This window comes from Poeciliopsis prolifica, unplaced genomic scaffold, assembly GCF_027474105.1.
Source record: "Poeciliopsis prolifica strain line A6 unplaced genomic scaffold, Auburn_PproV2 SCAFFOLD019, whole genome shotgun sequence".
In the NCBI taxonomy this organism is placed as follows: domain Eukaryota; kingdom Metazoa; phylum Chordata; class Actinopteri; order Cyprinodontiformes; family Poeciliidae; genus Poeciliopsis; species Poeciliopsis prolifica.
Window position 1 is genome coordinate 5,892,768 of NW_026562394.1, and position 72,089 is coordinate 5,964,856.

A 72,089-nucleotide genomic window follows, 5' to 3' on the forward strand; every position below is an offset into this window, starting at 1 on the left:
GAGAAACATATTGATTGTACTGACTGTATAAAAGAAAAATGTTTTGCTCACAAATAATATCTGTATTTACGTAAGTCGTCTGGCTGCTTATTCTCTCCCAAAGCTATCAGTCAAAGCAATGGTTTCTGTAACACCTAAAATAATCAAGGAACCAAAATAATCAAGGAACAAACATGTACTGTTAGAGACACAGGTACATGTTTGTGGAAGAGCAGAAAACTTTTCTCCCTACCTCCGTTTACTTTGATGAATAAATGCTCCTCATGGCAAAAGGACTCGCTATGTCCTTTTTCTTTGTTGTGTGACTTTCCATGAAAGGTCAGGCGGACAAGATGTTGTTTGGGACAAGTCTTATTGGCTAGTAACGTTTTCTGCCACATTCACCAGCAGATACCGTGAAAGATCCAACGTGCACACACGCTCAAAAATATGAAAAAAAGCATGTCCCTGTCTACGCGTTACATTTTTGCAGAATGCTTCATATTGAGCTTCAAGTACCAGCTGCCAGTGCTTGGAATGTTTCTCTAGCGACTCATCTCTTTCTGCTCCTTGACAACTGACAAACAGCCAACAGACTGACTTGACTTTTTTTTTTTTTCTTTGACTTAATTTTGAAGTGCTGGCAAGCTAAGTACTATGCAAACTTGGGAAACTTTTTTTTTCTAAGAAAAAAAAAAAGGAAAACTGTAAAAATGCCTCCCCAATCACAATGTGAGGAAATATTTTGTTTGACATTCAAACGTAGAGGTCAATGCAATTAATATTGACATACAGGTTCTCATCTGCAGTTGGTAGTCTAGCCTTGAATTTTTCTGTTGCTATTCAAACAGTCTCATTGTACTGCTCCATGCATTAGTCATGTGTTAATCAGTGTGGTGTCCAGCCTTCTCTCAGTCCAAACATCACTGCAAAGAAACGGCACAATCTGCAATCAAATGAAGACTCTGGTCAGGTGTTATGCCTGGACAAATGTCTTGAGAAACTCCTTAACCGAACATAGCCTGGGTGTTAGTTACCACTGCTATAAGGTTTTTACATGTTAAAGGAAAATTCACGTGTAACTCATTTAAAATTGTTTATGAGCCTTTCACAGTCGCTTCAGTTAATTTTAAACATGTTCTTAATAAGAGGAAGTGAGAAGAATTTTGCAGAACATTATGTTCGTTCATGCCGTAAAGTATTTGTGTTGCTTTTGATGCATCCTAATTGTGTGTGTGCGTGCGTGTGTGTGTGTGTTGGGATGAAATGCAAAGTACCATACTGATTTAAAACAGCTACATCATCAGAATGACTAGAAACAAAAGTTTGGAATATTTCAGTCTTTGTATGATAAATTTATATACATGTTCTGTTTTCTAAAGTCAGTGACAAAAGTATTAAACCTTTTCATGATATTCATATTTTCTGAGATGTATTATCCAATGACGTCACAACTCAGCTCAGTTTCCCACTGTTTGGAAAAACAACCCCATTAACACAGAGCATGAATCTCATGGAAAATCAGACAAAACACTATAAAAAAGTTATAAAGGTTACTGTGAGGCTGAATACACATGATAAATCAAGCCTTCTTTTAATCCTACATAAAAAAATTTAAGTACAAAGCTCTTCAGACCAGACATGACAATGTGTAGCAAAACTGGGAGCCTTTGGATCATGGTCACATGTACTGTCTGCTTTTTACTGCAGTCACGTTGTCTTGAGTTTACTTTCATAAATGTGTTGAGTTATAGTGTTAACTTTATGAGCAAGCTTCAGACTCTACAACTGTACCCCTCGTTATGTAACATCTGTACATGGTGTGCAGAGCTCCTCGTCGCCTTCTGCCTACCCCCACCTCAGAAACATGAAGAAGCAGGCTCCTGATTACAGTGAGTGGAGTTGGTTGGAGGTATATAGCAAATGGTAAAGTACGATATAAAATATCCACTCAGCTCATCTTTAATTTGGGTGATTTTTATAGTTTTTAATTATAAATCCTGGTAGCTGTAGTTATATTTCATCATAAAATTCACTTTATAATGAAGCACATTAACAGTAAAAACTAGTATCTAAATACGCCTGCAGAGCAACTTTCCAAGCTTTTCCGCTGCATTGAGCTTCGTTGTTAAATTCATCTAAGCTAGCAAGGCACATCCACTGCTCCAGTGGGTTGCAAGATACCATTAAAGATCATTCTCTTGAAAACATGCATTTTCTGGCACCTCAGACTATAACACGTTTACATGTTAATTAATACGGAGTTGTGTGTGGGTGCAGCAGTCTTATGAGTTGATTTATTAGATAAAGATCAGGACTCAAACAATTAAGTTTATTTAAAAATAATAAAGTACATTTTTTCCCAACAGAAAATGGAAGCACAACTTCTGATGGACACAACTAGCAGGGCAAAGAGAAGGAGCTTGGAAAGGACTGAAACTACTTAAAGCTGGAGTGGTGACTCCAAGATCAAGTGTTTCTTTAGGTGTGATGGATGTAACTGAAGTTAATGTGAGGAAACACAAAAAGTGGAAATTGCATGGATCAGAAATGTAAGACAAAGCAGCATATACATGACTCAAAATCCCAACCAAAAGGTGGCAAAGAAACTCAGGAGAAGCAGGATGTAAATAGAGGTCTGGCATCGAGGAAATACTGGCTTCAAAATATACCAGGAAGTAAACTCTGCAGGAACAAACAGTAACTAAGCACTGCAAATCAGATCCATCATGGATTTAAAATACTAAAGAAGACAAGAACTAGGAAACTTAAACTAATGAAAGAACCAAAGATGGAATGCCATGAGCACTAAATCCACAAATACATTTAAAACACAAAGCAGACACCTCAAGCATCATGGCAATACATTCCCTGAGGAAAACTAATTATATTGTCCAATGACCTTTCTGCTTAGAGTCTCTCATTCATTGTCTGATTGCAAAAATTATGATCCATATGTCACAAACCTAATTCACACAAAACATAATGGGACACAGAACAAAGGCGATTATGACTTTAATAGGCCAAAAATTGCTGCTATTTTGAGTGTGGCAAATATTTTGGCTAATCTGCATATGGGAGATGGAACAAATTATCTTTATTCTCTTTATTTTTAATGGAAAATCTTGTTTTCACATACAAACTGTCAAGGTCCAAAGTGCCTGTTAGAATGAGTAAAATATATCTTCAGAGGTTGTACCATATATGCTGAAAACGGTCCTTTTCAAAATCTGTAGATCTCTGTAATAATTTGAGCTAATAATCACAGCTATAGGGTATGAACAAATAATTGACTGCACTTGTCATTAAATTTGTGAACTTAGTCAGGCATTGGTTTAGCACACTGACTGTAACTGCCTGTTTTCCTGAAACTGTGGGAATAAATACAGACATATATTTTTGGTGTCAACAAAATATTCAGAATGATTACAAGACATATGGTGGTTATTTTGTGACATGCTGACAACTGTAGTGGAAACAAAAGTGAAGATTTGTAAAAAAATAAATAAAATGAATGTTACTGAAGGACAATTACATAGTCAGCCTGAAGGACAAAAGAAAATTCCTACCACTTTTGTAACGTTGGCGTTGAAGGCAATCAATTTCTCGTACATCCAATGCAAAAACTGATTACTCATAATAACAGAGGCTTTTACACTGACAAGCCACTTCTTCTTCTTGTTTAAGGCGTCTTTCACATTCTTGATGAACACTGTGCAAACAGAGCATCAAAAAATTAAAGAGCGGCATTAACACTGACTAACACAGCATGGCGAAAAATTGGAGAAAGAATTGCCTCCCAGCACTTTCACAGCCCTGGGAGATTTAAATAATAAAAAGCAGTGGGCCTCTGAACAAACAGGATAATTATGGCCTACAGTCTTCCTGTCGCTCGTCTGGCACGACCAAGCGGAAAGAAACGTGTTATTACCACTCAAAGGTTTTGCAAGGAGAATTAGGAGAAATAAATGTTTCATGTAGAAGGATGGCTTCATGGTGAATGCCTCAGACCAAAATCAACAGCCTCGGTTTATTGCTTTCATTCATTTTATAGGAAAAGGAGAGCACACTCCGTATGGAACATGCCAGCTTAAAGGTTTCCCAGTGTTTATTGCATTTTGTCATAGAATAATCCATATACTTCAGCTGGTTTACTCTGCAGTATTTTACCGTTGCCTGCTGTCTTTTATATCTCAACTCAGTCAATCAAATTAAACATTAGCACATCAGAAAGGCTCTTTTACAGGGGAAAGATAAATCAAATACTTTTTACTGATCTGGCAAACTCAATAGGCTCTTAAAATATCAGTCTTTTTTTATTTTTTTCAGATTGTCACGTTTAACAGGTACTCAAGTTTCCACGTCTGGCCCCCCAACATGTGTGCAGCCGCCAGGAGTACAGCTCAGTGGAACAGATGGTCATATATTGGAAAGAGCTTGTCTCCATTAGGTGCCATGCCTCTCTGTAATGCAGTCATTCAAAGCAGCAATGACTTTTCCAAACATAATGATGGCAACGGGACACTAAATGAATCTATGTGGAAAGCTGCTATAAAACATTTCCTTATTCTCTCTTTACAATGCGAGTTGAAGAGCTCATTATTTAAAAAGAGGGGAAGGAACATTCGTGGCTGTCCAGGTTTATAGTATTTTACCAACGAGGTGCATAATTTAGCAAAATAAACATCACTCTACAACATTTCTTTAAATGTTTTGTTGCAAAGTGAGGGAGTCTTCTCATCAAACTAATCCACTGACTAGTGTCGAACAGAAGAAATGACAATGAGCACCGATACAGAATGGATTAAGTACAACACAATGATTTAATAATAAATCATTGCCATTGTGAATTATCCAGTAAGTTAATGAATAAGTGAATTGTTATTTTCAGTACCTGCCTTCAATATACTATATTCATGAAATCATATTACCCTCAAATTGTCAGAATTAAATCATTTGCAATAATATAAACAAAACAAAACAAAAAATTGTTTTCGGTGTGCCGTTAGTTCAAAAGCAGGCATGTTTCACAACATAAATTGGCTTCTTCTGTGTAGGTCTGTAAAAACCGCAGTAATTTCTTAAACACCGTGTTTCAGAAAGCAAAAGCAAAGACAAGGCGCTTTACATCTGACACATCTGGGGAATTGTTCTCGTGCCTTTTCTGGCATTTTGAAAATGACAATGAGTCATGTAAATTCACCATTTGAATTTGTTTGCTTCAGGCAGCGATTCATTATGTGAACGGACGCGGTGTACGGCTTCTGTAAATTACTTTACAAATTTATATCTCAATGCAGTGCATGAGAATTACCAGCTAGTTAAGAGAGGGGCCAGTTGAGAGGGCTATTCTTGACTTTTTACCACCATCATGCTGGCAACTTTGACTCATTTAGATCCTAGTCTATGTGTCAGATCTAATATTCATTACACAAAACATGAAGGGTAAAAAATATTTTGTTAAGTGCTACAATGGACAGTAAACACGTGATCCATATGATTACAAAAAACAAAACAAACAAACAAAAAAAAAACACTGCAGGAGTTCAACAACATTGCTTTTTTGTACCAGGTTGCATGTCACAGTGCTTTGTTAATTTTTTGCCTTATACAGTCACCTGTTCTCTCAGATCACTTTAGTGGAAATGTTCACGGGACAGTTCCAGCTCCAAAATTATAAAATGACCTGCCCATCACTCTTTTTTTTTGGTTTGTAAATCTCTTTTTAAAATGAACTGTTGTTTGTTTTTTTTTAGTTTTGTTTTAAGAAGTTATTTCTCTTCTTTTTGCATGGAGGGAATGTAGCTCAGTGGCGGAGTACTCATTTCGTGATCCAAATCTTGAGGGTTTGCATCTTGCTTCCTCTTCCCACATGTTGATGTGCCCCAGGCCAAAGCACTTAACCCCTGGCGGCTTACCAGTCTTCGTATTTGTGTATAATTGTGTGCTTGTTCGTGAGAGCTATTAGGTGAATGTGGCTTGAGTGTAAAGCATGCTGAGTGGATGACTAGAAAAGCACTATGGAAACTCTGTTTTCCTTGGTCCCATCCACCCTATTACGATTATTCAGTAAAATTTTGATTTTCTGTTACATCTGCAAATCTAGTCGAAGTGGAGATGTTTTACTAATTGTGTTTGTGGTTTGACTTGCTCAACTGGTTATCTGGAAATTGTTAAAAATAACAATATTTAGTTCTATTTTGTGCCTGCTTATTATTGCTTTCTTAGATGCAACTGGTGAACTGTTGTCATGTTTTTTCCCACATCGTTATCCCGAGTAAGACTGTATGACTAAACACAAGTGGTAAAAATCAAAGATTAAAAAAAAATCTGTTGCAAATGTTTTTTAACAGCTGGAAAAAATATATATATATTTTGAATCTTTGGCTTTGGAGTGCTTTTGATAGGCGAGGAACTTGTTTTTGAAATATGATGTTTACTGTCAAGCAGTAGCCTCCTGTTGGGACTGGCTCTACATTTTTAGAAAAAAATGTACAGTAGCTAGGTCCCTAGATTATTGATATGTAGCAGTAATTGACGGTTTCAATTCACTGATCACCATTCTTAATTTCTGCTAAATCCCTTTGTTTATTTAGCCCACTATCAGAACCAACAAACCTTCTTAGGCTTAAATATATTTTCTGTTTCCATCCTTTTGCTGCCTCTTCTTCAGTTGTTATCCAGCCTACACATTTCAGTCAGTTAGCATTAAAGATTCAGCCGTACTTTCTACCCGTGCTTCTGCATTTTGGCCTGTCACTATTCACATTTTGTAATTGTTCTTAACTGCTGATAGTAAAAAAAATCAACAATAAACAAACAAAAAAACAAACATTTATTTGCTACTTTATCACACTATATTTGGAAAGTTTATTGCTGCTTAGTCAGCAACGTCTTTTGCCTCAATCGCAAACCTTTTTCTGCACGTCAAACGTTACAGACATTAACAGACCACTTTTACCTCTGATCCTCATGATTGCTCGCTTCAGATTGATGGGACTTGATCTTTTTTTTTTTTAGGATAATGGAGAAACTACATAACCTCACGATTTAAACTGTATAGGAAGTTATTGTGGCTCTGCTGCAGAGAAGGACCCAACAGATGAGGTACCTAAAATGTGAGAAAATGTGCTCATGTTCATTAATGGCAGGAAAAGTGAAACTCTTGAAAAATTGATCAGGTTTTAAATGTTTGTTATGGAAAGTTTTTCTGGTAGATTTGTATGAAAAAAAGATATAAAACAAGATAGCTCAGGAGTGAGATATCAGCATACATGGAAAAACCTTACAAAAATCTTATATTGCAGCAGAAAGACTTTCAGTAGTCAGTTATGGCACATGAACTGACCAGTACATTATTGCGAGAGAACGCAAAACGTATTGCAAGAGAATGCAAAAGTATTGCATACTTATTACGAGGGAATGCAAAAGAAAAATATATTCCCCATGCCCCCGAGGGGTTTCCTTTTCCTGGGATGTTTGATAATTGAAAAAAAAGTAAAGAAAACTAAGTAGTGCATTACTGCCATCAACAGGTATGATGTGGACCAAATTATCACATCAATGAGGGTTTCCCACCTACGTATACGCTCCAAAAACCTGACCTACTAATAATTCTGGGAAAGTTTTGCAAGGTTCAGAAGTATTTTTAACAAAGCACTGGCCAAGATAATGTTTCTCACTCCTGTAAACCAAAATACCCTGCGCATGGTACTGTGAGAAAGATGGTCATATTTGATAATCTCATTTTTGTAATGAAGTTTTATGATCATGTACTATGGGCTTTTAGTCCCTTACATTTAGTGACAAGGCTACGCACAGACAAATTACATCTAGACGCCGTCTTTTAATTTTAATGAGGCAAGCCGCATGGGCTAATTTAAATGTCATATTCCTGCATGCTAAATTTACACCTTCTTTTCATATTTAGTTTGGGTAGTGCAGAAAGGCCTTTCAATCAAAAAAGCCACCTTCCACTAGACTTGGCGCTTTAATTATGAATATGCTTTCAGGGCAAGGCCATCCAGATGTCTTTCGGCAAGTGGAAAGCCTTCTTTTCTCTCTTCTTGTGTTTGAATTCAGGATGTGAGATTCCTAAATGAAACTCGGGGGGCTTTTTCCTCAATCCAATTACCATGTTAAGCAATTAGAGAGGCCCATGGTAATTTTTAGTTGAGGATATTTGAACTTAGGTTTTGAAGCATATTACACAGCAGAATTCTTGCAACAAGAGCTTTGCCCAACATAAAGGAATACAATTTTCACTGGGCAGCAAAAGCAATAAAGGAGACAATATTTATGCAAACATGTACTGCGCCATGGGTGTCCACTTACAGACGAGGAGAGGATATATTGCAGACGGTAAAACAAGGCCTTATCAAAACCCTATACCGACTCGGTATTCATTACTCCCCTTTTCTATGCTCACTGTGCATAAGGTGATTAGTTTTATTCTATAAAATAATGCTGTGAGCACAAAGTGGCTATTCCACCTGCTCAATGCAAATATGATAACATCAAATTGTGTATGCTATCTGTAATATCATGCAGCAGGTGTTAAAAAGAGCAGAAAACTAATCAACTTCTGCACAATATAAGGTAGGGCTCAAAGATTAGAGGAGCCTTGCATACATTCACAATAAGAAAGAGTAGTATTGGGAATCCAGACGAATAAAAATATAAAAGTACAATATAATGAATGTGGCAGATGGTGATACATGCATTAAGTACATGTTAAGTTCTACTGCAGTTCAAAAGCAAATCTAACAGTTATTTGTAATATTTCTTGTCTCTCTACTAGGAGGCGGTTTTTCTTTTCTCTATTCAATAAACAGAACCTGATTTTATGAAAACACAGATGGTCACATGTGAATGTGGACTCTTTAGTTCAACGATGCAGATAACACCTAATAAATGACCCAGCTGTTACTACATCCTTAACCAGCCCCAGAAACCTTGTTAAAACGCTGGTACAACATTTTTGGTGGGTGGTGATCCAAAAGTCTTTCACCACCAAAGAAATCCAATAAACATTATAAAAAATATATACTTTGCATTTGTTTATTTATGCTTTTCATATGGATAATAGGCCAGAATCTAGGCATAGGCTTGTGTTAAATTCTTATGGAATAGATGCAGAATAACAAATTCTGCTTTTATATGTCTGCTGTATTTGCACAAAATTAGGAATAATGTCCAACAAGGTATAACTTCTTGTTTTTAGTGCAAAATGGGAACAATTATTCTTGCTGTTGCTAAAATTGCGTTGCATATTTTTATTATATTTATTTTAAGTTTGTAACATTTTTACAAATTTTTGGTACAAAAATAAAAGTAAAATATATAACAAAAAGCCATACCATTCATTGCATAGAACGTTATGCTTTCCGTCTATTTCATATCTTTATATAGTAACACATTGACAGCACTCTAAAATTAGCTAGTTTAGGAATAAGCGTAACTTAAATCCTGCGCACATGAAGACGAGCATGGTGTATTTTGTAAAGAATTAAGAAAGAACGTGCGTTCACGCAACAGATGTCAGTGCCACCTGAAATGTTGCAGTAGGTATGCCAGGCCAATATGGGGCGCTATGACACTGATAGAAAAAAACACAAGAAACAGAGAAAGACGACATGTTTTCTATTTGTGAGAGTGAAGAGCTTGCAGTACAGAGATAGAGAAGGCACTTAGAAGTAATAATTAAAAGAAAATAAAAAGACAAGGCTCACATGGGCACAAGGAAACATGAAAACGACATTTTGAAAAGTATCCATTTTTTAATCCTGATTCAAAAATGATGCTAAATGATCCCAGGATGTCCAATTTGTGTGCGTACACCTGAAATTTCTCAGTGTTCGGGGCCTTGCAGTCAGGATATCTGCTTTGAAAGTCTTGCAGTCACCTGCGTAACAGATGCATCTCTTAGCTTACCAGCTGTAGTTGTAAACTTAAAAAGAATGATGGTTGCTGCTTGCCTTGTTTTCCAATTACTGCACTGTTTTTTTTTTTTTCATGACAAATACTTCTCTGGAGCCAGATTTTTAGTTTTTGTATGCATGGGAAAAGTAATCAGCCTTTTGCAAACAGTCAACAGCAACAGTTGGGGTTAAAAGAATCGAATCTATGCCCCACACAGCTGCAGAAACCTTGAGTCAGGATAAATAATTGAAATTACAAAATAATAAATGAGTGACTTATTCTAAATTGATTGTAGATTCTTAAAAAAAAAACACAGAAAGACTAAAAGCAATTCTTTATGAAAATCTCCTCTCATCTCTTTCTTGTGAACCACTCTTTACCAACACATCATCTGCTGTATTTAGTCAGAGATTAAAAGCTCTCTGCATCCTTTTCATATGCAACAAAGAGCACCTGAGCCCTGCTGGCTATAAATCCCAGCACATGAGCTCACTCTTGTGCTCTTTTATTGCCTCCTGCCACTGTTTGATGTTGCTGATTAGCACATCCCATTCCTAAATTATGTTTGCTTTAGTTTTTACGTAACCTTTACCTGAGCTTCCTCCTTTGCTACATTTCCTACGCCCGTCTGTGACAAGTCTGGGGATTTTAATACAACACAACCATAAAATTAAAAATAAAAAATACCCAAAAAACAACATGTTAGCTTTACTTACAACATTTACAGAACAATAACTGGGAGGTAATTTGATTGCTCGGGTCCTTAAAAATAAAGATTAATTTACTGTATTTGTAATGTCAGTGCCTGCTTTATTATAGTCACGCTCTCCGGGAGAAGATTAGATACTTAATATCTAGAGCTCAGGCTGCTCTGCACATGGATGAAATGTCCTTCCAAGAGTTCTTTACAGACTAATCCTTAACAGAAATATTATAATTAAATATTTAGCTCTGCTTTCCCTAGGCGCTTTTTTACTATCTACAGGTAGAATCTGCTCATTGAAACAAACAAAAAAAACAAAAACAAATGTAAGCTTTCAGTAGCTGTATGTTAAAATAGAATGAAAAATATGAAACCAAGACGTGAACCTTATTGAACACTATGAGTATAAAATTAATGATTCTCATGGAAAAAAGACCCCATATGTCGAATCAGTGAATGTAACGGCACATTGCCTCACCCTGAAAAGAGAAGGCGCATGTCCACGTGAACAAAAATATTTAAATTAGGCCTGAGTGCTGAAATGACGGATATAAGTTGAGTACTTTGGATGGAAAATGCAGATGGCCCACGTCTACTCCACCGTAGAACCTCTTTTCTCCGTCCACCCCCGGACCATGTTGCCTTCACACTACATTTCCTGCCACTGTCCCTTAAAACAGGCTGTACTGCTCAGAGAAAGAAGCTTTTAACCCTCCTGTTGTCCTCTGCTCATGTCGACCGAGGACAAGCCCTTAAAAAATTTGTTTTTCAATTGCAGCTGCATACAGAAACTTTAATCTAACAGTCCTGCATCAGAACTACGGTGTGCACAACTCAGGGGGAAGTTTAGGCTCAAGCAATTCAAATGTGAACTTTACAAAAGAAATAAAGATAACCAAACCCAGGCCTCAGGTCAGACTGACCGGAAGACTAAGGAAATTACAGCTGGACAGGCAAACAGTATGGAATGGCATCACTGATCTCCGTAAAACTGATATCTTTTCAAATTTCCCCCCCCTCCTGTTGCCCTCGGGTTGACATGACCCGAGGACAAGCCCTTATAAAACATTTTTTTAATTGCAACTGCATACAGCAACTTGAAATCTAACAGTCCTGAATCAGACCTACAGTGTTCACAACTCAGATGGAATTTTCTGCTGGAGCAATTCAAATGTGAACTTGACGAAAAAAATAAGAACAACCTCCTGTTGTCTTCGGGTCAAAATGACCCGAAGACAACAGGAGGGTTAATTGCATTTTCATGTAGGTGTTTTCTGAGGGTGTCATTCCCCAGGCAGAGGGAAGAGTGCTCTGAGACGAGCTTTACATGCTCAGCGGTGCAGTCAAGCCCCACCAGGGGAAGTGCGTCAGAGTCGAGAGGTGCTGGAAGTGCAGACAACCCTGTGGGGACACTTGAAAAAGCCATAACAGCCAGAGTATAAATAAATGCATGGGGAGAGCATTTTTACTCATGGATGAAAAGCCTTTAACCTTTTGGTTTAGATGAGGAAAGGAAATTTTCTTCGGCATTTAACTTGCATATTTCTCCTTCCTTTTTACTGGATATTTTGTTTTAGCCTTTGCAGAAACAAAAGCTTCCAACACAGGCAGCTATCCTCCTGCTGTCTGTATTAGCTATCCTCAATCTAACAGCACATCAGTAATTTGAATTTGGATTATCCACAGGCAGACACAAACTCTAAGCCGCAGATTCTTTAGTTCCCGACTGATTTTATTTTTTTTCCCCCCTTTTCTTTGACATTAGTGAGTGCTCCTCGCTGTCCCTTCTTGTGAAGCCAAAAATGATTGTTTTAGTCCCAATCTGTGATGCCACACTGATGTATAATTCATTGGGAAAAGGACAAAAAAGGAAACAGTGACATAACCAGAACAGTTGTTTAAGGGTAGGCTCACTCATTTGTTCAAAAGGAAAGTACTGAACAGGAGTTATCGGCTGGACATTAGCAGTGCAACAAGATCTTGGGAAATGAAATGTGGCAATTTAAGAACACCGCAATATTTCCTGTGAAGATGTCATCATGTGATTTTATCTGCTGAAGGTAAGTATGAGCTGTAATTGTAAGCCCTGAATCTTTCAGTCAGTACTTTTAAACTTTACACCCTGGTGTGTCTTTGTCTCAGACTTTCGTAAGGCAAGAGAAATTATGTTATCTGTGGAATAATTCTTTCTCTAAACAAAATGAGCAATGGAAACTACTATGAAGCCCTGCTCTAAAGACTCGGGGCAGTCAGGAGAGGAGCTTTGTCCAGACTAGTTGGAAAAGGCTCAGATGTGGATCATTAGGTTAAAACCTAAAACAAAACTGGCTGCTCAAATTGCCTCTGGTCCTAATGCAGCGAAGGCGGCCTGTTTTCCACCAGTTCTGAGAGATGCACATTTTACACCAACATTAGACACATTTAGCCACCATCGCCAATAGTTGGTGGCTGGTTATGCTTAGCTTGGTTCATTTCAATACTAAATACCCAGATTTATGTCTAATGGTCTTGTTATTTCCAACTGTTCAATCCCCAATTAAGTTGTCATTTGTTTGAGGATAAAACTTAAAATATGTTTATATTTATGAACAATAACTGTCAGTAGGAGGTTATGAAACCTAAAAAAACTGTATGAAAAGCTAATCTACTAGCAGATAGAGAGTTACTACTGGTATTACAAAATTCATGCTCAGTATTGACAATATTGACAGTATTGACAATTTACAAAGATAGAAATCTTCGTAAACGTACGAAGATAGAAATCTTCGTAAAACATCTAGGAAGAAATGTCTTAAAAATATTTAAATATCTTTTAAAATATATATTTTAAAATATTAGTGATTCTTTTTATAAATCACCGAATGGCCTAACTCCACAATACATTGAAGATCTGCTGTCATATCAAACTTTTACCAGCAATATTATCTTCTTTTTTTGACACTCGTAATAATGCTAACCAAATTAACTTTTAGAAACTCAAGATATTTTTTGAAAGGCATTTGAAATCTGTTCTGCTAGCATTTTTTTTTATTTTCTACAAAATTTTAAGTGGTGTACTTAGTTTATGAAAACATAACCATTGCTCTCAGCATAAATTTAAATGAGACTAAACATACAGTGATTTATAAGACCCTGGGAAGTGCTTTTGCAAAAGATACATGTCCCTGAACATTTTGTGGGTTTTTAGAATTTTATTTTCGCATAACCTTGGCAGTGTTTATTCAAATGGAATAACATTAGATGAAATGTGTGTATTTTGGGGTGACTTAATTTTCAGTGATGTTTTTGCGAACTCTTTTACAGCATATGCCTTTTGAACTCAATAAAGGACTCTTTGTCTCCTCTGGATTTTTTGAGGTTAGCAACTCCTACTTAAAATGCACTCTTTGGGAACATTGTCTTTCTAATTTGATTTGTGCTCCTGTTTCATTTTGTGTTTCCAGTAGTTGAAATTATTTTTTGTTTCCTTTTTTAAATTCATATAGGGGATAGAAAAAATAGGTTTGTCTGCCACTTTTAAAAATCACCAGATTCATCAATATTTACTGTATGTAATGAGCACTTTAATTTAATTATTATGCCACCCTTCACAGAGTATTTTATTTGTTTTAGGAAGCCAGGTGCCGGACATAGCGAATGGAGCAAACTGGCAGTGTTTAGAGTCTGAAATTACACTTATCAGTGTTGTGAGTTAGATTTTATTGCTTAAATGCAGTTTTGGTTGCCAAAAGATGATACATTTCTTACTGATGGTGTAATTTCATGTATATACTTGGAAAACGTGATCTGACAAAAGCCAGCCCTAGAGGTGCTCATGTGGCCTTTTAGGAAAAATAACTGCCCAGACTTGATGCAAGGTTTTAATAGGAATTTAACAGCTACAATAAACACTGGCTAGTTTAACATGGTAATCACTAATAAAGTCATCCCTATTTTTTTCCCTACTGTTATTTGTGATAGAGCTGCTCACCTTCTACCACGCTAACTGCCAATATTAGCGGTGATAATTTAGCTACTAGGGCCCAGCATTGAGAGCTTTTAATCGATAAGACGGAGACATTCAGCTCTGATGATTTGACAACTGCGTCAGTCATTTTTGTTAGCATTTGAATAACAAATTAATTAAGCCATCAAAATAAACACCACAGCGACAGGCTGTGGTCGATCGATAGAACCGTGATACAATAAAAGGCTGTGGAATCCATGTACAGCTACTGAATATCAGTAGAGCATGTGAGCTTATCTAAGATTCCCTGGATAAATAAAGGCTAGAACATTGGTTTCACATCCATTGAAACAGAAGAACAGCTTCGGGCTGTACATCAATGTGACATCACAGATCATAGACGTGGATCTCTGCGGGCTCATTTATGAAGCGTGTACTTCTCAAAGATACACCCTAAAAACTGTGCAAAGCGGCTTCCAATCTTAGGCAGAGATTAAGAGTACATGAATGCACCCATACACGTCCTTAGAGAGAAAATGTCTTCAATACAGAAGAAAAAAAAAGAGGCAAGCATTGCAATATTTGCAAAATTTATACTTGTGCTTGCTGAACTATATCATGATCCATTCTGTGTAACTAGACTGAATAGCATTTAATTGGTGTTCAGTTACTAGGTTTTTAATGAGTATGATGAGATGGTTCTTTTGAACTGCAGCAGACAATTGGAAACTGAAAACGTGATGCGGTTCTGCGAATCATCAAGCATATAATGCAGAGTGTAACAATGTAGGCATTATATGTGCGATATGCCAAGAACTACATAAAAGCTTTCTATTCTCATTTGTCTTAATGCTTATAGTTGTTTTTTTCAGAAGATATACAATAATACAGATCTAAGTATCTTGATAAAGATGCAGCTAAATGAGTTGTTCTAACAGTTTATCATGCAGAAACTAAGATGTCCTTTCAGAAAACCATGGGTTTGCAAATGCTCCACATGCTAAATGTCATTAATATCTGACCACACCCAAGACTCATGCTGCATATGACAGACAGAGGTTTGATCTGGGACAATTCAAACTGATTTGCAGATCTTTTTATTTATTTATTTTTTCCATTGAGGGCACCCTGAAATATTTTTACATCAAAGTGAAGTTGTGGTTATGCACAAAAAAAATAAAAAAAATAAAAAAATAAACAAGACGGAGGATGAATTATGCGTTTGATATAGAGGATTAAGACATGGAATGGTGTTATACAAAAAGAGGACTAAATTAGAATAGAAGTAGAGCAAGAGTATGGTGAGTAAGATAGAACATGTAGGAGAGTGTGGGTATGTGTGAAAGTGTTTTGTCACAAAAGCATAAGTATAGGCAGTTACATAGCAGATAGCATTAAGTCTAAATTCCCCCTCTTTTGTCCTCTCCATCTGTTTCCTCATCTGATGCATTCTTTTAGGATGTTCACATTTTAGATAAGTTGTTTTTTAAAATATTTAAGATGCCATGCAGTCGCAGTTATACAGATGCCTTAAAAAAAAAAGAAAAAGAAAATCAGTATTTTTTATTTTTTTTTTATCGTCTTTATTGTTATTACTATCAGTACCAAAAAAATACAATACAAATTGACTAAATATGTCAAAAATATTTCAAAAACATGTCAGAAAAACATGTAATTAATCACAGAAGTAGCAATGTAATGGAGTGAGTTATGAAGCCTAGCACAATCTCACCTGCTCAGACAATCACATCATACGCCTCCGTCCCAGCCTACCGGCACCCATCTTTTCCTTAGCTTCTCCAATCATCAGGCATCACTCCCTTAATAAAGACCGGCATCCTCTCTACACGGTGTGAGCTTCAACACACCGTCACCCCTTCTCCACTTTCAGCTCCCGACTTTTTCAGGATCCTTCCAGTTCTGTGCCATCATGTCCACCATCAGTGTCTGGGCCCTGGGAGAAAAGGTCTCTAATTCTCATCCACAGCGGCTCATTCTCTCTGACACCACGTCTTCTGCCAGGGTCAGAGAATATTACTTGTCAAATAAAGTGTCTGAGTCTTCCCAGGTTAAATTATGATTTGGGAATGCCTTTATTTGTGCCTTTATTTATTTGTTGGGTACTCCCCAATTCTCAAAATGAAAGGACTGCCTAAACTAAAGTCTTCTCTTCAGTTTGCCATAATCTATATACATCAGATGAAACAAAGATTATACTTAATAGCAATAACAACAATAATAAATTGCAGAAATAATATTTCACAGCATAGCTGTACGAGAGCAGGAGAGATTTGGTGAAGTTTTACTTATATATATTTAAAAAACATAACAAAAAAAAAACTTGAAGTTTATTGCCGTCTTAATTGCTCACACTATTTGTATTACCATTTAATGTTAATAGTGATAAGTATAAAGTATGTAAAATAAATAAAATAAAGCCTACTTTTATAATCAGTTACTTGTTTGTTATCTTTAATATGTTACTGTGTAAATTACAATGTATTTTTTCAGTTTACTGTACAATTTTTCTTTTTAGAGACCACTTTTGTACGGCAATATTCAAAAATGCGCTTATGAAAGACACCGTTTTGGTTTCAAAACTTAAGCGCATTAAATAAAAACCAAAGATGTATCCACAAAAATTTAGACCACTGCTTTTAAAGGTGTACTTAAAGCTTCCTACTGCAGGGCGCTCACAGTGGGTTCCCCTGTTCATTTAAAAATAAAATGAACAATTATTCTTACTGGGTTTTTTTTCATCAGTTAAGAAAATGTTCTGCAGTTTAGAAATGATTTCCTACTGGCTACAGATAAAAATAATAATAATAAAAAAAATCTCTTCCAACCTCAACAGCATGATCTTTTTGGGAAGATGAGCTGCACGGTTGTTTAGCTTCTCTCTAGTACTGTGCTTCTTTTCTTCAGATACAGATTTGCTTTACCAATGATATCTGTATTGACAGCCCTAATGTTATTCTTGGCCAATATATTTCATTGTTTTGATCTTGCAGTTGCTGAATTACCAATGTACGTTTCAGAAAATGTCGAAGTAGTGCGGCGTAATGAATAACAATGCTGTTCTCAGTGTGCAGTCTGAGCTGTTCGCTGCTCTTGTCGACTAGCTCGCATGCCTGCTTCAGTCTTTGATGCTTGCATGAGAAAAAAGAAAAAAAAGAAGAAGAAAAAAACATAATTTTGTTCTGTTTGTGTGCCATGAAAGGTATTTCTTCTGTTTTCACAGGATGATCCAGACTCCTCATTTTCCTTTCAGTGTTGGTGAGAACAACTGTGTCGAGCAAATGGTAATAAGTTTGTGTCTTAATACTGAAAATTGTAAACAAGTTGCAGAGCCAGAGTAACAACACACTTATGCTCTGTTACCTCAGTTGTACCAATTTAAACCAAAGGGATTTTTATATTTGTACAAATAGCAAATGCTGAGGGAGACAGCACAAATATCCTTCGCAAAGCCCTTAGCCAGGGGGCAAATTTTGTGTTAAACAGTTTTAAAACGCTTATGGCACAGTGCATGTGATAATACCTCATATTATATCCCTGATTACTGTTTCTCACCAGATCTTCTTACATTCCCCCCCCTTTCTGCCTGCCTCGCCTGTGGGCTCTATCATTCCTTCAGATTCTATCTGATCATGCTCTAACAACAGCCAGGAGCAAAAGCAAGCAAGTCAGTTTTTGTTGTGATTTCCTAAATTAAAGCTGGACATGAATATTTCCCAACAAAGGATGCTCACATGTATGTACTGTCACACGTATTTATGACAGTACAGACAAACATATATTTGTCTTAGCTTTTAGGAGTTTTATACATAAAAATATAAGCTAAGTGCTTAAACCTCAGCCATCAAATCTAACAGATTAAATTGAGTTTGTTTCTTTCTTTAGACCTTGAATTTGTTTGTGGTTAGGGAATACAGCAAGGACGAGCAGCCTTTAGGTTCTTCCCTCCTCAGACCATCCAGAAACTGAAGGAAAAAAGCACAGGGGTTGTTTTTCAGCTAAAGCTCATAAACAGAGTCAGGATTTTATCAAAGAAGAAGATTCTGGTGTTTTAACTCCCTTATGGCTGCAATCCCATACAGGAGAGGAAGTCTGACAATGCCTTTGCTTTGTCTACAACAACTTTTTAGTATCTGACCTCCCCCTCCCGTAATATTGCGTATTTTTTGTCTGTCCTATTAAAGTTGGAAGGGCAAGACAAAAAACACATGTTAAATCTTGTCTGATATATTAGGGTAAAAGTGAACACAATGCATAGCCCAAACAATTCACTTCTAAGCTGCTCTAGCTCTTCCAGCAGTAAACGGTTGGATTTTATCTTAGTTATGTGAATCATGGCCAATTATATGTTCTTGTGCCTTTCTCATCTCATTTGAAAATGATCCATTTGGGCTCACAATTAGCTGATGCACCAAACTGGCTGATAAGGCAGATTGATACAGCCTTCCTCTGCATAGCTTTTCACTACTCAGGATGTACACTTTTTCAGCTGATGATATGAGATCATTCAGCTACAGGTAATGGGAGCACTACTAATTCTGTGCAGTACTATCAGTACAGAACCTCTCTTCGAGGAAAATGCTTACTAACCCTTTAAGCCTCTGGAATGGTCTTCAAATGCCATGACCTGAACCTTAATAAAAAAAAAAAAATTAAAAAAAATCAGTAAATATGCATAAGAGCAGGGCTTGTGCCAAGAAACTGACAAATTCAAAATGAATTCAGGTGATCCTGGTCAGAAGAAACTAAAATTATGACAAGGTTATTATTGGAGTTAAAAACATGCGGTCAAGGTGTAATCTGCTGAAAGACATTTCACATAATTAATGAGGTTACATTTATACATTTGAGCCTGATTATTTAGCCTCGACATGGACTAGAATTATCCGCAATATTTTGCATTCACGCTTGTGCACCACAACCTGGAGAAATGAATGATTAAAAAAAAAATAATTCCAAAGTTAATGGCAGCCATACCAAAGATGAGTTTATAAAAACATTTTGACATCTGACAGCAGCCGTGTAAGGTGATATATAGAGGGTGGAAAATATGGGGGTGATATATACCATCTATATATCAACTTACATAAAAACTCACTCGATTTCAATGAAACTAGTGAGTTTTAACTCTGGTTCAATATTTTAAAGTTGCAGAACTTTATTTTTATAAAAATTTCTTTGGTGAGTGTTTTTGTTTTGTCATTGTTAGATGGAATAATGTCTTAAAAGTCAGCTTTGCCATTATGTTGCAAAAAATCTGAATAGTCTGTGCCTGCCTTCAAATCTAATTTATGCCAGTGATTGATGAGTGTTAATTGTTTAATTGTACCATACTGCACACCTGAGCTAAACCACTTGCCCTTGTTGTGCTGCTATTTTTTTATTTTTTTTATTTTTGCCACTTACTTTGCCACCTGTCTGTTGGAGAAACACTGCCACTTAGCACATAAAGTTTATTATCTCTCCCGAGTCTTGTACTTGTAAATGTGACATTTTGATTCTGTGACATTCATAGAATGCAAAATGACATATGGTAAAGCATCCTCAATAGGCACAGCCAACCATATGTAACATAAATATTCGTGTTTTGACAACATCTATAAATGTTGCTGCGTGCCATGAACTTTGCTGATCAGATGGCAGAAATCCCCAAAATGAAAATGCAGCTCCAGCTATGGGAAGTCTCTGTAGCACTGTGTCAGCTTTTAATACATCAGTTGCTCAAAAATATTGAACACATATAAAAAACTTTTTTAAAAAATCTGTCATTGTCTCTGTTCTCCACTGTCACTAACTATTACAATTGTCCTATGGCTTCAGTAAATGAAACCTTTAGCTAATGTGAAAACAGGCATAAGTCAGTATAAAATATTAATAGTAATGACTTAAAATATCACGCATACCATTTCGACACAGATATTAAAAACAAATATGAGTATCTTGAGCTGATTACTGGCATTTATACTGGTTACAGATTCCCTTAGTCCCACTCAAACAATATGACATTGACTATTACAGCTATATGAAGGCCCTCTTTACCATTTGGGGTTACTTTTACCTTGACACATTGTTTTAAGCAAAAATAGACAAAACATCAAATAAATATGTTGATGTTTTCAAGTGCCTCTTGTCTGAAATATTACACTTTATTGTTCTACTGTGTAGCGAAAAAAAGCATTGCCTTGTAAAAGTTATGATAATACTTATTTGTTTTCTACACAATGACATACTAAGATATTTTTTAAGCCATCTGACCAGCAATAAGCACTGACAGGTTTGAGAGGGGCCACACTATGCACTGCTCTGCAACCAGAGAAAGCTCTGTTCATTCTTTCTCTCGAGTGTCATGAACTGAATTTTGGCAAAGCAGCTAAACCTGCTAGCATTCTTAATGAGGGGGTTGTTTCTTCATCCCACTCCCAAACTCTGTGGAAGATAAAAGGACTGGTATGATTATTCCTTCCCATTCAAAGTGCAAACACTGATGTTATTGAAATCAGGTAAACACTTCAATTCTGGTAACCCTCTGCCAGCCTGAAAATGGATGAGAGAAAAAATAAGGAACGGAAATTACATGTAAGCTGCCTAAGATAACACAGGTAGAAAGAAAGAAAAGCAGTGGTTTACTGGGTTAAGTTCCTTACAAGTGGAGGCTAAATGCCTGGGAGAACACAACAATAACATTAGAAAGCCTGGTCGGTGAACTGGCAGTACATAGAGCCTAATAGGGGAAATGAAAGCAGGTAAGTATGAAAGCAGAAGACATCAGGGTTGCGGATGACTAGTCTTTTTTTTCTGCTTTGGGAGGTTTTTAACCGGGTGAAATGACCTGAACGTAAGTGGCAGCCATGATAAGCGCTGGCTGAGTTCTCTAAATGCTAAGGAAAGGTCTTACAGGGCTTCCTTTCTGTTTTTCTTCCAGTAAGACTCAGCAGATAACCTTTAGCACACTGAAAGGACAAAGACAATAGAGTAATAATTGAATAATTCCAAAGATATAAATTGTATAATTGCAGTGTTATTTGTGAATAACTTGCAAGAACAATCAAGAAGCTAGACACTGTTAAAGCAGACAGAGCATTGTTTTATAAGGTGTGACAGAATAGCTTATTCTTTTTCTTATTAAAGTGGAGCTGAAAGCACATTTTTGCAAAGACACCTTGCTGCTAATGAGTATTTTCTCTAGACAGTGTGCAGAGTTACCCATTATGTCGATCATCTTGTAGAAAATTCCCCCCTTCTAGGGCTCCAAAGCAGTTTCTCAGCTCAGGGCAAAAAGCCAGCCATCCTTCCTAGTCTGTCTAGCTTCTTTGAGTCACTGGCTCTGATCTTGCTGCTCTAAACGACGCACGTATAGCAAACTGCTCTCTCTCAGCACAGACTTCACTACGATATTCTGCTACAAACATTGAAGGAACTCGGCTCCCTCCAGAAGCAGGGGATGTTCTGTTTTTGTAGAGAGTCTGTTTCGTTCCAAGTACAACCTGTTTCATCACACGAACAATCACATGTAGTCCCTCGCCATCTATACCTCTTTTCACAGGACGGAAACAGTGGCGGGGTTAGGTCCTTTGTCTTGTTCGCACTAAAGATGAGATCATTCTTCCATCATTGTGCCACAAAGCACTCAACCTTTCACAGATCCCTGTCCACCACAGGCACACCTCTCTGATGCAGAGCCTTTTCAGTATTTCTGCAAAAGATGAGTGTTGTAGTTATGCGGCAAGTCGAGGGTTTAAAGAGCAGGTACAGTAATGAGATGTATAGCAACTATGATCCAGCTAACATTGCCTGAATTGTTGCAATTCAACTGCAACATTTTATCCTCAGGCTCGAATTAGCATAAAACTAACAAAAGTTCCTGCATACAAGATTTGATAAACTACTCTGTTGATTTGGACAGGTTTCAGAGTAAATTAAAACAATTCTACAACCAAGAAATGATATGCACCAGAATTTGTTTTGGCTTATTTATTTTTACTAATGCCTCAGAGGTTTTACCTGTTTGTTTTCTTCAATCTGATATTTTAAAACACCATCTTTATGAAAGCAAACTTTCTGGTCTCCACTTTGACACAGAAAGCAATTCAAGCAACGTCTTCCAGTTAAGGAAGTTAACTGGAATTGTTGATTCGTGCAGTTTTCTTGCACGAATCAACAATTACAAACCATCAAATTAATACTTTGACCTCCCTCCTGTGTATTTATATTTGCAAAACGGGGACTATTTTGAAATGTATTGTGATTATGAAGTAATGAGTTTTAGTTTGTTCAGAGAATTTTTTGATGTAATTGTTTTAAGCACATCTGTTATCTATTTTCAGATCAAAAACACTGCATTATCTACAGTATCATTAAAATGGATCTGCTCCTTTTTTTGTTTCTACGTCACACTTATGTGTTGAATTTGAGTAGTTTTGTTAGGACAGCCACTCCTGGGACAGTGTTTACCTCATTTGTGTATAATGGATTAGTGGATAATAAACTGATCTGTGGTTCAACAGACTAGTGTTATACTCTGTTGATGTTATGTCAAACAAAAGGGCTGATTTCGTCACGTTGAAGGAATTTTTTAGATGCAGATGCTTCCTTTGCTACAAATGTTCAATTGTACACTAAAAGAATACTGTTATTGCATTTCAGGCAGTTAGTGTTTATTTATTTATTTTTTTTAAATTTAAAAACATAAATGAATAATTTGTTCATTCACATCCTGTGTTAATGTACTTATAAATTTTACTTTGTCAGGTAAATTCTAGCCAGGTTACTTATTGATTCTACCGGTCAGGCAGTGAACCAAGTGGATGTGGATAATGAAACTGAATATAAAAATGTGATTAATTCCAAATAAATTGATGCTTTAACAAGGATCTCAATAGGTTGCTCTTCAAGCACTCAATGTACCCGAGGCTAGATTCTTGCCTGACTTCAAGCTTTAATTTGATTATAATTTTTCAGTTTGGAATAATATCAATATTCAGACATATAGCTATGCGTGCCTCATCCTTAACAATTCTGTTCATAAAAACAACAAGAAATGGGTACATTAAACGGATGGAAAAAATAAGATGTCTTTTTACTCTAAATACTTTGATCTTTTAGTACCAATATCTCCGTGCCCCACTAGATGTTGGTGTTTACAAAACTTAGTGAAATAGAGCAGGATGATCATACTTGTGTTTTTTTTTTCTATAGGTGTTAAGGAAACCCACAAATCCAGAATATGTTTCATATGTAGCAGTGTGCCCCAGGGAAACCACAGCTGCTCCTTTAGACTGACCTTTAGTTTTCACATTAACTAGTGCTTTGCTTAGTTGATACTGACAAAAAAGCAAAAATACAGATTGAAAATAGAGATTAGGACCCCACATGAGGCATGTTTTTTTGTTTCTACTTTTGAATTCTATGGTTTACGACAGTATGCAGCTGACAGCCAGTACTGCTCCAGCATGCAAATTTCTATGTCTGCCTTAGTCAACACTGGCATGGCATTCACTGTCTCACAACTGTGTTCCACGCACATTTTATGTTATTTTAATGTCTCATGTTCTTTTTCTCCACAGTATACTTTTTCATGAGCCATGAACCATCGTAAGCTCTTTGCTTTTGTTTAGTCCTCAGTCCACTCCTTGTAAACCTCCTCCTATTTATTACATGGATTTTGCTACACAATATTATTATATATATATATAAAAAAAGTTATATCTTGGAAAGTCATGGTGTCACCCTATTCAGCAAATTAACTAAAAAAATAAACTGCAAATATTTCATGAGCCTCAAAATGGTCTCACAGTCTGGGTCAGTAGGCTACACAATCATGGGGAAGACTGCTGACTGGACAGGTGTTCACCAGACAATCGTCAGCACCCTTCGCAAGGATAGGGACCACAAATAGCTACAAATCATTACTGCAGCGGCTGGGTGTTCACAGAGCTGCTGTATCCAAGCACATTAATAGAAAGTTGAGTGGAAGGAAAAAAATGTGGAAGGAAAAGCTGCAGCTGGAGTTGTAGGCTTTAAAAGAAGACACTGAATTACAGGCTTTCATAATCTGTAAGCTATCATTATAAAAAAAGACAAGAAACTAATTACATATTTGAAATATTTCCTGCTGTGTGTAATTAATCTATAATTAATCTCTTCTGAAATGTGGGACAAAAAAGTAACTTTTTTTAAACATATTCCAGCTTTTTGAGATAATAGTTGGCCTTTATTTTAAATTGAGATCTCAAAGTACATATTCACACGTTCAAGAAGCTTTGGATACTGAATTGTAACCACAAAGCACAGCTGCCATTTTGTACCAGCACCAGCAAGTACAACACCAGCAGGCAGAGCAGGAATCGCCTCAAATTGGTCGCCTCCAATTGGTGGCGACCCACCAATTGGAAGTTAACGTCCTGCCACAGTCATCCCAATGTACTTAATCTTAATGGGCACTTTATTCACATCAAATATTTTCAAAAGATTTGACATGATAATTAAAAATTGCTTTCTTTTTTAATCCTCTCACACATGTTCTTATTTTCTCCCGCACTGCATTTTCTGCCGATGCCAAAAACGATTTACTTTAAATGCTTCTGTCTTACATCATTTTTTTAATGTGATCTATTTATTTAGATTTTGTTATCTCATCAGGAGGAGCACAGCAGAAATGATTAGGTACTTATGTAAACATCCAGTGTTCTGTTCAGTATTGTTCACTTTACATATTGTTGAAAGGAAGAAGAATGGATTACATTTGTGCTTTTTGTCTTAACTTTTTATTTTTTATTTGCAAAGATTTCAATTTTCTTTCCTAGCCAGATGAATATTTCAAGGAGGAACGGGCTTTAATAGAGTGCATTTTTGAGTTGGTAGATGTTGTTTCTCTGTATGATTGGTTTGCTGGGCTCCATGCTTGGAGTACTTGTGCTGCAGAGTGGCAGAGAGAGAATGGCCTCCGTCCAGCCGAGATAATGGAATTGGTGTGTTCTCCCTGAGCTGTGCTCCTGGCTGGAGTTAATTCTGTTAATAGCACGGGCTTCTACAGTCAAACCCTTTCGCTGGCTTGGGCAGTACTCAGCCAACACAAGAGGTGGCTTCTGTAAGGTGGCTGATGAATGTATAATGGATTAACTGGAAAGTGGTGCATACAACTTTGATTGTTCTCCAAGCTGCTAATGTCTAATCATGAAGGACTTGGCTTTCCATTTTTAAATCGAAAAGCTTTTCATGCAGGACCAAAAGCATTAGGAATTTCCTGAAATGAGTGTCGCTCTTCCAACTCAATACTTCTACTGTAACAGTCAGAAATGTTCAAGCTGTGTCATGTGACACGTAGTGACTCTCTGGGATTTACATTCAACTCCTGCAAACAATTAACCATGCTCATTTGCAAATCTTGTAACGTAAAGAAGATAAGATAAGCTGCAAACTAAAGACGATTTCTTCCGCAGATGCAAGAAAATGTAATTGTCTAGGTGTAGTCAATATTTATTTGCCCTAAGTGGTGATGTCACTGGGCATGTAAGTCTATGGAAGAGAAGAAATAAACAACAAGTATCAGGACAGTAAGGTTTGTGTATTGAATGTGAAACAGCTGATCCTTTGGGATTTACAACACACCATTTCAATGATTACCAGAGAATCGACGTGAAAATCGGGGGAAGAAAAAAGCCCTCTCTCGTTTCCTGGTAATAGTGGAGGTCAGAGACAAATTGCCTAACCTGCTGAGTAAACAATAGATCTCAAATACCTTCATCCTGCTGTGGTGCGATTTATATAATGACCAAGTCAGAACGGAGGGGTTAAAGTTGGCTGACTACTGTTGTGCTTCTGAGGAAAGTAGAAAACAGTCTCAGAACTGAAGGTGTTCAGGTCTGTGAAAGTCAGAAGACATCCATTTAATACACATACGGTAGATTTGTAGATATTTCTCATTGCTAAAATACATCTTGATGTGGTCATTACTAAATCTGCTTCAATGCAGGGCCGGGAATGAGCTGTCAACCCACGTAATTTTTTTTTTTTTCCCTTTTCATTTTTATGCAAATATAAAGCTGCATGGTAAGCTACACCCAACTGTCATAGAAAAAATAAATAAATAAAAAAGAAGATGTTGCTATGGTAATTTGTTGTCAAAACACTGAGGAAAACAGTTTTGTCCCATAAAGTTTTAGTTTTACTAATTTTTCAGCCTTAATGAAGCATAAGCCACTTTTCCATAGTGAGTGGAAGCTGCAACACACTGCTTAAGAACAATTCATTTGTGTTTTTGCAGAACAGCAGAAAATTATGTTTTGACTGCATGAAGAGGACTCAGTGAAGACCAAGACTTGTGAAGTTAACAAAAAAGAAAAAGTATACACAGTGATGCAAAAACAATTTAATCGCAAATTATTTTCTACAAACCATATGTTTTATGTTATACAGTATAACATAAAACATGTTTCATGTTATATGTTTTATATACAAAACCATGCTGGATTTGTATATGTTGGCGGCCCTTTAAAGTCTAAGATGAGGTAAGAATCTACATTCTCTGCGAAATATGCACAGATACTAAATCTTTCATAATACTAACTGTAGAAATTACAGCTAGTATTAGGAAAGTAGAAATATAGGATTCTAAAAACTATTTAAATTTTCAAATATACTATTCTTTCAGATTTTAATGCATCTTTGTTTCTTATAAAAATAAGTAATAATTTGCTTTTGACAGGAAAGTTAGAAAAACTTTTTTACGTTTTTTTTTTTTTTTTTTTTTTTTTTCTAATATTAAAGACAAATTTCCCAAAATCAATCAAAGCTTTAAAAAAATCAGATTCCAAATAGACAACATAATCTGTGCAGTATTAATTATTTTTCTCATAGTTTCTGGTGTAAAAGTACATTAAATATTTGTTGTTGATGCCAGAAATACATATAAATAATAAATTACACCTGGATAGGCCTGAGTCCAGCTCTTATTAGAGCTGCCAAGCCTGTTCTCAGTGGAGAAAGAGAATATGAACAATTCTCACTTGTTTGGACTTTGGTCAGAATATGAAGTCGGCATAATGTGTACACACTTGAGAGGAAATCTCGCATAATCTTCACCTCAAGTTAATTACTGCAGACAAACATTATAGATCACCAGAGACTCTTATCACCGACTGCTCTACACTGGGAGGATTTGGCCCACATCTGATATGATATAAAACTCTAAATAATCTTTGCAACAAAACAATGTTTGCCTTATTGTCAAATTCGTTCCTTCTTCTACAAGCAGATCTGAAGGAGATGGATGTATATTCTCTCTAATTACAGCAATTATTACGCAGTGATGGTGTAACAAGCTCTCAAACAATTACCCCTTCTCTCCTTTCCTGTCTATCTCTCCCTCCCACGCAGTCAGTCGAAGTATTTCATCGCACAAATATATGTCTGCCATTAGGCCGGCTCATGAGGGAGAAAATACAAGCATATCATTCATTACAGTGCATGCCAGCCTGGAAACTAAACACAACCAGAACCAGGGAGCCAAGTTAGTTCCTGCTGAGCACAAGATGTTGGAATGTTGACACTCTCTATTAGGTAAAATTTACAGGGCTGCTGACGAAAGCTGTATTTATCACAAAAAAGAGGAGGGAAAATACAGCCTGGAGTGCAGGGAGACAACCACCTCGCAAATACTGTAGGATCCCACTGACTGTTTTGCCGCTGCAGAGACGGTGTTCAACAAATAAGGAAATCTACGTAGTGATTTTCACGAGGCATGTTTACTAAAATACTTTACTATTTACAGCAGCAGCGGCCTAGGGTTACAGGCCGTGTGTCTCTGCTCATACAGCTGGCAGCTTCAATGTACCAACAGCGCAGCCTTGTCTTCTTGGCCTCAGAGTCGATCTGCAGCAGTTTGTTTCATGCCCTGCTCAGGGGCATTTCAGTCTAGTAGGGTGACAGCTGCGAGGTCAGTCCTCCACCAGATTTTTTGACCATATTTCCTGTGAGCAAAGCAGTTTCTTTTTCTCATGATTCTTGCCTTCTTTCAGCAGCAAATCTTAAAAACCCAACTGCATCTGCATCACACTTGGCCAAACAGACAGCTCTTCCCTATGACTCACATTTTGCATGGATGTTTTACGTAGACTATTCTCAATATGCAGCATAGCACATATTACACCTCAATATGAAAGGAAATGTTTTAAAATACAATGTTCAAAAAGTGATTCCTCTTGAGAAAGACTTGGATTGTCATCAAAGTGCTTTCCTCTGGTTAGTCCCCGTCTCCAGTCTGTTTTTTTGTGTGTGTGTGTGTGTGTGCACTGCTAGCAACTGTGGAGGGCCTGGGGGGGGGGAGTGAAAAGTAAGTACAATGGACAAAGGCACGTGTGGCACCTTACATTCATTTCTTCTCTACCCCACAGCTGTTATTGTATGAAAGTGCTGTCGACAGCTTTTGCTCTGTGCGGTGAATTCTCAAACAGTGGGAAACATACCTGCCTTTTTTTTTTCCCCCAAATGGAATCAGTGATGCCTGAACATTTACAGAAGGGACAAAAACAAATGAAAGGCTTCCTTAGATCTTTTCAAATCTCACTTTTGTCACTTAACAATAGAATACAGTAGGACTTTTAAAACACTTTCATAACCTACAACGATATCTCCTGAGACACATTGTTTTTTTTTCAGTTTTTTTATCTTTCTTCAGGGATGAAGAATGGGAGCAAAACTACAAGAAAATGAGAATATTTGTAATATTTTACATAACATGGGACTACAACTATAAGTAAAATCAAATGGCAATATCTTGTATTACATTTTGTATTAATCTGGCAATATCCAGCAATTTTAGAAACAGATGTCAAAGGACTCAGTTTTGCTAAAGTCTTCCCGACCCTTCACCTCTTAAAGCCTTTTCACGTTTGTTACATGAAAACCACAAACATCAGTGGAATTTATCGAGATTTCTATTTGACAGACCCAAACAAGTAAATAATACTAAGATGGAAAGGTTATAACTGGTTTCCCAAAGTTTTTACAAATAGCAATCAAAACTTTTAGTCTGTATTTTTGCCAAATATGCACATCTGCAAATCAACATTTCCATCAGTTCTTTGCAAAATAGTTGAAAGTTGGTCAGACTGAATAGACAGCATCGATGAGACTTGTCTAAGTTTTTGTACCTCTTAAAACATTTCACAAATTGTCACAATGAAAACACAAACTTCAACATATATTAATGCGATCCAATTATTCTTATTTGGCTGCGTCTCTATGTACTAAGCTTCACACACAGGGAGCCATTACTTTCTCAGTGAGTGTCATAATATGGTTTCTCTGTTTTTTTTTGTTTGTTTTTTTTTCAAATAACCCATGAAGAAATGTCAACTTTACAAACCAATATGACCTCTTTTGTGTGAGAACCGTTCCAAAAACTGAAAAAATACAATAATTTCAAAGTGAATTCAGAACTCCTCCAGCTGTTTCTCAGCCAGCTCTACATACAATGCCTACGAGCATGAGCATAATTTTCTCGACCACCAATATAAGCAACGCCCCCTAGCGGCGGTATATGTACTCGCAGTGAATGACTGAAACAACACCAAAAACTTATTACAGTGAGTAATTAAGGATGGACAACGAAAAATAATGTTGGGGTGCCTATTTTTATGCATAAACACAAGTTGAAAAATGTGTAGTAACTATCTCTAGCTAATAATGTTGTAGTCCTCTTAGATATTTTCTTTTAGAAATTCCTTTAAAATATTCATTATATTGAAATTATAATTAAGTGGTGCTGGAAGACCACATAAACAGTGGGTGACACCCAGACTAAAGCCAAATGAAACACTGTGGCGAGAACTGTTGAACGGTTGTTTGTTGAGGTTGAATAACTATACATTTTTCTACTTGTTATGTTCCACGAATTCTCTAAGTTTGAGATGAAGACGAATTATGCTTTTGTTGCCTTTTGACTGTTTTTGGGCAGCCATCTGTCTGGGCAACAACATCAGAGCCACCGGCTCAAAGAAACAAACTCAAAGAAACAAACTCATAAAGAAGGCAGGTTTCAGGGCATAATGGACAACCTCAAAACAACATATGGCAACTTTTAAATAATGTACAAAATAATGTAAGTGAAGTTTCCCTTTGGGTATTAAGGAAGTAATGTGAAACTCAAATCAAATCAATTTTGCTGTAGCCCTGAGACTGAAAAAAAAAGCCTCATGGTGTGGTGCTCTTGAGATAATAGAAAATGCTACAACTTCAACTTGTCAAGGTTGGATTTTAAAAACACATACTACTTTCCAATGACATGGGCCACTTTATTTTGCCTGAAGGTTTCTGTTTGGCTTTCAAATTGTCATGTGAGAGCATACTGGCAAACATGTAATCTATAAGAAACTTATTTCAATGGAATATGTTTTAAACAGAATTCCTGAGGGGGAAAAAATAGTAAAACAAAACGAAACAAAAAAAAACATACTGGGTGAATGATAAAGATATGATTGAGTTGCCTCAAGGGAATCTGTATATTTTCAATAAAGACAAGTTGCACTCTAAATGTTGCTACTATTTTACAGCTGGAATGGTATGGGTTTTTTTTAATCCCTTTGATAGAACCTCTCTGCAGGTTGTGTTTTCTTTCTCTTCTCCAAAGTTGTTTTGCAGAAATGCTGTCTAGAGGCCTTGAGGCCTTCACCTGCAGCCTAATCACACCATTAGTTTTACCCCATGAGTGACTGTGCTTGTTGATGGGCTGTCGAATGTGAAAGTCATTGCTTGGCCTGTAAAAAGTCATCCAATCATATAATTCTCTTGCTTCACTGCCCACTGGGAAATGGCTTGTAAAATATTGAAATATGAAGCTCTTCTGGTCATTTAGGTTGCTTGATTACATGATTTTGTGTTACAGTGGTTCGCATGTAGAGCAACTATTTGCTTGTTCCCCAGATGTTACCAAGATTTAGCCAACTTATGTATGTATACCATGTTTCCTGTTTATAAGCATTATGGGAGCCCTTACTCGCTGTTAGGAAAATTATTATCTTAGTTCATTTACTTTTATATTGGATGGTTATGTTTTCATATTATTCCGTGTGTTGTTTTCTTTCTCTTTCTTTTATTGTATATTCTCAACTGTCTTTTAGAGTGTTCTCTTGAAGGTTGGAAATGTCTCACCCATTTCTGTGTTAAGGAGCCACAATGATCTTTGTCTGTATCCTGAGAGTGGTCATCTTTGTGTCCCAACAATGGAACATCAAAGATCCTGAGAGTGGTCATCATTGTGTCCCAATGATGGGACATCAAAGGAAGACTTCCAGAACATCTTGTAGGATAGTGTATTGGTCAATTGTTTGCATGTCTGAGTGAGAAAGCCAACCTCTTTGTGTATTCACATAATGATAAAAGGCAGTTGGGGACTGAGAACTGACAGAGTTGACCTCAGACAGCGTTTGGCAGCGGTTCTCTCCGCGTCGAGCTCTTCTCCCCTTTTCTGCGGAAAAGTAATTTGTGTCTTTGGTTGATTCTTGCAGGTTGGGGAACGAAATAAACCCAACACTCGCCATACACACTAAATAGATGCATATGCATCGAGTATGGGCTGATTTAAACCAGATTTTTTAAAACTCTGGTTTAAAAAAATCTTTCAAAATCACATTTTCTCCTGATACAGTTATTATGATGTAAGGCCCCTACATACTCAGGCATACTTCACTCCACAGAGGTCTGCAGACTAAACATGGACTCAAAGCAAACGTGCACAGGGCATGTCCACACAAGGGTAATTTTTTACAAACATTACACCGAGCTGATAAGGTTGAAGAAGAGTGTTGACAGGCATAACACACTAATATCAGTCTGTTAAACTTACAATGTCATTCTAGAAGCAGAAAAAAAAGCACAAAGCAACATTTCCAAAGACAATAAGCACGTTCAGATTTTTGTTATGCAGACATAGATATTGATGTAGATGTGAAGAAGTGTCAAGTTTTACATCTGAAATAGTATAAAGTAATCATAAGTACACCATCTTTTAAAGGTTTGGAAATGGACACTGATGAACTGGTAAACCGGATTTCCCACTTCATCAACTCTATTGCTGAGGATGATGCAAGGAGCTAAAAATATAACATCATTTGATCTGGTGTTTAAATCATTTGCTGACAGCACATTATTTGTCTATTTGTCTATAAGTGACTAGTTGTTTTCCCAAAATATGCTCAGTGAAACAATTAGTGGGATGATATACAGAGATGCATTATTACTAATAATAAAAAATAACTATTTGAACATGAACTTCTTCTAAAGTCACGCTAACATTTCAAAAAGTTATGTTTTTTTCTGGTTAAAAATTGAAGATAAATCTCATTATGGGTTCTGTCAGTGAGACTTTTGTTCACAAAGTGAAAGCAACAAATATAACTGGTTTTTGATGGTAGTTTTCAAATTAGTTTCCACAGTCATCTTGATCTCCCATCTGTTAGCAACGAATAGAAAATTATCCACTGATCACAGGGACCATCCTACTTCTCTTAAATGAGCAGTGAAGGCACAGTAGTAATTCCTCTCTGCCTTTTCCCCTTTGAATCAAGAGAAGCAAACAAAAATGCCTGAATATTTTTGGTTATTTCCAAAAGCCACAAAGAATGGATCAAATCTATAAGAAATGTTTCAACACATTAAATTTTTTTAAAGCATACCCAGTACAAAACTGATTAATGATTTAGTTTGGCTTTTTATAAAATTTCAGCTTTACTCTTATGAGAATTAAACCGAGATGTCTGTAATAAATTCTGAACATTTTGGAAAAATGCTTAAACCTCATTGTTTAATATGGTGGAGAATAACTGAGGTTGTGGACCAATTTTTCTTTCAAAGTTCAATCATTGTTAATCGAGAACATGATTAATTCCAGGACTTTTAGAAAAAATGTTGCTGCCATACTGAACATAAACGTGCCCAAAGTAATAGCATGGGGTTATTAAAAGTGGTCAAATATGAAGCTAAAAATGTACTTTATATTTTTCTAAGTGAAATGAGTACCTCTGAAATAAACAGTAATTGCATTTTATTTCTTTTTGCACATCTTTCCCAGAGTTCCATTAAAAAATGCCTAGACCATTTTTGTCTTTCTCTCTTTGCACATTTATATATGTATGTATGAATAAGCCATTTTAACAGTATGGTGGAGACAGCCATGCTTCCATGTCATGCTCTTTTGATGCCAAGATGTACGGTGCTTTCCAAGGCCTTGAGATTCACCTCCAGCCTAATCACACTATTAGTGTTTCCCCTCCTCTGTAAATGTGCCTGTTGATGGGCTGTCGAATGTGAAAGCTGTGACCAAGCCTGGAAGAAGTCATCCACTCGCCTCATTTGGTCGCTTCATTGCACTCTGGGAAATTTTTTATGAGGTCTAAGTGACTAAAACACGCTGTGAGCATTTTTTATCAGATCTTTACAATTTAATAGGTTGAGATGTTTAAAAGTCTGAAGTTGAGGGGGGAAAAAATAAAACTCGTTCACTGAACACTTTATAAGACACGCAGCAGCAGACTGGGGTGGATTTAAGTTTCATCATATTTAACTGATGTTATTGATGAGGAAATATTTAAACTGACTTTATGATGAAATTTTTGTGATATTTGAACGATAAAGACAATTTAAAATACACTACTATGGCATTTAAATAGTCTTTTTTGGGCACATAGCAGTTTGATGATGTTGAAGTCATTTTCTATCTGGAGGAGATGAATATTCTTGAATGGTTATGCTTTTGTTAAATTTGTGTTTCTTACAAGACACAAGATTGCTTCCTATCTATACCAATTTATTTTAATTTTAAAATAAAATCAACCATACAAATGTAACATCTCAATAACAGATGTGTGTTTATTGTGGAGATGAAAAGCACATAACAAAATGATCAACCAGTTCCGTCACCACCGGTGGACAGACATTTAATAAAACTTAAATCCATTTCCACTCTCTGCTTCCCTGTGGATATATATTTCATTCTTACTTTTTATGCTTAGTAGTTTAGAGATTAATTATGTTAAGTAACATTGGAGGTGAACCTTAACAACTTTAAAACATTCATGATGCCCTTTGCGGGCACCATGAATGTTAACTGCTAACTGTGGTCTGTTTTTTGGTCAAGTGCCTACAAAGCACATGAGCTTTCCGATCCATCCTTTTGAATAAAATGCTTCACTTCATCTCACATTTTCTCTCAACTACCTTACGAATGATCATCTTCAAAATCAGTACTTCATATGAAAAGAACAGCTGTCCCGCAGTGGTTAAAAGTGATTCTCAGTAAGCTGTTTGAACTGATTCTCAATAGGCTGTTTTTCAGACGTGTGTCTCAACAGTCACAAGAAAATGTTTTATTGGAGATTTAAGTGCATTTACTTAAAGTACAAACATTGAATACAAAATAGGCTGAGCAAACCTCAAAGCAGAATTTACATTGATTTGATGTTTTGTATTATAAATGACTTTTAAAACCCAAAAACAATCTTGCTATACTTTCATGGGGGAAAGCACAAATAAATGGCACAACTGTAAAATTTTTATTTGTAAAAAAAATAAAAATAAAAAATTAAATCAGGAATCCTTTTTTTGTTTGCTACACACAATATCTCGGAGATGTAATCAGTCGTACTTTTAATTTAACAAGATTTGGCCCTTTCATCTCAAATGCAAAAATCTGTCAAACTGTGTCAAAAGTTGCACTTTATATAGTGCAACTGTCACAATGACATCACCATGAAATTGAGCTTCAGATATTAATTAATCAATTTGTGTTCTTTAAGAAACCCAGTTTACAAGTTTTATTGTAAACACTGCAGCATTATAATGAACTTTATTACTCAGTCTTCTTTAAAAATCTTAAACATTTTTCTGAAACTTTTTTTATGTGTTTGATATCACACCCTTTGGGCCTCTATGCTCCAAGTCTTGTCTCCCTGCAGATACATTTACAGCTTTTGAAATATTTTGAGAAGTTTATAAAAGCACCGTGGGATAGCAAGAATTTAGAGCATCTCCCATCAGCCAAACACAGCACCATGGGACATCAATTCGCTTCTCTTTTCAGAGGCTTCCCTTTACCGCTGCACTACTTTTTTGAACAAATGAAAGAATTAGGCTAGTGGGCAAACATCCACTGAACAGCAGAAACATTTCACCACTGACCTGTGAAGTGAGTAAATATGCTCATCTTGTTCCTATAAACGCTGTGCTTGTGAAACCTGCAAGCTGGCATTCACATGCAGTGCCTTCATTAATGTCTTATTTGTTTTATATAAGAGGAAATAAAGTATTGTTTCAGTAGCCTGAATAAGTTCAAATCTGATGTGAACTAATTAAATTAAGATAAGTCAAGGGTTTAAATCATATGAGACATGCTCACTTTGAAATCCTACTAATATTTTCCACAGAACACTCATTTGATCTGATGATAGCCCCAACACCACAGCAGAGTCGAGGCACAACAGGATAGCTATTGTTAACAATAAGAGCAGCACACTTTTCAGCAGAGAGTGTAAATCTTTCAGTTTTGACCTATGTCTTTGCAACATAGGATTTGTATGGGTGCAAACATCACTGTGGTGCACAGAGGGTGTAATATTTAACATGATTAATGTAAATGAGCAGCCCAGGCTCTGCAACATGTAAACAGAAAAACGAATGGAAAATCCTTTATGTAAACACCATAATTGGAAGATGGTCTTATTTAGAAAAGGTCAATACTGGTAATAATGCTGTGCTTGTATAAACAAGCCAAAGGCTAATATTTCTTTTACGCTCATTTCTATGGAATACCATGCTTAATACATATTTTTTTAAAACATGTAAGTAATTTGTTGCAAATGCATCTCATTATTAATGATTTCTGTTCTGCGTGTGTGTTTGACTTTGCCCTGGTGAGAGAATGAACTTGTGGTTTTGATATGGTTTGACATGTTTAAGTTCTAGCTCAGTACAACAATATGATGAGAAAAATGCCAAATGCTTAGATTGGTTTATCTTCTTCAAAACAAAAGGAAACTCATCAGAAAATTTGAATAATTATCTTATTTTCATATGGTGTATGTACTCTATGTATTCAATATTTGATTAGCTCTGCTTAGGCATTGGAGTAATGGGCCTCATCTTTTTTTCTGAACAACTGGATTTTTATTTTTTTATTTTTTTGTGAGTAATAATGGTCAAAATTAAGAATATTAAAAGACACAAATCTAATATATGTTTCTCTGTGATGCTGATTAACACAGAAACAGAAAAAACTTTCACTTTTTGAATTTAGTGACTCAAATAAATAATTTTTCTTTATTTAAATGTATTTATTGGATTCCTCCAGGTGTTCTAGAAGTGTGAAAACCATTTGGCATACCTACATTACTCATTCTGCACAACTGCCATAGATCACAGAAAACCTTAAGCCTATGCATACTGCTGACTAAAAACAAGAAGACGTGATTTTGCCATTATGACCAGCCATGTTTGGGGCGGGGAACTAAAAATAGTATGTCCTCTCATTTTCCTTTGTCCCTGTTCACTCAGCTGAATATCAACATTGTTACAATGTAAAGTCGTCCTAGGATTGACAGCTGACGGCATTAATTTGCTACATATCAATTTGTTTCAAGTGTTTAATGAATGGAGTGAACTTTTGAATTTGGTGACAGTTGGATGTTTGTGCTATGGCATCACAGATTTTGTATTCTAGCACTTGTCCCATGGGCTGTTGCTGATCAGCACACTATAATGTTCAGCTGATTAGGGGTTTGATATAGTTTTAAGTGAAACACCTGCTTGGTTAAGAAAAAAATGACAGAATGGTAAACAATCCTATATGAATATTTTTAAATTCCTAAAAATGTCTAAAATATGCCTTGGTATATAACTGGGGGATTTCAAAACTATTACAAGACCCGGCAGTCCATAACCCAAGTAGTGCATGATGGCATTTCAAATTGGTGTATGGAAGACGGAAAAACAAGTTCATGTCTACATATGTAAAAAATAAAACTATAAAATTTTAAAGTAGGTTTTCTTGGCATTGGCCTTTCTTGGCAAGAGTTGAGAAAATGTTAGGGTTAGGTTTGGTGTTAGGGAATATGAACAAAGACTCTCTGAGCTGGAAAATGACTGAAAGTGGTGGGGCGTAAGATCAAAGCCTGTGGAAAATTCTCTAAACTGAGGATCCAATTGCCGGCCACCATTTGAAGAATTTGTAATGTTACATTTTTCTATTGGAGATGAAAGAAACATTACTATTAATAATTTCACAGATTTTTTCTTCAAAAATTCCAAGCTATCCATTTTGTAACAGGGAACCAAAACAAACATACATATCCTCTTCTGGATGAGAACAGGATGCACAGGAACTAGTACAATCCTTGGAGACTTTTCACCAATTTCTCTCCAGCCTCATTTCTGTCACAGCAGAAACAGTCAACTTGTCTTCCACCCGTCTCGCCTCACTTGTGCCTTATTGCTTCCATATCTACAGCACAGCTGATGCCTCTCCTCCATGCCAAGAATGACCAGCTTGGACGCTTGGAGCAAACTTTCTCTCTCTCACTGTGGGCTGTATGCTCATACAGTGATGCCAGCTATTTGGAAGTATGCTCCTTGTATGTTACATAGAGGACTCAAAATGGAGTTGGCTGTTGCTTGCAGCTCTGGGCTGTTAGAGTTAACAACGGCTTCGTTTTTGGAGCAATCAAGCATACTTTCATGCATCGGAGAGATTCTGCAATAACTGCTGGTGCTCCTAATCTTTTATGTGTGTGACATTGGCTCACACCCATACCACACTCTACAGGGCAGAGCTGATCTCTCACTAAGGTTTTGTCTTCTCTTGTCTTCCTGAAATGTGCAGCACTTCTGCATGAGGATCTGCAAAATAAGCAATTCTGTTCTGACACAAATGTGACTTTCACATTGCCACTTCTCTAAAGACATGTAATGGTGAATGATAGTCTTTTCCTCTCATGGTAACACAATTTTGCTTACAGTTTTCCACTTTCAGCACTGTTGATGATGCAAAACTGAAACAGCATGACAAAGATTCTGGTCACCAAAACTCCCACCTTCATGGGATGCAATAGCAACACTCACACTGTGAAGCAGGTATTGAACCTCTTCTCTTCCCTCCTTCTCTCTCTTGACTTCCCAGGAGCTAGCTCGCAAGTTGGGAAACAACTGTTTCCTCCCCTATTCGGATCCGTCTGAGCCCTGGCAGCTATGATAGGATAGTCCCTGCTCCTACTGGGTGCTTGTTACCAGGGCTTGGAAGACCCTAGGTCAACAGAGATGCTGGGTTCTGGGCTTGGCCTGCATGGTGAGTGAAGACGGTGCGGCTGGATTGAAGGGGGCGGGTGCTTGTTGACGTTACTCTCATGTCTTCTGTCTTTTGCCTGGGGGCTGCTTCTCATGTGCTTCATTGATGACCTACCTCTGTGTGGGGCGTATTGCTGCCCTTGGGTGATGCCTTGTGTCTTATCTGCCTGGGGCTGCTTTGCCCTTCCTGAGCCAGGTCCACCTGTTCTTTGCTGTTCTTGGATACTGTATGTTGCAGACCTTCTACCATTCTCGCTAGAAAACTGTGCACCTTCACAGGCAAGCTCACATACACCCACTTGAGACAAACACACGTATTTTCACAAATACATTCACCAACCCACGCACACACAGACACACAAATAATCCAAATGGTTGAAGGTCATATGAAGACAGGTTATTATTCCATCAATATAGCCTGCCTACTTTGACGCTTCATGCAGTCTTGATTTAGTAGTCGATCACGTAATTAGGATACCATCTTCAGATCCTTTTTGCAGAGCAAATCTGCCCTGGCATGCGCAACCCACTTCTCTATATGACATGCCTCAAATGCCTTGACAGGACACAGAAAAAAGATTCGCTTTTCTCCCACTTGTATTTCTTGAACCTCATTGCTTTCATATCTTCAACACAGCTGATGCTACCGCCATGTGCCAACCAGGACCAGCAGGGTACTCACTTTTTCTTTCCCCTTTGTTAATGTCACTGTGCTTCAAAGTACATTTGGAGCATCTGTTTAGAAGAGTGCTGCTTGTATGTAACAGAGGAACTTGTGTGTAGCCTGCAGTCTTGAATAAAAGGGAGAAGAAAAGCAAACAAAAAAAAAAAAAAAATAAATATGTGCACTGGTATTAAAGATGCAAAGTGTAAATTTAACTTATTTTGCATAATAATAAGCTCAAATTGAATAATAATAATAATAATAATAATAATAATAATAAAAATCCAGTTTGTATTTGAAAAAATGTATTCAAAGAACAATAAGACAATGTTTATGCTTTTGATAAAATCAGTCATGGCATAATACTGGTGCCCCTGCAGGCAATAGTCTGTCCAACTCCCTCTTGGCCATAAGCCAGCACTTGGTCTCCTATTTCATTTCACAAAGTTGTAGCATACAGAGAAAGATCTCTATTCTAGATTCAGGAGTCCAAATCATCCAGATCACCCAGACTACTGAATCTTATCTGAAGCTATTTTCTCTTTGGAGTTTAAGAGAAATTAGGTCTGGGAACTAAGCTATAAATGGAAAACAGTGGATTTGATTTCTGGTGATTGCTGTGTTGATTTGTCCAACTTATTTAGAATTTTTGTTCTAATAATCACCTGCTTTCAAGTTTCTGGTAGAGTGAGCCAGATTTTATTTAAATCTTGCAGTATTTCAAAGAGCTCACACAGTCAGACACCAACAAACCCTTCTTGCTTTGGAAGAAAAACAAACCAACACTATTATAGATCTTCCACCATCATTAACTACGGATTTGAAGTGCCTTTTCACATATTTAATCTTTGTTTCACACACTTGTAGTGTTGGTGAAAATCCTAATGTTAGTGACGCCAAAACAAAAAATACAGTTCCAGACACAGTCCAAGTAGAGTTTAGCAGACTCCTGATCTCTAATAGTGTGATGGGCAGAAAAATTAGGCCTTTTTTTTCTGCTATCATTTCTAAGCATTCTAGGCATGTTGGTATGATCTGAAGGTTGTTGGAGAAACAATGATTTCATGCACATTAGGATCGACGACGATTTAATGGAATTTCTTTAGGACACTCAGCCTAATACATAAACTTATGTGATTCAAATAAATATTACCTACCAGAAGAGTTTTCTGCTGGTTTGACCAGGGGTCATAATATCATTATTTATTTACTGTCTAAACGAAAGATAAGAATAATAATAAATGGAATCTTTTTTTTTTTTTTTTATCACATTGAATAAATGAAATATGAGTAATATTTGAGCATTTTTATACATATTTTTTGTACACAGTTCAAAGTACTGAAAAGGCAAATTATTTGCAGTGGTGAACAACACAAATTTATGCTTGCAGAAGAGAAATGCTGGTGCAAATTAATGGAATGGATTTCTCCTTTTGCTGCAACAGCAACATTACATGTCTTCATCTAAAATAAATCAGGTTGGTGAGAAATCACAGCCATAGTAATGAGAAAAAAAAAATAAAACATGAAGAGCACCATTAGAGATGAGATGTATTGGTCACTGCTTTACATGACATAAATCTGTGATTAATATATATGCATAAAGACACTGTTTATACCTTGTCTAAAAATTGTATGAAATCTAAGGAAAACCTAAAAAATATATAACTATGTGATGTCTGAGTCATGAAACCAAGGGGAGTAAAAGTTTAATTTGATTTTTAGCATTTCATTATTGCATCCTTTCCATGAGGGTGATTAAAGAGAGGAAAAGGGGATGGGGATGTAACAGGGAGATAGATTAGATCTAAACCTTTGCAGAAGTGAAAAATACCCGATTGGGAAGAGTGAGCACAATTTCTTGAGTTCAAAGCCACTCTTGTTATTATATGAGTAGTGGAAACTTAAAAGCTGATTCCTGTGTTGATCCCATGAGACTTTTTGGAAAGATATACGGAAATATTCTGGCATATGACCGGCACAACAAAAGTGGAAAATATTGAGAAAATAATATAACTACTGACAAACTATCAACATGTTGTTGGAAGTTTGATGGTTTGCATTACAAGTCTCCCCAGAATGTTTCAAAAACAAAATGAAATTTCTGTAGTGACCTGGACTTACATCCAATTGAGAAGAGTGCAAAGAAAATGGGTGAAATGCCTCCACAGAGAGGAAAACACACATTGCCAATATAGGTTTAAGGGAGAATTACTTTCTCACACAGAATTGGTAGTTTTTTTCCCTTGATAAATCAAATCCTCATTTTGAAACTTCATCTCTATTTACTCCAGTTTTTGTCTTTGTTGCTGGTGATTGCTGTTGTGTTGGATGCATAGGTGAAAGGGATACAAGCAGCACATCTTCATCATCCACAGCCATAGATATACAATGGTGTGATGGTGGCAGAAATATTGGTTACTGTTGTTATAATATCTGCATTTTCTGAGTATGTGTAGTTCCAAGTGTATGGAGGATCTAGGTGGAAATGTAACAAAAGACAAGTTAGCATATCTTTGATTAGATTGTTTCAAATATAAACATTGATACATTTTCAAAAAGTTACACATGTTTTGAAGACATCAAAAAACAGCAAGATGTTTTGGCTGTCACGTTGGAAAGCCGAAATATGTTGACAAATCAACAACACTTTGGTTTTAGTTTCATCTCGGGTTGGAAACTCTCATTTTTTATTTCAACATTTAATTTCCTCAGATATTTTCTCAGTCAGTATGTCTTTAATATTCAGCAATTTATAATGTTAAATATGATATTAACTTCATAGTAGAGCATAGTTATTTAATATCTTCAGAAACCTGCTAAAATTTGGAAATGAGGAAGAAAAATGCTTCAGTGAGACATCAAATTTGAGCAGCAGAAATGTGGGACATTCATTACTGCAGAGCACTGCTGGAATATGACTTTGATGTGCAGATGATGTGCAGCTAGAAAGGGAAAGAAGAAGTGACACTGGAATGATAAGTACTCTGACAACAGAGCTGAAATCCTGTTGAGAGAGCCATCGCTTTTCATACTCTCCAATTACACGACTTTCCTTCGTGGCCATCATGAATCATAGAACAGATCATGATCCTTTAATGGAGACATTGAATTACTGACACGTTGGGCTCGGTTGTTTCCTGATCCTGTTATTCTGTGCGCGGTGGCGTGAAGAATGATCTGAAAGGATTTTCACTTTCCACAAATGTGTTCGGTGAAGCAAAGTGAAGCACATGGAATAATGCTTTGATTGGAGACATAATTGCATGAACGATGTTGATGCAAGAGTGTTGCTGCTTACAGTGTTAAAGGCACCAGCAGTTAAGTATAATAGGTAATTTTTTCTTATTATTCCAATATCTACACACAAATGCATGCATGTGTGTGTCTATATATATATGTATATATATAGTATGGCTCAGAGCATGAAAAATAAATTTGGGAAAATTTACTGTGTGTTTATTCATCTACAAGCCAAATAAACTGTCTGTTTATGTTAGACAGCTGCATTTTCTGTGGTTGTCACTGTGTCCTTATGCAAACAAGATGGCTCTGGCTTTAAAATCTGTGCCTTCTTTGGTGTTTTGTTCGTTTGCTCTGAGTCCCCCAGGGTCTACCATTTTCTTTTCCTTCTCTAAAAACACAGTTTGCGTAAAATGCAAGAAACATGTGCACATATGAATATCAGTATTTATGTCAAAATCTAAATTGATTTTCACCTCCACCAGTGGATTAAAATAAGAAGATCAAAACTTGATGGCTCATATTTTTAGTGTGGTTGCCTCTTTTTGACCAAAACATAAGTCAATATGAAAATGATTTTTCCAAACCATTTTTAATGATTTCTTAAGAATAGTGAAAAGTTAAAAAAACATTTTATACATCTGTTAACCTAGAATCACAACACTTCTTGATGTAATAAATTGTATCATCACTGTAATTCATAATATGTTTTCTACACAACCAGTACATCATCTGTTCCAACTACAAAGAATTTGCCTTAATATCACAGGAACACCTGGAATATATAGCATCCAAGGCAGCTGGTATCTGTGGGCCTTATTGTTAAAAAAACAAAAAAAACAAAAACAAAAACAATGTTGTTAATGTTTTTGCTGAAAAGATGCACCTGAATTTCTTTCTTCAGCATGTTTTATTTTTTTATTTTTTGCACTATAAATTTTTGACCTGAATGTCCCTGCCATTTTGCATTTTCCTTCATCCTTGTTAGAGCCAATCCCAAACTTTTGAATTATCTGTAGAAACCTTAACTCTGGATGAGTTCAGAGAGCTTTCTTCTTACCTCATGTTATTTTTTATTTACAGTTTAGAGGTTTGGTCCTTTTGAAGGCACTTTTGACTTGCACACTTGTATCCTAGTGCATCGATTGCTTTTTTTTATTTTATCTGTTTCTGAAATCAGTGGTGGACATATTGACATTTCTTTAGCAGCGCTGTTTGGTTTAATCCTTCAATCAATAACAGATTAAGTTAAGCATGTTTGTTAGTTTTTAGAAGTCATGTTCTGAAAAAAATGAGAGTGGAACATTTGCTGTCATTTCTGCCTTAGTGGAAGCAGATGCACACTATGGTATGGTCACATTAGTGCAGGGGGAAAAATTGGTACCCTTATCTTAAGACTCACTTTTGTCCTGTAAAATTCATATAGCGTTTATCTGTAAGGGGATGAGAGAGCCTTTATAGAATCAACTTGTTACTTTTTTCTTGATATTTGAAAAGGAAGTCTGATATTAAGGTGTGAATCCATCTGTGATATTTACATTTCATAGTCAGATAAACTGAAAGCAAGACAATTGATTAAAGATGAATGCTTTTGTAATATTAAGGGTGAGATTATCGTTTAAGATACAAGCAGAAGAGCAGCATCTTTATTTTTTCACTACCTATAAACTCACAGAACAAATTGTTCATTTTCTCTAACAGTAACTGGAGATCTAGATATTTGAACACATCTTTCAAGCAGTGAAACTGGCCTATGCTCCTAAGACGCAAACCAAAACAAGTTACATTTTAAGGCTGTGAGATTTTGTCAATTTTGTTGGCAATAAGTGAAAATAAGAAACCAACACTGAAATCAACGAGAAATGTAATGCTTTGAAACCTGTTGTAAAACAGAATGCACATTTCATGTAATAAAATGGATCAGATAATGAAACAAGTGCCATGAAATTACACAACCAAATGTTTTGATTACTCAGAACTACTGTTTTCCAATAAATCTTTTATGTCTATTAATTTGGGACTATAATAAGAAGTGTACTCATTTTATTTGAGCACTGGTTAGAATATGTCTGGTGTCGTCTAGAGATAGTTTGAAAATTTACCAACTAATTTTTTTCTTTCTTTTTTACTTTTACAGAAATGTAAGCAAAAAAAATAGTGTAGGTTAAATTTGTTTCCTTCTATTTTACAAGACGTAAAGGAAAACTTATGGAATTTTTATCTTGCCAGGCACACTGACATATTGAAAAACACGTTAGATGGGTCTAAACATGAGGATTTGACAAGGAACTTGTGTAACACTTACTCTTATCACTGTATTGAACTATATAAATTCAGCCAGTCATACAGCACATTCAAAAAGATTTATTTTAAATATAAAGGATGTGGGAGTCATGCGACCTCTGGAGGAGCAGACTGGAAACTCTTTTAGGCGACAGGCTAGTTGTTGTTTGAGAGTTAGTTAGTTCATTTGACAAAAGTGACTAACCTTCCATGGATTAGTGTGAGGGCTTTGATACCAACTCAAAGCTCCTCCATAAACTTGTCTGCTCTAGGAATCCAAAAAGGGAGTGTTCATCTCCATCTCCAGACAGCTCCCCTTCAATTTGAACACTGTGAGTTACTCTGTTGTCTCCAGAGGGACATCAAGGTCCGGCAGGCTAGGGTGATGACACAGCAATAGGTAATCTGGAAACAAGACTCCTGGGCTTCATACGCATAAGCTAAATCTATCAACAATTCGGAATCAAGAAGGTAAAACAGGAGACAGCCAAGGATCATATACAAGGAGGCAGAGATCTTATTACTTGAGAAGGGGAGGGTAAAACATGGGTGTCAGGGCATAGAAATACAATTGATGTCTTGAGATCAGAAGCTGCGTAGAAATCAGATGAGGGTAAAGCAAGGCAGGAAAATCCAGGGCACAGAAACAATGTTTCCAACAAGGAGACAAGAACAAGAAAACAATGCAGGACATCTATTGGTCAGAAACTTTCATTAATCTGGAAGACACTAGATAGATGGAGAGTAGGTACTCCAGTTAGTAACTTTTAAAAACAAAGTTTATTTTCACAGCGGATAAGCAGTTTTACTGTAACAGTATATTAGCACATTGATATGAGCAAAGATCAGGCGGCCATTGAATCATAACAGCCACACCTTTGAGTATATTTTTGCTCTTGATGTTCTCCCATTCTGAATAGTATAAGTGATTTATTATGTGTACTTCACACTGTACTGCTGGATCATGAGAGGTTTGTTACATTTCATGAATGCACCTTGTTTTTTTTAATATTACCTGACCATCTGGGATTGAAAATTCAATGCTCTTTTAGTACCCTTAAGTGGTCAAATAGTAATTGGACAAAAATAAATAGGTCAGTAAGTCAGACAATGTATCCTATTTTTAAGCATCCAGTATCCTGAGATGATTGGAGCATAAGAATAGATAATGTTATCATTGGGTTATTGCTCCAGTGTTTGAGTTAGAGATGTATCTAACTCGAATCTAACTTTTGGCAGAGAGATTTAAAGTTTGACACATGTATTTTTGTACACTGACTTTGTGCAGTTCTTTTCATCGAATGATACACAAAGCTGTCATAATCTAAGGAGAAAATGTTGTCAACACTGACAGGAAAGATAATCAAGTTTCTCTCATGTGTTGACAGCAGAAACAGGAGGAAAATATTGTCACCACTGAAAGAACAAAAAAGCAAAAGAGAAATCAACTTTGGCAAATGCTAAACATCATAAACAGAGGTTTTTTGCTCAGTTGTGTGTTGTCATGAAGCAAGTTCTTTATGAAATAAGAAGATGCTGTAAGAACAGATTTAACAGGAATGATCTTTGAAAAGTTGTGAAAAAACAAATCAGAAAAAAGTTCATTTTTGCACTTATCTGCTTAAGCTCTCACACTCCTTGTTCAGGCAAAGATCATGCAAGCACCTCTAAAGGTGTAAGGCATCTGGTCAGCAAGATTGCCATTTCTGGGTTTTGAGTGTGAAAAAACTGCAACAACATATTTTAAAATAACTTAAAAAAACCCAACAGTATTCGTCCTTGAGAGAACAGATTATGAGGGAAACCATTACCTCTGTATTTAGATATAAAAACTTGTATGGAACATGTGATGCAAATGACAATAAAATATTCCATGTTAACTTTCATCAGTCATTTTTTTATTAATCTACTGAGATTTTATTTGAGAACGAAACACAGAGCATAACAAAATGGTGCATTGGAGGAAATTCAATGGACATGTGGAAGAATGTGATTGGATTAGATGAAGCAAAAACTGAACTTTTCAAACTTGTGTGTCGCCCTAAATGTTCGATGACAACATTGAACATTTAAAGTTCAATGTTGAACCCTAAACATTGAGGGTTTAGGGTTCAACATTGAATCCTAATGTTGAACCCTGAATGGCATTTAAATGTGTCATTGAAAACTATGTGTCAGCGACAATCATGGAAGCTTTGTACTTTTCACATGTACATTTCACTTCTGATCGCTATAGAAATCATAAACAAAACAATTAACAATGCTTGTGCATTATTTAGGCCCACAAACCTTCCTGTGACTGTGACCTGAACTCCATTCTAACAGCAGCAGTGAAATACCAACTTCATTGTAGAAAAAATAAATAGAAGATTAATCTGCACCTCCATACCAGATCCAATATCAATGCTGTCCCCTACCATAACAAATGCAGAAAAAATAACTCAATTTCTACTACTCAACTTGAAAAACTTAAAGGAAATGAAAAATCAATTAAGCTGAAATTCCTGCTGTTTTAATACCCATAATTTTTCCTAAGAAAGTTCTGCCTGTCATTGATCTGATTCAAACAGTAAACTTTCATCTAATGTTGTCCCACAGGCTTTAAAAACGGCAATTATAAAACTGCTGATGAAAAGTAACTGTATGGTGTTGTTTATGGCTTGGTATTTTTGTATTTTTGTGTTTTCATGATGTAAAACACTTTACTGTTGTGCTGCTACAATATGCTGTACAGATAAACTTAATTGATTGATTAATTGATTCACTCTGTACTGAAGGTATAACTTCCATAAAGGCAACTCTAACCCATAATGAAAAAGAAAAAACACAAAAACATGAATGTGTGAAATGACCCAGTCAAAGTACATTCTGAGTCCACTGCAAACCTTGAAAATTGTTGTTTATAGATGCTTAGTCTAAAATGACAATTTAAGCTAATTGAAAAAAAATAAACAAAACAAAACTGAGCTTCGAGATGTGCAGAACTAATGGTGACATTGTCATAAAAAAAATAAAAAGATTGGCAAGTGTGACACACTTTGATTTCAAAAATCAAAAGAAATCTGTGCAAACCATGTGGTGTTTTCCTTTCACTTCCAAATGATCTGCCAATTTGCATTTGTGGCACGAAACACAAATAAAAAACAATAAAGTTTTTGATAGAAATGCAATAAATGTAACAATTTTAAAGGATATGAGTAATTTTGCGAGATACTTTATATTACTGTGCTTCCAGAAAAAAAAAGTCAAAAGCTTACATAAACCCAGAATTTAGTTTGGAATGGAGAACAAAGGCAAAGCGCTGTGTTGACTGACGCGACTTATTTGTTCTCAGACTGAAGCCAATGTTAATGATTATTGGAGCCCATGGTGCCACACAGAGAACCAGCCAGCTTTCCCCTTAGTTTTCAGTATGGCGGGTTATTATCAAAAATAAAAAGAGGCTGTTGGACATATGTTTTGAAAAGTGAAAACATGACAAGGCTAGCAATTATGTCAGGTGACACGTATAAAAATCTGTTATATTTTTTAAAAGGAGCATACAAACTGTTTTCTAATATTCACAGTGTTGTCTGGCTGATGGCTGCAAACACATAACTTGAGACGAAGAAATAAAAGAGTCTGTTATTTAAAGCCTAAAGGGTTAGGCTTTAAATATTTTTATTTCAATTAGTGTTTATATATTTTGAAGAAGAAAAATGCAATGTTGGCATTTTTAGTCACAAAACCTTGTTTTACAGAGGAAAAAAAAAATTTTGTGATGATGTGGAGTGCAGACGGGACGTGTGCATGCGCTGTTTGACAGAACCATGTAATATTTCGCAATTTACATGTCAGCTGTCAGAGGATTCAGTAGACATAAAGGACTGAACCACTTAAAAAAAAAAAAAAAACAGGCTGGCATTTTAGTCAGATGCCTAATACATCAGCCTGTTTGATTTCAGCCAGAACAAATCTGAATGTGTAACAGCTCTCTTCTCATTTATATCTTTTTAAGTATATAAGTAAAGTATTCAAATACATTTTACTTATATATCCATATATATACATACTTTCTATTTATCTAATGCTAATGCTTTATTGATAACCAGTGAAGTTGGTTTTGCATTTTTGCGTAATCTTGACATGACTGATATATTTAACCTTTGGCAATATGATTAAGCATGTATATACCCTCATTTTGTGCACGCAGATAGTTTTCTGGCCTTGGAACAGTGCTGTGCATCTTATACTTGCAGCTCCAGGGAGAACGTTGCTGTAAATGTAGGAAAAACAACGTAGGTAACGTTCACGTTATGTGCCAACAATTCATCAAAATCGTTGGCATAATGAATAAACATCAGTGATTAGAAATCACCACGGTTTATGCATGCTTTAAAAATGTGAAGTTCTGTGACCTAATTAACAGAAAGAGTCTCCTTGCCTCTTGTAAATATGGTAGATGTCATATTGATTTAAGCTTATGAATTATTCCTCTGGTGACAGAAGAATAACTGGATTTTTGAAACCAACTCTTGCACAAGTTGGATCTGGCTTGTGATCAGGCATCTGCCTTGGTTTGGAGTGTGTTTGCATTTATGTGCCAGTATATTGCAACTGTAAAGCAGAATGGCTAATTCCGGACCACCTTAAAAAGGTTACCAAGTTCTATAATAGCAGAATAAGTTTATTGAGTTTGAAGAAGTATGTTGATATGGGCATTCAAACTAATAAATTCCGTACTGGCTGCATTTTTAAAACACTGCATGGTTTCTCAGGAGCAACATTAAAACTTTTATTAAAGATCTTTTGCAGAAGTCTTGGTCAAAGAGAGACTTCTATTAAGTAAACACATTTATTATCAAATAAGAACTTGAGTCATTAGCAGGACCCACTGACATTAAGATTATTATACTGCATAACTTATTTCATCCTGTGGAAAAGAAGCTGTGAAGACTGATCAGGTCACTGCAATGTTTAAAATGGTGGTGTGTAAAAAACAATGAGACTCCTTTTAGTCTGTTCTCAAAGCCAATAAAATGGTTCGCTTTTGGACTCTGTGTTTCTCTATAGCGACGATGTACTTCTAGTGTTTTCGCTCTATGTAGGTTAAAAAAAAAAGAAATAAGCCCTTGGTATGAGTAAAACGTAAGATTTCAATCTGTATCAAATTCATGCAAAGTTTTATATTTCAAAAAATCTTATAGTATGAAAGATTGTGATGCAACCTAAAACACCAGTTTAATTTTGCAAGCAAAATGAAAGAATGCTTCATCAATGTTTGCTTCATTCACAACACGCAAAGACAGTGAGGAAAACGGAAACATTCTGTCCAACCCTCACAGAAGTAAACAGTCCCTGGTTTGTTTGCTTCAGTTTCAGGGCTGCTCTGAATATCATCCATCTACATTTCACATTTTCAACAATTTTGTCTGAGCCGAAGAGGCTGTAACATAATACCTTATTGCCTCTGCTCCTGCAGTCAGATGGGAGGACAGACCGGTACACTCTACCTTTGTTGCCTTAGGATGACACGCAGTCATGCAAGTAACTCTTACATCAAGTCTCTCTCTCTTCTTCTATAGCTGGATCTTATAGGTGCATTCAACTATTATCACTAGTTATAGATCATATGGCTGCATCTTGAAGTGCAGTTTGTTGTTGTCTATACAGGTCATCAGCTCTCGCTAAGGAGTACTGTTGATTGGGATTTCACACATTAAGGTGAAAGACAACAGAGCAAAAATAGCGGCACAAAAATAGTACCGAAGTCACTCAAAGAGACATATTAAAGCAAAGTGTTTCAAGAATTTGTTTTAGAACCTCCACAAATTCAACACTTTGAAACACCTGTCAGCGATTCCCAACTTCTGCCTGGGGGAATCAAACTCTCAGACTGGAGCAGAGTCTCTGACATTAAAGGCTCTGTGTTCAAAAATTGTACACTGGCAGACGAGCGAAAGCATAGAATGGGGTTTTAAAAAACATCTTGTTTATGAGTTTACACGTAAACCTAAGGCATTTTTCATCAGTTGCAAAAGTAAGTTGTCAGGTGGAATAAATTACCCTCCCAACCCCCCACCACCACCTTTTTTGACAAATGTCACGCATTCAACCAGATTATTAAAGCCGACATTTAACCGACTCTAAACTACGAACCGGTCCCCGCACATAAAATTTACTCTTAAGGAGATTATTTTCAGGTGGTATGAATGAGTTATTAACTGTGTTTCAAGAGATGCCTTTCTATATGATTGAGGTTCTCCAGTACTGTGCATTTTGAGGGGAGGAGGGCATCACGGGGCTTCCTTTGACAACCTCATCCATCAGCGCAGCATGCCCGAGCTCCCATCAAATGGCTGCACCGCTCCATAAAGTGGAGGAGGAGAGGTGTCACTCCCTAAACAGGATATATGGTCTCTCACTGAGACACAAATTAGACGGTAAATACATTACAGTGGAAGTAGCCTCTTCCGTAGCAACATGTTTGTACCGCTGCTGTGCCAAAAACAACACTGCAGGACTATTAGATGTGGATGCTTGGTTGAGTTAGAGTACCCGCGGTATTTCCCTCTCGTCGAGTGAAAGCATTAACAAAGTGACAGCTTGATCCATAAAGGGGGAGTTTAATTTAAATCAGTGATTCACTTTATAAGATTTAATATGCGAATTTACAACAGATGCTGCACACTGTGAAAAGACTTCACAAAGCAGAGCCATCTTCTTTTTTTGTGTGTGTGTGTGTTCGTTGTGCTTCGTTGTTACACTACATTCCCAAAGCAGATTACGTGAAATACACAAAGGCTCAAATCTGCCCATCAAATCCTGCAGATGGATGTAATTTGCAACAATTTTTGCATTAGGTCACAGTTGTCCTCTCTTCGGCACATGCAGGAGCTGTCAACAAATAGAAAAAAATAAATAAGAACAGCTTAACTTCAGTTTGACTCTGGGTCCTGAACTGAGAGGGCTCTTCTCAAAAGTGTAAGAACCCAATCTGTGTGGAGCAACATGTCTTGTCATTCTAAGATGGTCCCAATAAATAACCCTCATCTTTAAAATCTTTAGTTTATTTGTATAGCACATTTCTATACAAGGCAGTTATTGAACAAACAAAACAAATACATAAACAATACTTTAGAGTTGTGGAAAAGAAGAAGTAATGAAGAGTTGTATTCCAGACCAGAAATAACCTATTTTCAAGTTATTCATCAAAGACAGCTCTAAACAATTGGAGACTTAGCCTTGAAAGTGTAGGAGTACGCTCCTACAGTGTAGGATTGTCAGCATCAGTATGTCCTTATTGTTACCATGCAGAAGCACAGCAAGAGTTCAGACAATCCATGAAGCTAACAGGAATCCATCATCATCCTGTTCTGGCATATTACACAACTCCAACCAACTTGGAGCAACGAGAAGTACAGGAAATTCGGAGCTCAGACATGGCCAAGGTAAGGCAAGACTCACTTCCCTAACAATTGCACACACAAACTGTTTTGAACCAGATAGAACTTTGTGATACAGACAGTCTAAAAATATGAATCACCCCACTCGTTCATTGTCTAGACCTGATTATCCTTGCAGGGCCGGAGGGCGGCTTGTGCCTATCTTGAGAGGTCATTGGCTGAGAGGCAGGATTCCAGTGTTATCACCCCATACCAACCCAAATTGTGTGTACCTTTTGCCCCAGTTGTTTTGGTGTTCCAGTGTCTTGTTGCATGTACATTTCAGATAATTTTGTTCATTTATTTCCACGTGGAAAAAAAGGCTCTTTCAGCAAAAGTATGAAAATTAATTGAGTGGAAAAACAAGTCAAGTTAAAATCTGAAACAACATCATTGCTCAAAATAGAGAGCAGATTGGGGTCACAAGAAAGTAATGGCAGGCATGAAGTGCCATTTAATTTTCTTATAAAGAGTAAGGATATTTATTAAATGCAATTTGTTTGTTGATAAGATCCCAAAAAGATACTCATAAAACTGGTTTGGACTGTTGAATGCAAGTTGCATATGATGCTATTCTCAAACCTAAAGTGTATTGTGGTGCAGTATAATATAGCCAGTTCTCAGCAGTCAATGTTTCTGCTACTGATGCTGCTGACACTCTGATTCACACGCTTTTGCTTTTTGTTGCTGCTGGTGAGCGACTGTGAAAAGCACTGGAGTGAATTTGACCTCCTGCCCCAACATTGCACCCACAGACCAGCTAATCTACAAAAACAAGCAAACCTCATTGGTTTCCCATTAGTGAACACAGCTAGCTGTGTTTTTTTGGATGCCGCCACTGAGGACTGAGCTCATGTTTCTGAAGGAGTGGCAAGTGAGTTTTTAAGGTTTTTTTTATGTTTGGCAGTGCCACAGAGCCTCTAAGCTTTTGCTGTGCATTGATGAGAGACCATTAAGTATGGATTACGCTACAATATATATAACCAGAGTTAGAAAGAAAAACATTGACTCTAAAAAGAGAGCTGTATAATTGGAGAGGAGAATGAAAAAAAGAGAAAGCAGAGCTCTGAGGAGGCCTGTTTGCTGTAGGAGGTGCAGCTTAGATTGTGAGAAGTGTATACAGAAACCACCCGTTTCGAGGCCAGTGTTGCACAGAAGCATCTTGATCTTTTATGTGTGAATATATTTCAGTGTTCCACATATCAGAATGTACAGGACAAAACACCAGTCATGAATATAGATGCGTTGGCAAAAAGAAAGTCAAACAAAACTGCATTCATAGGCTGAGCCAAAATGCAACAGGAGAGGAACAAATTTGGGATGATATTTACAAAAACTCCATGCACACAAATAGACTTTTGAAAGCTTTTACAAATCCATCTATGGTTGATGTAGAGTTTTCCAAAGTAGTGACACATCGAAACTGAATTAATTACAGGGAAACATCCCACTGCGGGCCAAGTTTGAATTCCCTGAGGCAAAAGAATTTGCCCCTTTCATCTTAGACACAATGCCACAATTCCGCCTTTAGGCTGCCTGGATGCAGAAGCATCTATTTGTGTAAACAAATGTTCTCCGTGATGAGCTTCAACAATCATGTAGCAGCAAGACAAGACCAGGTACCTGCTTCTTTATTTTTTTCAAAGCTGTCTGTTCTCTGACTACGACGTATTATTTCTGTGGCAGCTTTTACATTTTCATTGCTTTTGTTTCCAAACGTGTGATCACAGCCGAGTCTGTGGAATCAAACCAGAAGGGCAGCAGATGCAAAATGAATGATATAAAAAAAAACAAAGACAAAAAAAAAAAAAAAAAAACTTGTGGAAGCACATGAGAAATAGCGGTTTTTTTGAAGTGAGGAAGATGAAAAAACAAAAATGTTGGAAAACAGCTTTGAGTGGCTGAATTTGCAAAACGGCGATCCAAACTGTCCGTTTCAAACTGAGGACTGACAATGTCTGTCAAAAAGCCTGAACTGAGAGAAAGGTCAAAAACATGATTTCTGTCTACTTGTTTGACAAAAGGTTAGTGATCGTGTCAGACACAGTTGCAGGCTGTCAGTCTGTAATCAAATAACTGCCCCGTTTGATAATGTCACAAACAAGGTCCGCAAAGCACTGATACTGAAAATGTGCACTTTCTTCATAAAATCCTTTTTACTTAACATCAAGCTGACAGTAGATACTGGGTGTACTGTGGCAGTTAGATAGTAAGCTGTTTTTTTTTTTTAATGCCTTGCCTTTCGGAGGCGAGTCTGACAGGAATATTCAGAGTATTCCAAGTAACATGGTCTGTCAACACTAAAACAGACAAGGAGAGATCAGCAGAGTCACAAGAATAAAAATAATAATAAAAAAGACCAACTTGAGTACATGTCAAGCAGCAGGTGAGCACACAGCATGCATCAACCATAATCTAGGTGGGGCAAGAAGTTTTGTTTGACTTGATGTGTCATATTAGGGGTTGAAAAATACTTACAAGTACAATGTGAAGGCTTTGACTGAAACAAATCTAAAAACAAAAACCAGAGAGATGTACTTAGGCTCAGACACAGTGTTTTGTGTGTGAAAAACACAATGTTCTTTTTTCCTTAGGATCACAAATTACTATCCATTTGTTGTCAATGGCACATAGTTGAAATTTGTTTTATTTTGAAAATGTGGTTAGGTAAAAAAATAAAAATTTTTGCATGATTTTTACCGATTTTGTTCTTACTGCATGTGTTTAGCGTTTTAACATTGTTTTGTTTCATTGTTTCCCTTATAGGTTGTAATATTTTATGTCTTTTAAAGGCCACATCAGCATAATAACAGTTGACTTGATGTCAACTTGTCCCGGTGATGTCATAGAAACTTAAGCGAAAATCCTTCACTAGAACTTGCAGGCTTTGTTCGCTATATTCATGGAAAGTATTGACAAAAAAATGCTTAGACCAGGGCCGGCCCAAGGCACAAGCAAACAAAAGAGTCGGTTCGGGCCCCAAGGCCACTAAAGGGCCCCCTCAGTAGAGCAATTTTTTTTGTTTGTTTTTAGTAATAATTGCTATGTCATTATAATATCAAGAACACACAAATTTACTATGAAATGATTTGTTTTTAGAATTATATATTTGATAATACATGTAGAAATTATTATCTTACTGATAAAAAGACAAAATAAATTTCTCTTGGGTGCCCCTGGTGACAGTGGTAGGTACTGTACACTTTGCCAGTAACATGAGCTGCCGTGCAATGTGTAGTGTGCATCCAAACGGCCAAAGCTTCAGTCAGAAGTTGTGCATGCAAAACAATGTTGCAAAAAAATTACTTATCCTTCAGGGAGGGAGAAAAGAAAGAGGAAGAATGGGGAAAAAAAGCCAAGATAAGGTTTGTTTTAATGTAATGTAAAAGATTTGTTAAGGTGCTAACAGAAAATTAGCTTGATAGCTACCTGGAACGGTCCAGTTCAACAGCCATACATTTATTCTAGGGTCTTTGTGTGAAACTGATCTTTAAACCTTTGCGGATGCAGATAAGATTAGGGAATGAGATGAGTTTCACGAAAATTCACCAAAATTAAGGAAATCGGCACCCAGAAATCAACTGGTCAATAAATCATTTGGCCAATAAATGTATCCTACATTATACATGTATATAATATAAAGAGCACTGTCAAGAGAGATGCAATAAGTTTAAAGCAAGTGTGTGAATGATCTGATGTTCGAACTGATGACTGCATCCACTCCACATCGTTAGCATTATTATGTTGACCAAATTTGGGCATGTTAGGACATGATAAACTAATTATAAACTATTGTAATTATTCCTATTGTGTTCCCTCTGGAAATAAAATAATTTATTCCAGTCTTTGTTTCCCTGGGTTCTGTCAAAGTTCCCCCTTGTTGCCGTAGAACTTATTAGTATAGCAATGAGACTTGCCATCTGATGCTCTCACCAACATAGTTCTTGTGAAATTGTATTCTTATATTTTTGTGTTTTTTCTACAAGGACTTTATGAAAATGAAAACGTTCAGACTATGTGACTGTGATTTCATTGTCTAGACTAGATATTGTCAGATAATAACGAAGATTCACGTAAATAATGTCCTTGGTGTAAAATTGATAGAAATATGTTTTAAATTTGAAAGTTCAAATTTTCTGCAAAATCACACAGTTTTTGTTGAATTTTTTTTAGCAAATGTATTTTTCAAAGGTGAACTCATCATACCAACATTGCAAATATTATGCCGTGTTGGGCAGTGTACATAACACAAAGCTGTCTTTGTACACAAGTAATTGAAATCACTGCATTTGTGTAAACGAACCAAAGTTTAACATTCTTCTTTTTGCCAATACGCCAGACAGAATAGTTTAACTGTGTAATAGACAATGTGGTAAAATCTCTTTTGAGGCAAACCTTGATCTTTTCGGGGCATTTAAAGACCACTTGAAAAGTCGAGCGGAAACCTAAGGTGAGAAACGCCTAAATGGAAAAGAGGATGTGAAAAACATAAAATGATGTGTGGTGGCTCTGAACAAGAACATGATGACATTGGCATGTACATTTTCATTTGCATTTATTTTTATATTCATTTGTGGTGTATGTAATGTTTGTAAGGCATTTTTTTTTTATATTTCAATTTTCTTAGATCTTTTTCACTTTAAGATATCCTAATAGTGTACTTTTTCTCCAATATGTCTACAGATGCTGAGTCTTGAATTGTCTTTGCCATTATATATATATATATATATATATATATATATATATATATATATATATATAGATGCAATGGAAGGTCTTCTCACTCACTTTGTAGTTTTGATAATTTTTTAAATTGCATGTTATTTCTATAATTACATATATATTTCTATTGATTTTGCTTCCAGGCTTAGGCCCTATCCCTTACAAATAGTATTCCTTCCAATAGAGTAATAGAGAAGATCATAGATCATAGTTATGTCAGGTGCACCTCCCTTTAGTTCCTGGGAATGGTTGGTTACAAAAACCTAAAACTCCAAAAATATATGAAATAATGAGAAGGCAAATAGGCTTTGTTCAACAAAAAATAAATGCACCATACTTCCAGCCAGGTTTGAACAGAGCAATACTTTAAAACCTTGAGTTATGGGCCTTTCCAAGAGCTGAATGATTCCTAGCTCACTGTTGAAAAGCTTAGAAAATAAAACAATTCAGGTTGGACTGACAATCGGCAGAATATAAAATGTGTCAAACAATTGGTAAATATTTAAAGTTGATTAAGAGCATTGTGAAATATAACATGAAAGTATGACTTCTTAACTACTAAGTGCAAGGAAAGGAGTGATATCTCATAAGTTGTCTGATGTAAAATCATACACAGTATTACTTTTCTGCACAAACAGTGCATGATCCAATGCATTCAGGCACCTGGATGCAGTGAAGACAATTCTTTAAATTTGCCATCAATTAATCCAAGCATTTAGAGTGACATCAGAGGTCAAATTGAAAATTTTAAACTTTGAAGCACCTGAGACATGATAGCAAAAGACCATACTTTCAGCTATCAATTGCATACTAAAGCAATAATGCACAGATTTACCAAAATTGGACCATAAAATAACCGGAAAATATAGGCAAGTCTCATGAGTCCTGATTTCAAGAAGAAATTCACACACTAGCTCAAACAACATGAAATTCAGGATCAATTCTGCTGTGCAATAATGTGGAGGGCACTGATTCCTTTGTACCAACTGAGCATTGTTTAAACACAACAGCCTATCAGAGTCTTGTTACTGACCTTGTCCATCCCTCTGTGGCCACAGTGTACCCTTGTGGCTGCTTGCAGTACAATAATGGAGCATATCACATAGCTCATATCATCCCGAACTCGGTTCTTGAACATGATACTGTACTACTTTGTAAGGAGATGAGCTTTGGGATGTGGTCAAACAGAAAATTCACATCATGGATGTGCCGTTGACAAGTCCGCAGCAAGTGTGTGATGTGATCATGTTGAAATTAACCAAAAGGGAAGGGATGAGGGAGCAGTGTTTCTAACACCCTAGTGAAAACTCTGCCACATAGAATTAAGGTAAAAGTGGTTCAAAACCAGGACTGAAGTGGCCCATAATATATAAATAACAGGAGCACTCAATATATTTAGTCATATGTACTTTTGATTAACTTGCCAGATGCTAATCAGTAAGCAAATCTCCACATTTAGTGCACAATTTTGGCACTTTAATGAATACGAGCTGTTTGCTTCAGGCAGAGCTACAATTCTCCTAACTAATCCCACAAAACATGTGAGACAGCTTGCTACAATAGTAGAAGACACAGATGGATGAAAAGCTACCTCCTCTTCCTCCTCCGTTATTCCAATGCATCCCTCCTGGCTACGCTGACAACACGCCAACACGCATACAGAAACACACATGAAAAAAAAAAAAAAAAAAAACAGAATGAGAAAGGGGTCATTTTAACTTAAGCCCTCTGACAGATTCACAGACCTTAAGGTAGAGCATCTCATTATAGAGCTGCAAACACCAGAGAGCGTTCTTTAAACTGCGAGGTTCAAACAAGAGACGGGCACTTTTAACTCAAAAGCCACTCATGAGCATTTAGTAACCTCACCAGTTTAAAGATTAGTGAAAACAAATTTACACTTCTACACAAACAAAGGATTTATTTTGCTATGTAAGAAAAATACTTTGGGTATAATTTTAAATTCACACACCTTGGGTTGACTGACTTTTTTTTTTTTCCTGCAAGTTAAAGTTCAACTTTGTCTGAAACATCCCCACTCTGTGGAACTTTGCACATCTTTTCCTGCTGGTAAGGACCTGTGCTGAATGGAAAGGAGACATTTACAATTCAGACTTCGGTCCGCCTTTATTCCCCAACGATGCATTTCCCCTTGCTGCTCTTTATTTTTTATTTTTTTAAATATATTTCCATTCAGAATTTTATCATGATCACAATTATTTGGCTTGAATGTGTGTTCTTTAAATTTCCCCTTTTTCTCCCCTCTGTACGTGTAGTCGCTCTATTCAGTGTCGCTTTTTCCAAAAAGAAGAAGGAAAAAAAAGCGCCTTTCACTCCTGATATGAATCTCATTTTGAAAGCAAGGTAGCACAGCTTTGCATGATTGGCTGTATTGCTGTCCTCTCACACTCCCACAGACATGCATTTGATTTGTCACTGGCATCCAAAGTCTTACCCAAACACTGCAAAGAATCTCTGAGTAAATGTTCCCTGTTGGCACATTTGAGCTGCACAGAAACAAGCTATTCCTTCAGAAGGATCCCTGTAAAACGCTTCTTGCAAGGGGAGATTAGAATGCACTGCAAAATAAAGAAAATAAATGATGTGGAGATGGCTTGGTGTGTAAAAACATGTGGAGCATGGTACATAATTACCATATGATAAGAGAGCTTTGGGAAGGTTCCATTCAATCCTTTCTTGTGAGGAGAGATTGAGGCAAAAAAACTTAAGTAATTGGCTTCAGACGTTGCTGCTTTCTTGCCTTCCATTTCCAGGCTGAGAGGCAGAAACCTGCCATGCTTGTCAAATCTTCTTGTCTGTTAGTTTGATGGCCAGAGAAAGAGAGCAATGGCTTCCGTCTGTTAGAGCACGAGGGGAAATGCAGGTTTTCTTCTAGAGTGAAAATGTGTTTTAAATTTTTTTTAAAAAGCATGATATTTGCAGATCTGAAAAGAGACTTTTAAGATTCGGGATGGTGTTACATATGCAATACCTTTGAAAAAAAATATGCAGACAAAGGTAGTCTTGGGCATAACTTCCCACAGCATTATCAATGACATTAAAATGAACAAAGGTGACAACTTTTAGCTCTGTATGTCAAACAAAAATCAGATTCCAACAATTGCAAATCTTTTTTCACTGCTGGTTGCAAATAATATCTGAAAATCTCTGTCCAAATTCTTTGAAATGTTATCTGTTGTGCCCTTTTCATTTTGTAAGAGCCCTTTCAAATGGGGGTCATTCAAAAAATCAGCATAGGAGGACATGTCTTAAGACTCATTACACCAGAGGGAGTTTGAGAATTTCTAGAAATGCTGTGAGTGTGTCTGAAATGGCTGGGATAAGATTGTGGAGGCTGACTATGCAGTCCAATAAAAGACCCAAAAGTATCCATATATTTGCCTCCAATAACCCCCACCACCCCTGGACGAAAGAATACATACAAGTATGTTGGTCTTCTCTAGAAATGTTTGAGTTATGTCCACTGTATGGTCTTCAAAAACATTTGGAACAACTTCAGTTCAAGGAATAAAGGAGCCCATTGTACACAACACAGCTTTCTGTGCCTCTGCTGACAGTTTCAGCTTTATTGTGGAAGAGGCAACATTGTGCTTCAAAAACTGCTGGTGAGGAGATTTTCAAAGCAAAAGCAAAGCAGAGCAAGGTGCTGAACATGATGGTTGGTACATTGATTTAAGTCTGGTGCATCATTATCTGCACATATCACAACTAATGCAGTCAGACTGAAATAATCCACGCACATTTGCCAATAACTTCTGATTACTGGCAACATTGAGAGCCTAAAGTTGTTTTTTTATTGGTCTTGTTGCCAGAGAGCAGAGAGCCAGCAACCAAAGCGACAAATGGACTGCTGACGGACAACCAAAATAACAGCGGACCATCAGGCAGTTTACACAGGCCACCTAGGTGTACAGTCAAAGCTAAGCGAAGGCTAGGCTAACAAACAGCAAGTATAGGAGAGGCCTCTTACCAGAAGAAGGAGCGATCAGCATGTATCAGTCAAGCACACCTTGGTGTGCTACTGGCGCTGCACAGCAACAGAGGTCTAAACCGGAAACACATGTTGACCAGGTGAGGGAGGGCCCCTTATATACAAACAGCGCCACAACCAATTAAATGCCAGCACTTGTGTGGTGCGTTCAAAACCTCCAGGGCATTCTGCCACACTTATATCCTATGTGTTCAAAAGGGTTAAACAGAATGTGCTGCAAACATTAAAATAACATTTTATTCTCATCTCATATGCAAAGAGATGTGTTCACAAAGAAGGTTAAGAAAACTTCCAAGACCATACTTATTTGTGGCTTGTGGTTAGAAAGACAATATTTTGTTTTGACTGACAAAAAGATTTTTGGGTATGCTTCAACAAAATCAGCAATTTTGCATATGTAGTCTTCTTACTTAAGGGGAAAAAAAACATGTCTTTATTTCAGGATGCGTTGCCTCTTTGACAAACTTTTAGGCTCATTTGGAAGACAAGTGAATTCAAGCAAAACACTGAAATCTTAGTAAACAAAGCAGATCGTGGGGTGAAAATTTCCTGCATGCCGCTCGTATTTCTTCTATGTTCTAAGAGTCCCTTAAACACAGTGTTTGAGTTTTTAATCGGTGGATTGCCAAAGCACACATGCGACTTCGAAATACCTCCCCACGTTTTTCACAAATGCTTTCAGTCAACTGGAACTTGATTTTTTCCAAAACTGATTAGCTGCTGCCACTGCCACTGTTTGGAGAGGGCCATCTCCAACTGTTCAACTTTCAGCTCTCCAGCTTGTATTTGGCTTTTTGTTGGAGAAACTCCACAAGCAGCTCAACAGGAATGTATATGTTTTCAACTTTTCTATCACATGAACTCATCTTTGATACAGGCTCAACAAAGTCAACCGGCAACCTAATATCAGACTTTCTGGCTGGCAAATTAATCTTGAGTCCAGGATAAATCTTTAGGGAAGGAATGCAAAAGTTCCACTTTTCACTTGGCAGTCAGACAGACTACAGAACTTTCCTGAAATATTTGCTGCTCAGTAGGAGATAAACAGCAAGGTTAGAGGATGGGAGCAGGTGCCACAGACTAACATTACATCTTGACTGCACTATAAAACACAACCCTTCCCCAATTTCCTCTTACATCCGCACAGAATGAGGAAAAAAACATGGGGATTTGCTCCAGAGTAAATAAGCAGGGAACTCTTTTGGCCTGTCTTTTTATAGAACCAGAAACAAGCAAATATGCTGCTGTCAAATTAAACTCATTGGCTTCTTTGTTGCATTAAAGTCAGGAGGTTGCTAGTTCTAATCCAAGCTGGAGCCTTTCTATGTGGATTTGGCATGGTATCTGGACTTCCTCCCACACTCCAAACACCTCCCTGTCAGGTTCGTGTGCGTTCAACAATTTTTTTGAAGCCTATACAGCACATTTTCAGCCTCAACTGATGAAGGCTCTAACCAAATAGAGCCATGGTATTTTTTATAATCCTCACAACTTCTTTACGCTTTTCACAAATTTTTGTTTTATGAAAGAAATGTCAGGTTTCTATTTTTCCTCTCTCTTTATTTATGTGATTGCATATTTTGCAAGGAAGAAATGCCAGATTCTTTAAACGCCCTTCATGTGTAAGCACCCATTGTGAAAACCTGAAGCAGACAGTCTGAGTGAACAAAGAGTCATCACAAACCTTATTGTAGTACATGATGTCCTAGTGTGACATTTTAAGTTTTGGCAAAGTAACTGTGTCACACGTCATGAGTTGTCATTTAGACATTTTTTACTCAATGTGCAATAATCCAGTCCAGATTTGACAAGACTGACTATTATATGTTTTGAGATAGAACTGATTCAAGTTGGTTCAAGAGTTAAAAAGCAAGAAGGAGTCTTTCACGAGACATTTAAACGCTACTTCAGCATTGTGTTGCTTCATAATTTCTGAAATATGCATACAATTACTTCCTAATGGATCGATTTCCGTAATTTTAGTACAGGCAGTCTTTACATATTTCTATTGTCAGGAAAAATAGGATCTGAAAAAGTGCAGAGTTTTCCTGGAAATACTTTTTGGAAAAATTGGTTGATTTTATACTCATGTTTGAGATATAATGATTTTTTTTTTTCAAATTGGATCAAATCATGTTTAGAAATTCTTACATGAAAACTGATGACTGTGTGGTGTAATTTGAATTGCACTAATCAATCACCAAAGATTAGAATGAGCTATTTCTCCATAGATTGCCACTGACCAATGATTGACAAGTCAAATCCTGAAAAATCAAAATATTTTCTAACTGTTAAATGCATAAAGCCTCAGAAGAATGACGATTGTCAGGCTATGTATGCATCTAATGCACTTTTCTGAGTTTTTGAGCTTAACAAAAAGCAGGTACAGTTTACAGACCTCCTACATTTTATAAATTATAAATAGGGATAATCCTATCCTTCATTAATTTTCTGTTGGAATCAAAACTACAACTTTGATAAGTAACATATTATTATTATTATTATTATTATTATTATTATTATTATTATTATTATTATTATTATTATTATTATTCTTACGTACCATCGTCAGTGAATGTGAATAGTTTCAAACCAGAATTTTCTAATCAGACCCTAAATAAAACTAGAAATCAATATCAACCAGGAAAAACATAATTGGTGTCAAGTATTACCCAGATATTTTTATTTTAAACACATTGACATGTACTGTACATGTCAATATTTTTTATATTTCATCATACGTTTATATTTTACTTACCCGAACTAAATGAGCTAAATAAGCAGGAAATTGCTACACAATTCTATCTGATGTAACACTGTCAGAAAAATGTGTTGAATTTACTATGTAGCACTGAAAGGAAAAAACTTTGGAGAACAATGTAGGGCTTCAGCTTTCTTTGTTGAACAGATTTGCGTCCCATATGGCTAGGGCAACAAAAGGAAGACCTCCTCAGAGGCAACAAGAACATTCAGCTGTGTTACAGAAAACAGACGAGATGTTGAGATCTGAACCATCTAAAGGAATAGGCTATAAAAAAAAAAGTTGGAGCTGGGAAATAAACAAGCTTGAAAACCTCTTAGATGGGAACTGAGAGAGGTGTGTTGAGGAAACAGCTAGAATTCTGAAGAAAAAAGTAACAGGCGAGGGAGATAGTAAAGTTCAAGTTTGGATTTTCTCGTTTAAAACAGATGTGGATACTATATTTATTTAGCAAAGATATGATGCTAAAAAGAGTGAGACCTTTATTTGATGAGTACTAGACGCGGTGTGACAGGAAGAATGAGAAACCTTTAATTAGACGAGATAGACAGAGAGAGGGTGTGAAGTCTAATTAGGAAGGGGAAAAAAAATCTGTTTTAAAGCGAGATCACTCGACAGAACGAGAGACTTCATTATAGCCGAAAGAAAGCGGGAAGGCAAGGGTGGACGGCATATTTCTTTTAAATCACCGTGGGCGACATTTTGGATAGCAAGTGATTAGATCCTTTGTCTGTTTCATTAGCGGGTGAATTTCCTGTCAATTTAATTTTCATGATACCGAGGGTCCTAATTTTTACCTAGACAAAACTGAGCTCCCTGACCTTAGAAAAGCAACTGTTTCAGTGAGCTCGAACAAATATTTCCCTTCCATTTAGCATTTGGTAATTTTATCCAGAAGCAAAATTAAAGAGGGAGTACACAAAAGCAAAACGTCAAGACAAATTATGCAATTTGGGATCAAATGTTGTGCTGTCCTCAAAACGTCTTAGCACAGTGAATGAGATGCCTCAGAGTCTGTAAGAAAATAAAAATATAAATAGATGAACATCAATTGATTAAGGATCACATTGTTTCTATACCCGATCCAGTAAGAAGCTCTATGTACATAGCATGCTCATAATTCCTTGATTTATATTTTTCCAAATGGGGAAATAGTTTATGCTCTTCAAATTGCAATCAAAACCATGTCAGGTATTTTGCATGTTTTAAACTGTTTTTATCCCTTAAAATGAATTGACATGTGAGAGATATTAAACACAAACATAGTTGGGAAACAAACAAACAAAACCAGTATAAACATAAAAATGGGAAGCGCAGGATTTTCTCAACTTTTTTACCAAATTCCCTGTTAGCTTCAGAAGAAAAAATAGTTCAAAAACAGAGAAAAAAAAATTAAGGTGCAACAAATAGGTTAATCCTGGTTAATACTGACCAGGTGATTTTATTTTTTTTTTTGACAAATTTGGAGATTTGCTATTGAAACAATGGAGGAGTTTTTTTTTTTTTTTTTTTTTTTTTTGAGTGTATATAGACCACAAATGGTTTAGTTTAGTTTTCATGCATTTAATTAACTGGAAAAAAACACCCACATTTCCCTTTAATCAACCTGCATATTACTAACCAGTGCTTGATTATGTTTAGAAAAAATAATCTAAGGGAATTTATAAACAGTGGACACTGCTGTATGCTGTTCAACTCACTTCGAAATTAAAAACTAAAAGGCATGAATTTAATTTTCCCTGAATAATTATGCACACTAAAAGCCAGCAGTAGTTTGTTGTAGGGTTAGCTGTCTAATCCTGTGTAAGTGAAAATAAAGGCGATTAGATTTTCTAAATTCATAAAATGAGTAAGTATAAAATTTATGCACCACTTTCAACTTATTTCAGACCTTAATACTTTATGTGTTCTGCTATTTGGCACAACTTTCAAGAACGAAGAAATTCCTTCTTATTCGGGCTCCAAGAATGTCTGAATTTTTGTGCCGAGGCGAGTCCAAATGCAAACACGACTGAAAGAGGCAGGCAGATGAAGCTGGATAATGAAAAATATTTTTAATAAAATGAAGGGCAATGCATAAGCAGGCAATCCAAGGTAAAACTGAGCAATGCGAGACCTTAATGTCATCTCACAATGGAACAAGGACAAAGCTCGAGCAAAGAACATATGAAATCTTCACAGCATATTTATTGAGCTGGCTGTAAAAAACCAAGCTGGAGAAACTAAGTAAAAAAATCAGGTAAGAATCAAGGAAAAGAAGCAAACTGAAAACTACAACTGAGGAAGACTTAAAATGATATGACTAAAGAAATTACAAATATAATGAAAAGTTGAGAAAGATGCCAACAGCTTTGTATCTTTTTTGGTGTTCAGCTTATTTAGCATTTAGCTATTGGGTGTTCACCATTATGAAACAGGTGAAATAATTCAGACATTGTTTATTAAAAAGCTCAACATCAGATAGGAATACAGTGTGTCGTTATTCATTGGAAAGCAGATGGTTAAAAAGTAACCGTCAGCATAAACTTCATCTCTAAAATGAGAACATTAAAGAAATAGTTTAAAGCAACCAGAGCTGTTAGAAAAAAGCACACAAATTTATTTTACCACCATGCACAAAGAGATAGATACTAAAGAAAGTAAGAAACATACAAAAATAATTTACTAATAACGAAGCCAGGCAAATATGTAATATAAAAGTTGCAAATATGCCACTTTTGTCAAATCTTTACCACAAAAGCCTGTGTGGGTATTTTAATTTTAAAGCAATTTGATCTTCAGAGAAACAAAAAAGCTAAAATAAGACAAAATCAGAAAGATACAATTTAAGATAGAATAACCAAGAAAAAAAGCATGAGTGCATTCAAAATTGACAACGATGGAACCATCCATCCATCCATTTACTTACACCCTTGTCCCGAGTGGGGTCGGAAGGAGCTGGGGCCTATCACCAGCTAACGTTCGGGGCGAGAGGCGGGGTACACCATGGACAGGTCACCGGTCTGTCGCAGACAACACTTGAACCATTACACGTTTTAAATTATGCTACATATTTTAAAGCTGCATTCAGCGGAAATCCGACGACTCCAAAAGTTCAGCTACCACAACGAAACCCAGCAGCTTGAATTGTATTCTTGACAAAATTCTTCAAAGGGCCTTGGGATATTGCTCACATAGATCTCCAGATCAACACAATTTTAAATCAATATGAAAGCTGCTACTTATCCCTGTCTCACTGTGTGCATGCGCAGAGTCGACTCATCCTGCTATGATCCTGCTGAGCACCTTGGGCTCCATTCAATATTCCGAATGAAGACATTGCTCTCAAACCGAATTTACACCCCATTTGTGCCAGCTCCAAATATAGAATTAATAAATGGAAATACATTTATTATATATAGTTATGATGAAAATGAAAATATTGTTTTTATTTCACTATTTGGGATGTGGCATTTTGGAGGAAATATGCAATGACAGAGCAAAAGCTTTTGTTTTTCTGCCCTTTCAGGAAGTTAATACCAAAACATTTATGTTCCCTTAATATTTGGTTAGGTTTTCAGTAAATTAGTAAAATCAGGCAGAAAATAGCTACAGCATCACCAAACTACAGCAAACTCCTTGAAACCAGTCATAATGCACTGACTGTGACACCAGAAATGAATTTCTGATCATAGAACCAGAAGTAAACAGCTGACTACACAACTGGAAACAAACAAGCAGCAGCAATGGGACCAGAAATAAATGACCGAGCCACGGAACTGGAACTAAACTGGAGATCACAGGAGGGTGGATAGATGACCAATTATCAAGCAGTGAATAGGCAAAGCTCCAAGGGTTTGACATTCATGAGCTATGTGTGTACACGTGCGCCGCCCCCACCCTTCTAGAACAAGCCGGTGCCCTTTCAGCTGCCTCCTAAAAGACTTGTTCACTGTGAATTTCCTGTCCACACTTATTGTTCTCGAAGAGACGGGTCACTTCAGGTCCTCCTACATTTTGTCACTTCAAGGAAGAAGGTCAGCTGTTGATGGTGAGTAAAGATGTAGGTGAAGCAATTGCATATTTTATTTCTTTTTTTTTTTTAGCTCTCTAGGACTACATCAGCATGTTTGTGTTTAGAGAATATACTCAGTGTGTTGAAGAATGCTCACTTTATTATGGTACAATATCGATGTAGATTGAATGAACATCTCAATTCTGTACAATTTGATTAATAAACATTTAATAAAATGTTCAGGATTTACCATCTAAAAGCCCCAAAACCCCTCAGGATAGTTCATCCAACCTGACATGAACAACATTTATACCCGTACTTTTGACTCTGGCACTCTCAAAGCCATCATTGAATCAGGGAACAAAATCAGCAGTGCAGTATGTTAGTTATGAAATTGGTGAGCACTCACAAATTAATTCAGCAATGAAACCCCCGGTGAAATAATGGGTTATTGCGACCAAATAACGTTATGGCTCAAACTGAGAAAATATGCCGTCGGGATAATGAGCCAATCAATTATTTGGATCTGCTCAAGATGACAGTTGGCTCTCACTGCAAAGCAAAGTCACCACACTGCGGTGGAAATGTCACTGGGTGTTTCGGTACCTAAACCAAAAATACCCCCGAGAGAGAAGCGGACATGCTTAACAAAGAGGAACCAACATCTCTCTCCTGAAAGAAAAGTGAACCACAGCCAATTACTCCATCACCTAAAGGCCTCTGGAAAAGGTTGATGGATTGTATGAGGCAGCTGATTAGTTTTAAGTGTCAGATGATTGGGCAGTGAACTCGGCACTTAAAGGACTATTACAAGCACTAATGGAAGAAAAGCTAATATTCCACAGAAAAACTCCCTAACAAGCTTTCTCTCACTTGTTTTTTTTTTTTTTTTTTAGTTATAGATAATGAAACACTTCAAATGTTCAAACCGTTTTCTCTGTCAAATACTTGGAAGCCTTCTTTGCATTGCATTTGGTGCAGCAAGCGTAACTGTGAACAGAAAAGACTCAGAGGTTAGCACATCTCTATCTTTCTTGTTATCACAGTAACCCATTTTTTTATCATATTAAAACTGCTGTTTTAAAAAATGTATATGCAAAGTTGTTTTTCATTATTTCTGAGTCAAAAATGATAATGGGAAATCAATAAGAACCATTGAAAGTAGCAAACATAGCTGTTTTTGATTACTTCTAAAGATTTAATCATATACAAGCTGATTTAGCAGCTTCTTCAATTCCTCATTGCAAACATATTCTTCACTTTTCACAAAATAACAATTCCAGTCTGCCGTCCCTCCAGAAAAAAATCTGATGTTTATATTTACTTTTTAAAAGTCCAGTGAGTAAGTTATCCAGAGACACAAACAAAGGCCACTTTCACATCACATACAGTTATGCAAACATCATTTATAAGAGATGACATGCCCACACTGTCTCTGATTTATTACAAAGAAATACTTTAGAATCAAAAAACAAAATCAACCACCAACGCTCAATATATTATATATATATATATATATATATATATATATATATATATATATATATATATATATATATTATATATATATATTATTATACAATGTAATAAAAAATAAATATAGAGCAAGTGAAAAAACACATTTTAAAAGTGTGAGATGTAGATAATATTGCATTCAGTTTTTCATTTCCACTGTACAGTCTGTAATTTCAAACCACTTTTTTTTTTAATCTCAACCTTTGAACAGTTATGCGAAAGAAACTACCTCAAAAGGAAGACGATATGGGATCTTGGACTCTTCTGGGTGCAACTGTCTAAACAAAACAGTTAATTGTTTTCCTGATAATAAAGAAAGATATTTCTATAGGAATATGTTTCATGAATTTATGTCCACTTAATTGAAACATATAAAAACTGGAGGGGACACTCTTCCTTTTCTGGCAGAGTCAGATATAAAGAAGAAATGGGTTTACAATTATACTTTAATATTATTATAATATTCAGTTTTACTACAGTGAAACTGAATATTGTTTTTGTTGTGCAGTTCAAACCCTCATGAGTAAAGCACCGATTGTTTCAAATTGAGAAGTTCTGCTGCTTCCAATTGCTGGTCATTGCTGATTATATCAAAAGCAGAGATCACAACATCTACCGGAAAGCTGCCAGAATTTAAAATATTTTTTAATTACAGCTTTTGTCAAAAGTGCACATTCATCACTGAGGAAGACCGCACCCACCATAGAGTGCTGGACTTTTGGCTCTCCGCAATATTTCTCTCAAAAAACAATTTTTCCAGGATTTTTTCTCCTCACTTGGCAATTCACAAGGTAAATCTTCATTTTATGAGCTTACATTAAAGTGACAGACTTTTTATACATTGTGTTATGCCTTTAATGCCAAGTGTTTCGTGCCATATACTGCGTCAGTAATGTTTGGTTGGAATCTAGACTGTATTTACTCAGTTTCTGTCTCTCATTCATTGTTACATATTTCTAAACTTTGGATGTGGAAACATGCATAATATTTGTAAGTGTAAAGCTGGAGCCAAATTTAAAAGGAAAAGTCTCAAAAATGATGACACATGTCTGGGCAACGCCATCGGGTGGCCATGGCTCTTCTGTTGACCAATCATTGTCATTGAAATATACTTACACGGCTCACATTCATAAAGATTGATGTATAGTTCCACATTTAGTGAATTAATTGGAAAATATGCATGTCGTGCTCCAAACTATCTGCTGCCAGTCAGTTGTTGGCCCCTCTGCATGAGCTGCACTTCCAGGCTATGGAAATTGTTTGGCTCCATCACTGGAAACAATATAATATTTTAATTACTTTCAATATTTAAGTGTGGAAATCTAAAATGCAATGGTCCAATGGTTTCTTCCACAGCTGCCTGTAAGGCTCTTTGGGTTTATTCTCCTTTTCAGCATTTTGTTAGCTGTGTGGCGTCTTCTGTCTCATCATGTGACTAATTCAGGGCTGTTAGCTGTTGCCACTACACATACAGGTCTTTTGAAAAAGGGCATCAAGGTGCAGTCTTGTTATTTTCTCAAGGTGTAAATGTTGAGGTTAGCTCTGAAGCCTTATATATTTTTCTTGTAGAATGTCTCCCTTCTGCTGGCTCCTTTTGTGTCTTATATTCATTTATGTTTACCCTGTATTACAATATCTACATGGTTTGAACTAGATGACTTTGGTCTCAAGACAGTTCTTTTTTATTTTGTAATTGCATTTGACAAACAACCGCGCTACCCCAAGTAGCTGTTTATTGACTTGTCTTTCAACAGAAGTCTGCTGCTCCTAAATGCTCGCTGTGCCACTGTTTCTGCTAAGGAAGTATATAAGGTGCTGGCCTTCACCCACCAGCACCAAAGTGCCACGGTGTTTAAATGCAGTGATCGATTTCAAATTTTCTGCGAGATGCAGAAATTGCTGGCAGTTACAACAGTTTGTTCTATAACAAGTGAATCTGAGCTGCTCGCCCTTTAGCTTTTCTTCCTTTTGTACTGCGTGGTAATGCTTCCTGTTTATTTTCTCTCATGTTCTGTGCCCTCTTGGCTGAGGAAGCTAACTGAACTAATGAAACACAATGCCAAAGACAAGTGTTCAATATTGCAATATTCCCTGGTATTCCTCATCACTTCAGAATAGTTGGATGAGAAATGGTTTTGAGATTATCTTAATTGTTCTCATTTAACTTAAATGTGTAAGATCCTTTCATTTGACATAATTTTTGCTTTGCTAACTATACAATTGATAAAAAAAACTATATTTATACATATATTTATATGCCACATATTATGCATTTGACACTTTCAGATAAACCTGACTTTCACAGATTTCTTTATACATCATGTGTGCAATCACAAAAGTGACTCTAATATCACAACGATGACACAATAGTGACATTGTGTAATCTCGCACTCTATTGTACTGTTGGGAGGGTAAAGATTCACCTAGGACCACAAGGAGACACTTACGGAGACACTTATGGAGCGTCAGTAATTTCTTTTTTCCATACAGTCAATTGACCTATTGATATAGAAACAAAAAAAGAAAAAAAAAACTCTTTCATGATGGACCAAAGCATTTCAACCCTCTAGACCCCTG